The 64,628-nt window shown below is 41.3% G+C and overlaps 6 protein-coding genes and 1 pseudogene across 6 annotated transcripts; all 7 read left to right on the forward strand.

The window, feature by feature from the left end:
- The first annotated feature begins 4,683 nt into the window (after positions 1 to 4,683).
- Positions 4,684 to 6,050, forward strand: LOC143478254 (olfactory receptor 52B2-like). Its single transcript, XM_076977226.1, has 2 exons — positions 4,684 to 4,741; positions 5,094 to 6,050. The coding sequence occupies exon 2, from the start codon at positions 5,100 to 5,102 to the stop codon at positions 6,048 to 6,050; it is 951 nt and encodes a 316-aa protein (XP_076833341.1). The 5' UTR covers positions 4,684 to 4,741; positions 5,094 to 5,099.
- Positions 6,051 to 14,666: 8,616 nt separating this feature from the next.
- On the forward strand, positions 14,667 to 15,622 carry LOC143478329 (olfactory receptor 52B2-like; annotated as a pseudogene).
- A 4,040-nt stretch (positions 15,623 to 19,662) lies between these two features.
- On the forward strand, positions 19,663 to 20,613 carry LOC143478353 (olfactory receptor 52B2-like). Its single transcript, XM_076977305.1, has one exon. It carries the CDS (start codon positions 19,663 to 19,665, stop codon positions 20,611 to 20,613), a length of 951 nt encoding a protein of 316 aa, XP_076833420.1.
- Positions 20,614 to 24,573: 3,960 nt separating this feature from the next.
- On the forward strand, positions 24,574 to 25,500 carry LOC143478317 (olfactory receptor 52J3-like). Its single transcript, XM_076977276.1, has one exon. It carries the CDS (start codon positions 24,574 to 24,576, stop codon positions 25,498 to 25,500), a length of 927 nt encoding a protein of 308 aa, XP_076833391.1.
- Positions 25,501 to 39,395: 13,895 nt separating this feature from the next.
- LOC143478246 (olfactory receptor 52B2-like) lies at positions 39,396 to 40,307 on the forward strand. The gene has a single exon (XM_076977219.1). The coding sequence runs from the start codon at positions 39,396 to 39,398 to the stop codon at positions 40,305 to 40,307; it is 912 nt and encodes a 303-aa protein (XP_076833334.1).
- Positions 40,308 to 44,915: 4,608 nt separating this feature from the next.
- On the forward strand, positions 44,916 to 45,869 carry LOC143478235 (olfactory receptor 52B2-like). Its single transcript, XM_076977202.1, has one exon. The coding sequence runs from the start codon at positions 44,916 to 44,918 to the stop codon at positions 45,867 to 45,869; it is 954 nt and encodes a 317-aa protein (XP_076833317.1).
- Positions 45,870 to 59,310: 13,441 nt separating this feature from the next.
- LOC143478318 (olfactory receptor 8D1-like) lies at positions 59,311 to 60,309 on the forward strand. Its single transcript, XM_076977277.1, has one exon. The coding sequence runs from the start codon at positions 59,311 to 59,313 to the stop codon at positions 60,307 to 60,309; it is 999 nt and encodes a 332-aa protein (XP_076833392.1).
- The last annotated feature ends 4,319 nt before the right edge of the window (positions 60,310 to 64,628 follow it).

Below are 64,628 nucleotides of genomic sequence, written 5' to 3' on the forward strand. Positions count from 1 at the left end.
TTTACAGAAATGTTGCAATATTGCAACATCGGGTCTAAATAAGAGCTGAATTTGTGTGTTTGCCCCTATGTGTCACGTTGAGGACCCCGGCCCCTCCCCTTTGGGCGTGTGTATACGTGGTCCACGTGCTTTGTCTGCGTCTGTGGAACTTTGTGGTGAAGGCTATGTCGTGTGATAATGTGTATCACCTGTGAATCGTCTCGTAATCACATGGGGCTAATGTGGTTTGTCTATTTAATGTGCGCTCGCGCAGTGTCCTGTGCTCGTTGTTGTCTATGGTTTACACGTTGTTGTGTGAATGCGTATATGTTCTTCGTGCACTGTATGCGCTTCTATGTAAATAAACGTAACCGTGACGTCAGTCAGAAGGATTCCCGTGTCTCGTCCTTCGCCCTGCCCGCACGTCACACTATGCTGTCAAAACAAATATACTGAATGAATAAGGTTTACACTGTGGACTGCTTATAAAGCTTTTTAACAGTAAATCTCATTATTAATAATCACACAGCTCATACTTTTATGAATCTTAATTTATTGGTAAAAAAAAAATTTGTAGGCTGCCAGTTACTTCCCTAGCTACATATTGCATATGAAGCGAACAGCAAAACACTAAATGTTACAGAAGCATAAAATACACTACGAAACATGCACATATCTAGAAACAAATGTGAGCCGTCTCCTTGAAGGGAAGTGTTTGTATTATAGGTAGGGTAGATAAGTCCATCAGAGTCTCTCTTCCGGCTTTCAAGAGAGGCGGTCACACTTTATCCCTGCTCCTGCACTCCCTCCTGCCCTGCTCAGCTTAGATTCTCTGTCTTGTCTTAGTAACCTGAAGCTGCTCTTCAAATTTTAACAAGAAAATGGATTTGATCAGGTGGTCTCTCAACGCAATTGACACTATTTTGGTGTGGGATATTATTATCGTGCGGGAGAACGCACATGCACGGACGGTACGTTCTCATCTGGATATATGCATGACTCATGGGGGACCTGGCGTAGTTTGTGTCTTGCGCCTCTCTCCCTGGAAGATGTTGAGGATGTGTTCTTATTTGGAACTTTGATCGTGGTGGCTCTGCTGATTGGATTAGGTGTTGCCCTGGTGTATTGGAAAACTGAGAATGGAGTCAGCTATTGAGCGTCCACGTCAAGTGCCCCACATGATTGATGCGGTGGGTAGAGCTGTTGGAACACAGACTGTGTTGAAAAAAGCTTGGAGACGATCGTGGATGGAATCAATGTTCTACATGTGGACAGCCGGCTTTAAGAGGAGTTTGTGCTCAAAACGCTCAAGGACGAGCTCCTTGCTAAAATTCTTCATTCTTCTTATCTGCATTGGCACCCAAACAAATTTCTCCCAGAAGGTCGTCGTCTTAGTTACCTCCTCCTACCCCCACACAGAGACTGTCAGAGATGGCTCTCGCCTTCCCACCGCGAACTTTGACACAAAAACTCTGTGCCAGGCCTCTGCCCCCCCTCCCTCTTTGAATGGATCATGCCTTTCACTGCTTACTGTCTGTGTTATCAATGCTGTATGTGCTATGGGGATTTTTTGCATGCACACAGACTCTTGTCCTGTTCGCGAGTATAATCTGTGGTCATATTTTTTTGTCTCCTCCCAATGTTATCTCTATGTTTTCTCTGCCTGTGAAGGTGGCGCGTCTGCGTCTGTACGCTGCGTTACGCTGCCACCACTCTGGTTTTCCGGTGCTTTAACACTGGGCCCTGGGCAAGAAAGCATTTCATCTTGTACTTGTACAATGTATGACCAATAAATCTGATTCTGATTCTGATTCAGACAGTTCCCCTGGAAATAGAAATAGGAAGTCACCGTGAAACTATCAAGCCTTATGTCATCACTGCTCCAAAACTTTAATTCATTCTGGGCTTCCCCTGGTTGCAGCATCACAATCCCAAGGTCGATTAGTTCAATTTGCCCATCAAATGCTGGGGTACGTTGTGCAAGGGATCTTGTTTGGTTCCCCACCAAATCGAACAGATCAATGAGCATCAAGAGGCTATTGATTTGGGGCAGGTCCCCGCTGAATATCACAACCTCAGAGAAGTCTTTAGTAAGCACAAAGCCAGGTTCCTACCCCCTCATTGAATGCATGACCGCCATAAACCTCCTCCCTGGCACCTCTCCCCCTAGAGAGCGATTACTTTTCCTTAGCTCTGCCTGAGCAGAAGGCAATGAAGGAATATATCCAGGAGGCCTTAGCCGCTGGGTTTATTCTATCATCGACCTCACCCACGGGGTTCTTATTTGTGGGCAAGAAGGACAGGGGACTCAGGCCTTGTATAGATTACCGGGGGCTCAATAAAATCACCGTAAAAGACCGCCATCCTCTTCTCCTCATGTCTTCTGCGTTCGAAGGACTGCGGCAGGCTACTGTGTTCACAAAATTGGATTTGCACAGTGCCTACAACCCATTGCGAGTCAGAGAGGAGGATGAGGGGAAGGCCACTTTCATCACCCCCTCCGGTCATTATGAATATCTTGTGATGCCCTTTGGGCTTATGAATGCTCCTGCTTCCAACGTTATGTTAATTAGATACTAAGAGAAGCACTCAACAAGTATGTCTTCGGTTACATCGATGACATCATTATTTACAGTCATATCCACCAATAACATGTCCAACATGCGTGGCAGGTCCTACAGCTCCTCCTGGAGAATCATTTATATGTAATAAGAGAGAAGTCTCTGTTTCACGCTCGCAAGGTCTCTTTCCTGGGATTTATAATCTCAGAAAACCAGTTAGCCATGGACCCCACCAAGACACATGCCATGGCCCAATGACCTACCCCCCACCTCTGTTAATCTGACCCAATGTTTATTGGGTTTTGCCAACTTCTATAGGAGGTTTGTAAAGGGCTTTAGCTCCTTAGCTGCCTCCCTCTCCGCTCTCATCAGTGAAAAGCTGGGTAAGTTTGAATGGACCACCGAAGCCCAAACCGCATTTGATGGTCTTATGCAGGGTGCGAATTATACAATGATAATTGGGGGGGTCAAGTTTTTTTCAGGGTGTAAATTTCACTGCATTTTTTTTGTAGTATTTAACATTATATGTGAGAAGTACATTTAAATGTTTTGACCCCCCCCCCCCCCCCCCCCCCAAATTATTGGTTTTGCCCCTTTAGGGGGGTTGATGCCTTAAACGGGGGGGTCTGACCCCCCCAATCCCCCCCGTAATTCAAACCCTGGTCTTATGTGGTGGTTTGTGTTGGCTCCCGTGTTGTGAGCATCCGACCCGGAGCTCCCATTCATTGTGGAGACGGACATTTCTGAGATGGGGGTAGGGGCTGTGCTGTCCCAATGTGTGGGAGAACTGCCACAATTACATCAGTGTGCCTTCTTCTCTCATCACTTCACCCCTGTGGAACACAAGTATGATGTGGGGGGGTAAGGAATTGTTGACGGTCAAATCGGCCCTGGAGGAGTAGCGCCATTGGCTCAAGGGCCAGAAGAACCTCTCTTACCTGCAACAAGCTAAGCGTCTCAACCCTAGACAGGCCAGCTGGGCGCTGTTCTTTGGTCAGTTTGATTTAACGCTGTCCTATCGGCCAGGATCAAAGAACACCAAACCTGACGCGTTGTCTAGGCAATGGGAACCTAGGACGGAACCTCAGTTCCCTTAGACTGTGCTCCCCCTGAGATCGTAGTTGCTCCCATCCAGTGGGAGATGGAAGGAATAGTTAAGAAGGCACTTACTAGGGAGTCCGATCCTGGTCGGGGGCCTGTAGGTCACGTGCTTGAAAAGCCTGCTGCCACAAGAAGAGGGGGGGGGGTTGGCAAATCAGTTCCCAACGGAGCCATAATCAGCAGTGATGACCTGCAGCTGTCTCCCCTCCTATTTAAGGAAGACAGTTGCAGAGTCTCACTGCTGAGTTGTTTGATGCCACTATGTGAATTCTCACAGTCAGCCTTTCTCTGGTTACGTTTATGCTCATCTCATATGCATTCTCTCTCTACCTCTCTACTCTCTTTCCTTATCATTTTGAGTCCTTTACTTTTGAGTCCTTTACTCCTGCGCCGCCTCCTGGTCTATCTCAACTTTTCCTACACTCTTCCTATCCCATTTTTAGGAAGGTTTGGTTTAACATTTATACGTCTCTGGCGTCCAGAACATTTATACTTCCTTGGCTTTTTTGGTTTCTTGTTTGTATTTATGTGTGTTGAGTTTTTCACGCATTTTGTTTTCCCTTTTGCCAACATGTTGAGTTTATTCTGTCTATATTTTGTTTCCCATTTTACTGACACGTTGAGCTTTCTCTGTGTATTTTTTGTTTCTTAACTTTTGCTGTTATCATGGTGTTTAGTTTGTCTCTTTTCCCATGTTGTTTTTATGGATGTCTCAGGTCGTGGTTTTTGGTGGTTTGCACTTTGTTTTGCTATTATTAAAACCCTGCGATTCTTTCTTCATTGGAAAGATTGCATCACATTAAATAAATGCATATTTTGTTCAAAATTTTGTTTGGCTTTTTCAATTGACATGGCAACACCTCAGAGAACCAGAGGACCTTTCAAAACTTGCAGGGAGAAGTTGTTAGATAGATAGATACTTTATTTATCCCAGAGGGAAATTCCTGATTAGGGATGTGTGAGTAATTGTCATGGTCTCTGGAGGGCTAAACAATATATAAATATGCCATTGTGCTCCACTGTTGATGCCTCTACATCAGTGCATTTCATAACTTTACTGGCTAAAGTCAACTGAGGTTAACTATAGACTGAAACAAAAGGTAAGCAAAAACAAGCATAAAAACTTGAAAATGAGTTTATTTAGAACAGTCTTTTATTGTTTCAATTGTACATTTGCTAAAATACAGCAAAATAATTACCTATGAAATTCTTGCTTTTTGTGACATATTTCTGTATTTTGGCTTATAAAGGCCAGTAAGGCTTTGTTCCATAAAACATTCCAAAAATACAAAAATGTGGTCAACAGGAAAAAAATATATATATTTTAATATTAATTATTAATCTTTGGCCCAATGTGATAAAAAATAAATAATGATTTACTAGGTAAAACACAAAAATTAAAACATTTTAGAAATGTTTGACGTTTTTGTTATATTTTGATGTGCTCCACAGATTTTAATGGATGCCAAATTTTCAAATGACACCTTTAGCTGGATCCTTCAGATTGCCAAGTTTGATGTCTCTGCAGATGTTGTATATCCTGTCTTCCTGACTGGAGTTTTGGTCTACTTATTTTCGGTGTTATGTAATGGAATAATTCTAACACTCATTGTGACACAACGGAGTCTTCATAAGCCAATGTTCTACATTATGTTCAGTCTCCCTCTAGCAGACATATTAGGAATTACTGCTCTCCTTCCCAGACTGTTAATTGATATTGTAACTCAATCAAATGTTGTCTATTACCCAACATGTGTTTTACAGGGTATAATTCTGCATACATATGGAACTAGTGTACTTTTTATTCTGGCAGCCATGGCATTTGACCGCTATATAGCAATATGCAAGCCACTCAGATATCAGTCTATAATGACACCCTTCACAGTTGGAGGTATTATAGCTTTGGTTTGGGGTCTTGACCTTGCTTTAATAATGATTTTGTTTGGCCTTCAGGCCAGACTACCCAAATGCAAGACATTTATTGTTAATGTCTTCTGTGATAATGTTTCCTTGGTGCGGCTCTCATGTGCAAATGATATCACAGTAAACAATATATATGGATTATTTATAACAGGATTTATTCAGGCTGTTAGTGTGGGTGTTCAGTTATTCTCTTATGTACAAATACTCAAAACCTGCATCTCCCACTCTCAATCCGATGCTAAAATTAAGGCTGTAAATACTTGTTCAGCACAGATAATCATATTTGTTCTGTTTGAAATATTCAGCAACATTTGGATACTGTCATATCGTTTCCAAAATATCTCTCCCAATGCACAAAAACTGTGTGGTATAATGACTTTCACAGTGCCTCCGGTTGCCAATCCAATTATATATGGAATGAAAACAAAAGATATTAGAAATGCATTTATTATGGTCTTAAAAAAATTAAAGGTCACATTAAGATAGCTGTAGTACTTTATGAATATGTAGAATGATTTAATTTAAAATGTATGCTATCTTGACATGTCATCAAAATATAATTAAGTATCAATTCCATTGTCAATACAAAAAATGTTTACCTTCATTCTAAATTAAATTATGCTGACAAAATGAAACTATGATGTTTAAAAAAGAATCAAAGAACAACCAAAGAATATTCTGAAAGCAGGTTTCCTTGTTTCAAGTGGAAAAACAACAATAATCATTTGATATGTAAAGGGTATGAACTGATTTGAAATCTAACTTTTATTTCAGATACATTCTTTCATAATTTTCATTTCTTTTCATTACATTTTTGTTTCGTTGCACATTCAAGGCAAGCTGAAGCCACATATGTTCTTTTTAAACCAAAACCTAGAGCTGAGCAACAGCAGACATTCATGTAGCACTTTGTGTGTTTAAGCCAAGTTATCCAAATAAATGCATTTGGTTCAAAATATTCTGACTTTGCAAACTGAAGGCACCTCAGGGAATCTGAAGAATCTTTCATAAATTACAGCATTCTTGTTACTAACTTGCTAGGATTAGATAAAAATAAAATATATCATCTGTAACTTATCTGTGATAAGACACTATTCCTGGCACTGAAGCTGACTAAAGAATTTAATATTTGTTCTTCATATTGGCTGATGCTTATACCAACTGTAGTTCAACTTAATAGACATACTAGACTCAATAGTTAATATCAATACCAAACTCAACACTATCAACGTTAATAAGATTTTTCCACAATATTTAGCTTACTTTGCATAATTTCATTCATTTCATGCTTCATTGCGTAATGTGTGACATGGAAATCTTGAACAGTTGATACAGCACCGGGAACAGTGTCCATTTTATGCATTTATCTACTTTACTTACTTATTAGTCCAGGCATTCATTGTCTATAACTACATCAGATTAGTCTGCCAATGTACCTTGTCTTTCAGTAATCACAAGATATTTAGCAAAAGGTAACAGTGTGAAGTACACCATACTCTAACCAGCTGCAATGTTAAAAAAGTATACCAAACAACATAAAGAAAAGAACATTTATAAACAGATGATCATTACAAAATAGTTTTGTACATCAGTATCATCTAGATCCTGTGCATGTAATGGACCTTTATTGTAATGAATACTGTGAATTATATTCTTGTGCCCATGGGATAAAAAAGCATGTGAGAGGCTGTTCCGTCACTACCGCCTCCAGGATTTCCTCGGCTCCTAATTAATTATTTGCACCTGTCTGATCGCCTGTGGATAGTAGCCAAACAAGAGGCATAGATTGATGTTCACCTTTGCAAGCAATTCTCACCACTCTGGAGGTGAACTCGACTCACTGGTCTGACACAATGTTTTCGGGCAGCCCAAAGTGTCAGAAGACGAGGCAAAACAGGTTTCCTTGGGCTACAGTAAATGCTGTGAGGGGGATGAAAAGCAGCCAGGTAAGACCATTGTTGATGTTGTGCGTGAAGCAGCAGCTTACCGGCATGCAGGGTTGAGGCATCGGTCTCCATGATGAAAGGCCGATTGGGATCTGTCTGCTGCAGTACAGGTGCCTCGGTGAAGGCGTTTTTCAATGTTGGTCTAGAGCCTGGTCTAGGTTCAGAAGGGATAGGGCCACCTGATGATGTAAAACAGGAAGTTAACCTTGCAGATGTGGAACTGTCATTACTGTGCCAGACTGTGTTTAGGACTTCTCACATGTCACATGAACGCATATGAGGGCAAATGCACTTGGCTATTGTCAACATAGGCAAAAATGTGTCCATTTAGAAACCTCTGTAGAACAGTGTTTATGTATGCCTTATGTATGCCTAAAACACCAAGGGTGCTGCGGCGAGGTCATTTGGGAGAAGCAGTTACTCATAGTGCCCTAAGGCCTAAGGCCTTACTAATCTTCCACTCATCACGCTTTTTGATGCAGATTGACGTTTGAAAAGTTTTATTTCGGTTATGTGCTCCACAATCAAAAAGAATATATATACAAACAAACAAACAAAACAACAACACAACCTCAGTTTGCTGTAAGTAAACATGTCAGCAAAATACATTTAACCGAAAAGGTATAGGTTGAAGCTATAGCTTATTTTGCCTACCCTTTTTACATTAAGCCTATCTCACATTCTGTATACCAAAGCACAGTACAAAATAACATAAAAAATAAATAATAAATAAATAAATAAGTAAATATCACCCAATCCATATATACTCACTGTACAAGTTTATAAGAATTTACTACTTTACTCTTGTACATTTTTTTTAATTTACTTACTGAACTACACATTTTCATTTCCTTACTGCAACTATTCCATAAAGTTAACCCCCTAACTGATACACACATCTATTTTTTATATTAGTCCTTGCTCTTATTTTTTTTAATCTACTTGTTTCCCTAAGTTCATATGTGTTGTTTCTAATTTCAAATAACTTCTGTATACTGTTAGGAAGAGAATTTTTTTCTGCCTTATACATTATCTGTGCAATATGTAAATCAACTATATCATTAAATTTTAAAGCATGTATTTTAAGAAACAGTTTATTAGTTGATTCATAATATGCTGCTTGGTTGATAATTCGTATTGCTTTTTTCTGGAGCATGAAAATTGGATGTGTGTTCGTTTTATATGCATTTCCCCATACCTCCACGCAATAGGTCATGTATGGAACTATTAAAGAACAGTACAGTATATATAGTGAATTTTAATTTAAAATATGTTTGGTTTTATACAGTATTGCAATAATTCTGGATATTTTAGTTTTTACATTATTTATGTGTGGTTTCCAACATAACTTACCCAGCAAACAATCCCATTTGGGGCCCATTTTGGGTTTCCTTTGGGCAGTGAGGGATAGGGCTTGCCCACTGATAACCTCATGATGGCACACAATAGTTTAGCCCACTCTGGGCCCGTGCCCATTAGCCCACTTCTGGCCATTACAGGTAAAATGTGGGCTTGCCTATAGTCAACCCCACACTAAGAAATGCATGTTTGATTACTGTAAAGAGAATTAAGGACAGCAGCCCAGCTGCTTTTACTTGAATATGCTGCATTGTGTCTCTTTTCAAGTCTCACATCACAGATGTGGTTAGGTTGGGCATCATATGCCACAACTTTAAAAGTAGCACTTTTTTTTCTGTCTCCCTTTACAGCCCCTTTTTCTTCTCCCTTTGTACACCCCCCCCCCCCCCCGCATTTAAATGTATTAAATTGATATATTATAAGATTTTCTCTTCTCTCTGCCACCTTTCATTTCATTATTTGTCTTTTTAAGAAATGAATAAAGTTTGAAACCGAACCGAAACCGAATGTTTATAGGATTTAATAAACAATAAACAATTTAAAAACGTAGCACTTTAGAACTAAACAAGAAGTATACGGGGGCGTCTGGGTTGTGTGCATTTCACGTGTATATGAGGAGTGGGACTGCTTACAATGGGTGCCTGACAGTTTATGGGAGGTTAGCAAAGAGTAGGCTTGTTTTTATTCTTTTAGCACAGAATCTGTAAAATGTTCAAGAAATGTAAAGTATTTTGTCAGCTGTCCTCAGTCCCACTTTTGTGTATTGTAGTCTGATGAATTGTAGTTAAAACAACAGTTGGTGGACACTCATGTAGAATATTGTTTTGAATCCCACTTTATATTTTTTGTTGCGAGTGTTGGGTGTCTAAACAATTCGTTACAACAGCCACAATTGTTCGCTTTTCATCTTTTAAAAAATATCTTGAGTGAAACAAAAACACAAAACTTAAACAATTTGTGATTAAAAAACAGGCGTTTTGCCTCAGTCAATTTGCTGTATGATGGCCCTTAACATTTTTCATCAGGCACATAACAGGCACATAATTAAATCGCGGCAAGAAGAAACCGCGCAGATCGTTTGTTGAGAAGATTGCCAGCTCTTTCTCGGTTCTCGTCTGTTAATCGTTAACGCATTTGTAAGGTATGTTTTGACCAATACAATCATTTCATACGTGCACTTAAATTTCGAATAATTATGCACAAAACTGCAAAGCAGTTAACATTTTTACTCATGGTGTAATCCCTACCATATAATACGTTGACTAATGAACACCATTGCTGTTAGGGTGTCTTATCAAATCTATTACGCGCTCGCACACAAACACACACACACACACACACACACACACACACACACACACACACACACACACACACACACACTCACTCACTGACTGTATATATAATGTTTGCAGTGCGCCCGTAAATTTAGCTAGTTGACAAGACCCGCTAGCTAAACATTTATAAATTAGCATGTTGTTTGTGAAATATATCTTTACATGTAATATAGGCCGCATTCGAGATTTCAAGCACCTACAGAGTCTAGACCTGGGGTACTCAAATAGAAATGATGACGAGCCACATTTTATTTTTTCAAAAATAAAACTGCTACATGTTGTTGCCATAAAGGCAATCCCCGGCATCGTCTTGAGATCGCGGTGCGCGATTTCAAAATAAGAGCGGATAGCGCGATTGAGAAAAAAGATTCCTAAAAAAAAAAAAACACTTTTCAAAACAGCTCACGGGCCAGAAATAGATAGCCCGCGGGCCGCTATTTGAGTATGGGGGGTCTAGACTATAGTTGCTAGCTTTTATATACAATTCTGTGTAGGCCTATACACAGTGGATATGTACAGATATATGTAGGTAAATTTATATCTATAAATTATATATATATCTAAAATATATATTTTTCTAGGTGTCTACATTACTACTTATTCCATCACTTCAACTTCATTTCATGTAAGTTAGAATTACATATGAAATATTTATGAATTTATTACACACTACCACACCATACTTGAAAGGGCTTGAATTGGGCAAACTCAGATAACTGGGCTGATTGCGGGTAGCCCATTTGGGTCCATAACAGTGGGCCCTGTTATGCCCCCACGTTCAAACCGGAGGGGGTCCAATGTGGGCAGCCCAAATAGGGCAACATTTTAAGCCTGCTGTGGTCCCAAAGAGGGCCACTGTTGCCATGTTTGCTGGGTTATTATCAATTATCACCCCCAAAAATTTATTTTCGTACACTCTTTCAATTTCAACATCATCTATACTAAGTTTTACCTCAGTTCTAATTTCTCGGTTACCAAATATCATAAACTTTGTTTTAGTTAGATTCAATGATAACTCATTAATATCAAACCATCTCTTTAAAGTACTTAATTCTCTTCCTACTGTATTCAAAAGCCATTCCAGTTTTTCCCCAGAACAATATAAATTTGTATCATCAGCAAATAATACAGTTTTTAATAGATTTGAGACTTTACAAATGTAATTTACATATAATATGAACAGTTTGGGCCCCAACACTGAACCTTGAGGAATACCACAAGTGACATTTAATAAGTCAGATTTACTATTCCCTATTTGCACATATTGATATCTATTGCCTAAATAACTTTTGAGCCATGAGTATGCTACCCCTCTCATTCCATATCTTTCCAGTTTTTTTTAACAATATATCATGATCAATGGTGTCAAATGCTTTTTTTTGGTCTATAAAAACTCCAACTGTATATTCTTTATTATCTGTTGCTGTAGCTATGTCTTCTACTTGTTGCATTACTGCCATTGTAGTGGACCTATTTTCTCTAAAACCATATTGATAATCACTCAATAGATTGTGCTTTTCAACAAATCTATCGAGTCTATGAACAAATAATTTTTCAAAATTTTTTGAAAACTGAGGTGGAAGAGAAATTGGTCTATAATTAGAAAATTGATGTCTGTCACCACATTTGTAGATAGGAATAATTTTGGCTATTTTCATTTTATTAGGAAAAATGCCAGATGAGGTTGTACACACTGCGCATGCCTGGCTTAGTGAAGTACCATGCTCCACACAGCTGTCCTAGAGTTTCTGGGACAAGCGTGAGTGGATAAAAAAAAACTTGGTACAGAGACATTGATAAACCATGCCTGGCCTCAGTCCACCATCTTGCTTCTTCACAAAGAAAACGATAACTGAGGCAGCTGAGGTGGTGGGGCAGACGGAGCCCTGAGGCAGGGCCACCTGGATGTACTGTTCCACAATCTGCTTCTCTTGTTGTGAGAGAGGGTATACCCTGCAACTTGGCAGAACGGCTCCCTCCTTCAGTGCAGTCGTAGTCCCTGGGAGGAGGGGGCTAAACACAATCACCTATAGGGTGGAGGTGTAGGGATGGCTTTGAGCACCTCTGGACGTTCCATGTAGGTGGACAAGAGAGACACCCACTTCTGGTAGGAAGCACTGTTGAAATGATGGGGCTCACTGAACAGTACCTGCCCAGGGAAATGTGAGGATCATGCATGCAAAACCAAGGCAGCCCTAGCCTGTGAGGCGTCCTGAATATGCATTATTTATGTCTAACCTAATATAGACATATTTAATGACACCTTTGCCCACAGGACTTTTATCGAGTGCATGCATGACTAGCAAGGAAGGTATTGGGAGAACCTAGCTCCACCCAGCTGCATGAGCTCCTTGGGAGCTGCTACCTTGCACACTGCGGTTGCACATGATCTTGTGTGGAGACCTCGAATGGAGGCCCGGTGTGAAGACCTCATGTGGAGAGCGTGATATTTGTCCTTCATGAGACAGTCGTAGGCGATGGCCATGTCATAGATCATCACCACCTCTTGCTTGCAGGCGAGTTCTGCCTGCAACTTTACACTTAGTCACTCCAGGAAGATGTCCACGAGTGCTGATTCATTCCAATGTGATGAAGAAGCCAGTGTCTGGAACTCCACAATGTAGTTAGTTACTGACTGTGAACCCTGTTGTACACTCAGCAGGGCTTGGATATAAACAACTTGGATGATACAATATTTCCTTCAGTTTGCTTATAAATTCAGGGGAGTCACCCAGTAGCAGTGAATAACCAGACATCAGTGCAGTTCCTCAGACTTTAGTCCTTCCTATGAGCTGGGACATGATGAATGCCATCTTCCAAGGCTGCTAGTTGAAACAGAGCTGACACTGGACTACAAACCTCTAGACGCATTCAAGGTCCCCACCATAAACTTTGGTGGTAGTAATCAGTCGATACTCCCAGCTCGAAAGCAGGGGCTCACGGAGGGGCTTTAAAAACAGTGGGTGAGGCAGTTGACCATGGACAGGAGTTTGCCCAACATCTGCTGTTGCCAAATATCATGCCCAATCTGTGCTCCCCGTCAGGTGGCTGTGCATTCTGTGACAGTGGCATGGAGGGTGAGAGAGAACACTTAACACAGACTCAACACCATAGGTTCGGGGATGTCCGTCATTCTGAGAGTAATCCTGTGGGCTTTATGTAGGTGAGAACAGAACAAGACACAGGACAAGACATGGGTGACAGTGATCGGGTGATTAGAATTGTGTCAGTGGGCATGTCCCTCTGACTGGGTGTCTGGCATTCCATGTCACTTATGAATAACATAATGTTCAGTAGCAGAGCACACTGCACAGTGAAAGTGTTTCTTCATTTCACTCATATTTTGCCTCACAGGTGATTGTCACCTATGAGGCACACCAAAACCTTTTTTTCTGGTTTATGTTTAATAACTAATTATCCTCTCCTCTGATTCAACATATAGGTACTTTCGTGTTGGTTGGATTCATCTACTACATGAATAAATCAGAATCAGAACACATTCCAAAATCTAAGGGCCTCTTCAGTCAAGCAATAGTAGGAGATTACACTGGATAAAAAGCACTAGCAAGGTACTAAAGAAAAAGGATGTTATTGACCAGAGGGCCACAGGACTGCAGGTTCTTACAGCAGTAGACTGCGGGCCCCCTAAAATCACACCTCTTCACAGGCCTATTCATGCCTAATTAAAAGTTGTCATTTAATCAATATTGTTAACAGTTAAGCCAAATTGGCTTTCAAAATTTATTCAAATAAATGTTAATACATATTTTTAAAAATATTTTGGCTTTGCAAACTCATGGCACCACATTCACACAAAACCTTAATAAATGTCATTAAGTTCATAATCACTTAAGGAAGTTTTGCATTTTCAAACACTCAAAGATCTAGACTGCTGGAGGCCTCTTCTAGATGTAAAACATATTTTGCTTAATGTTCTCTGGTGATTCGTGTGAGTCATTTCCATGGTCTCGGAAGCACTGAACTATATATAAGTGCCATTGTGCTCAACTATTGGTGCCACTAGATGATCTGTACATTTCATTACTTTACTGGCCAAAGAGTCAACTGAGGTTACCTGTACAGCAAAGGCTAAGCCAAAGGTAAGTAAAAACAAAATGATACAATCTTGAAAATAAAGACATTTTTTTTTTTAGAATTTTTTGTTTCATTTTTTAAAATATATCATAATAACTTCTGGTGTCATAATTAGCTATTTTGGATGTTTGTTATGTAAAACAGTAATGTTCTCTGTCATAGACTATTCCAATAACACACAAATGTCCAAATCAATCATATGTGTAGTCTGAATCAAAAACAAATTGTATTCTTTCAATTACTAAAGCAGTAAAGATTATTTATTTCCGATTAGGGACCAAAGAAAAAAAGGTTTACAAGATAAACAATATGCTAAAAAACATTTTTGAAATGTTTTTGTTATACTGTTTGTTCAACAGATTTTAATGGATGCTAAATTTCCAAATGACACCTTTAGATGGATCCTTCAGATTGCCAAATTTGATGTCCATCCAGATGTTGTATATCCTGCCTTCCTGACTGGAGCTCTGATCTACTTGTTTTCAGTGTTATGTAATGGAATAATTCTAACACTCATTGTGACACAACGGAGTCTTCATAAGCCAATGTTCTACATTATGTTCAGTCTCCCTCTAGCAGACATATTAGGAATCACCACTATCCTTCCCAGACTGTTAATTGATATTGTAACTCAATCAAATGTTGTTTATTACCCAACATGTATCTTACAGGGTTTTATTCTGCATTTGTATGGAGTCAGTGTATATTTTATACTGGCAGCAATGGCATTTGACCGCTACATAGCAATATGCAAGCCACTCAGATATCACGCTATAATGACACCCTTCACAGTTGGACGTGTTATAGCTTTGGCTTGGGGCCTTGACTTTGCTTTAATAACTGTGTTGTTTGCCCTTCAGGCCAGACTACCAAAGTGCAAGACATTTATTATTAATGTGTATTGTTCAAATATGTCCTTATTGCAACTGTCATGTACAGGTGATATCACAGTAAACAACATACTGTATATGGGTTGGTTATAACTGGATTTATGCAGGTTGTTGGTGTGGGTGTTCAATTATTTTCCTATTTACAAATACTCAAAACTTGCCTTTCCCACCCTCAATCTGATGCTAAAATAAAAGCTGTAAATACTTGTTCAGCACAGATAATTATATTTGTTCTCTTTGAAATAGTCAGTACCATTGCAATACTTTCATATCGTTTTGAAAATATATCTTCAAATGCACAAAAAGTTTGTGGTATAATGACTTTTACAATCTCTCCAGTTGTCAATCCAATTATATATGGAATGAAAACAAAAGACTTTAGAAATGCATTTATTATGGTGTTCAGAAAAATAAAGGGCAGATTCACATAAACATAAAAGCCTTTGGACTTTGTAGAATGTGTAGACTGATTCAGTACACTGACACTGTCCTGAAGCATGTCATCAATATATAATTAAACAACAGTTCTATTGTCTATGAAAGAAATGTTTGCCTTCATTTACAATTATTTAAATTATACAGTCAAAATAAAACTATGAAGTAAAGCAATGATTATAAAAAAAATCTAACATAACTGAAAAAACTAAAACTCAGAACATCAATATGCATTTTGTTAATGAACAAACATATATTTGCACTTTTTTATTGAAAGCATGATTATTTTGCAGCATATTTTGCATGTTCCTAAACATTTTGTACAATACTGTATGTACAATGTAATTTTAAAGTTTTTATTATTATTATTATTTAGAAGATTACAGAACATTGACTGTGACTGTCTTCAACACTGCAAACCACAAGATGGAAAATCGGTGAACCAGCAAGGCAGCAATTTAGAAGGATATGAACCGTCATTTGGGACATACATTTGGAAATGCCCAAATTCCCTTCAGTGGTGTGGCAGGGGCATCAAAGACCTCTGCAACCATGCAAACGTAGGAGATGACAGGGGAAGCAAAGCACTGGCAGGACAGTGTAGTAGAATGCTGGTGTTGGTGAGACCAGCAGGACTCTAATGTTCATCTCAATTGTGAAACATGAGGTGTTTTTGATTCATAGGGGGTGTAGAGTGTAGTGTCCATATCCCTGTTTACATTTACATTTTATAGCATTTGGCAGATGCCCTTATCCAGAGCGACTTACATTTTATCTCATTTTTTATACAAGTGAGCAATTGAGGGGTAAGGGCCTTGCTCAGGGGCACCTCAGTCATGGCCTCAGTTCTGGGAATCGAACCCACGACCCGCCGGTCACAAGACCAATTCCCTAACCACCAGGCCATGACTGCCCTGTCACATCTGCTCCTCCACATTAACTGGTTTTCCTTACAGTGGCAGTCGGCTGTGGGCCACCTTCTATTCCACCCCTTCACATGCCTGTTCTGGTCTAATTGAAAAGTGTGAAATTATGAATAGCATTATTAAATCAAATCAAATCAAATCAAAGTTTATTTGTATAGCGCTTTTCACAACACATGTTGTCACAAAGCGCTTTACAGGATTTAAAAGGTTAACAATACTATGGGTCCAGAACCCTAATGAGCAAGCCAAGGGCGACAGTGGCGAGGAAAAACTCCCTATGATGGTGGGGATTAGGAAGAAACCTCGGGAGAACCAAGACTCAAAAGGGAACCCATCCTCCATTGGGCGGCCCGTTAACACACAAATTACACAAAATACAGACAAATACACAAGTCACACACAAATCACACACAAATCACACAATCAGACTAAGTAAAGGTAGAAATGAAAGTTCTGGGTTTTGATATTGTCACTGTAAATGTCTGTTGATGAACGCCAGGCTTTCATTCCATGTCGGAGCAGCGATGCTGGTATTGTAGGCTCCGACTGCAATGTTACTCTCCAGGTGAACCTCGGAGAAAAGATACGAGATGTAGTAACTATGTAACAGATTAATCAAAGGCCAAACTAAACAGATGAGTCTTTAATCGAGTTTTAAACAATGAGACTGTGTCTGAGTCCCGAATAGAGGCAGGGAGATTATTCCACAATTGTGGAGCTTTAAAAGAAAAGGCTCTTCCACCTGCTGTGATCTTTTTGATCCTAGGAACAGTTAATAACCCTGCGTCCTGCGAGCGAAGTGAACGCGCTGGGTTATATTGTTCAATAAGTTCACTAAGATAGTCTGGAGCTAAGCCATGCAGCGTTTTATATGTTAATAAAAGTATTTTATAGTCAATACGGAATCTAATTGGCAGCCAGTGTAATGACGATAGTACGGGACTAATGTGATCAAACTTTTTAGTTTTTGTTAAAACTCGTGCTGCTGCGTTCTGAACCAGCTAGAGTTTGTTTATCGATTTACCAGAACATCCAGCTAGGAGACTGTTGCAATAATCTAAACGAGAGGATATGAATGCATGGATTAGTTTTTCTGCATCACTTATATTTAATATGTTTCTAATTTTGGCAATGTTGCGCAAGTGAAAGAACGCTACCCTAGTTATATTATTAATATGTGTATTGAACGAGAGATCTGGGTCTATTGTGATGCCCAAGTTCTTTACCTCTGCGCTGGGGGTTATAGTAAAAGAATGTAGATTCAATGCTACATTATGTATCTTGTCTCTCGCAGCCCTAGACCCAACTATTATTAATTCTGTTTTATCGGGATTTATTGCTAGAAAGTTACACACCATCCAATGTTTTATCTCTTCTACACATTTCTCAATCTTACTGTTTGCGCCTAAATCATCGGGTTTTGCCGATAAATATAGCTGAGTGTCGTCTGCGTAGGAATGGAAACTGATGTCATGCTTATGCATAATCTCGCCTAAGGGTAACGTACAGTGTGAATAGAAGTGGTCCTAGGACTGTCCCTTGTGGGACACCATATTTAACCTGCACAGATTTAGAGGTTTTATTATTAACACTTACACATTGGAAGCGGTCAGTTAAATATGATCTAAACCAGGAGAGTGTGACTCCTTTAATACCTACCGTGTTTTCTAGTCTATCCAGCAAAATGTTGTGGTCTACAGTATCAAAAGCTGCACTAAGATCTAACAGTATAAGGAACGAGACAAGCCCATTATCGGCCGATATTAGTAGATCATTCACTACCCTGAGTAAAGCTGTTTCAGTGCTGTGGTTTGGTCTAAATCCTGATTGGAACTTTTCATGGATACTATTTGATTGGAGATAGTGGTTTAACTGATTGGAAACTGCTTTTTCTAAAATTTTAGAGATAAATGGGAGATTAGAAATGGGTCTATAGTTAGCTAGAATCTGCGGATCGAGATTCTGTTTTTTAATCAAGGGTCTAATTACGGCGCATTTTAATTGTTTGGGCATGTAACCTAGGTTAAGGGAGGAGTTAATCATATTAAGTAAGGGCCCTGCAATGGCTGGGAGTAGGTCTTTAAATAGACGGGTTGGAACTGGGTCAAATATACATGATGTAGGCTTAGACGAATTAATCAGTGTTGTGAGCTCTTTTTGCTATATAGGATCGAAGATATTTAGCTCAGTAATATAGCATTATTAATCAGTGACTGACAGTTAAGCCAAGTTTCCTTTTAATGAATATCCAAATAAATTTATATTTTGTTCAAAAATATGGGGTTGGCTTTGGAAATTGACATGACAACATCTCAGAGAACCAGAAGACCTACCAAAACTTGCAAATTGCCAATGGTCCACACACTCCAGTCATGTTTTTAAGAATTAAAATTAGAATTAATAATTAATTCTGTTTCTCCATGATAGCATACAGGTCTTCCTCTGTGTTTCTGTAACTAGTTAGGGTTTCCCCTTCTATCAAGTGTGTACAGTGACTACCATCTTCTTTTGCTCGGCTATTGGCCAACTTCTGATAATGTTGAGTGATGAAATAGAGGGTTGTGTGAGGGATGTGTTAGGGAGTAATTGTCATGGTCTCTGGAGGGCTAAACAATATTTAAATATGCCATTGTGCTCCACTGTTGATGCCACTACGTCTGTGCATTTCATAACTTTACTGGTTAAAGTCAACTGAAGTTAACTATAGACCGAAAAACAAAAGGTAAGCAAAAGCAGGCATACAAACTTGAGAATGAGTTTATTTAGAATAACATTATTTTATTGTTTCACATGTTCATTTTTTAAAATATAACAAAATAATTACCTGTGATATTCTTGCTTCTTGTGTCATAACTAGCCTTTTCTATATTTTGGTTATATAGAACTCAGTAATGTTTTGTGCCATAGAACATTCCAAAAATACAAAAATGTCCAAATGATGTAGTCAAAATGAACAAGAAATTGGATATATCAAAGAGTAAATCTAAATTACTCAACATTGATTGAATGTGATATAAAATAAACAAGTTTACTTAGGTAAAATACGGGATAAATAATTTTAGAAACATTTAACTTTTCTGGTACATTTTTGTTTGTTCCACAGATTTTAAATGGAGGCCCAGTTGTCAAATGACACCTTCAGCTGGATCCTTCAGATTGCCAAATTTGATGTCTCTCCAGATGTTGTATATCCTGTCTTCCTGACTGGAGCTTTGATCTACTTGTTTTCAGTGTTATGTAATGGAATAATTCTAACACTCATTGTGACACAACGGAGTCTTCATAAGCCAATGTTCTACATTATGTTCAGCCTCCCTCTAGCAGACATATTAGGAATTACCGCACTGCTTCCCAGACTGTTAATTGATATTGTAACTCAATCAAATGTTGTCTATTACCCAACATGTGTCTTACAGGGTTTTATTCTGCATACATATGGAAGTAGTGTATTTTTTATCCTGGCAGCAATGGCATTTGACCGGTACATAGCAATATGCAAGCCACTCAGATATCAGTCTATAATGACACCCATCACAGTTGGAGGTGTTATAGCTTTGGCTTGGGGTCTTGACCTTGCTTTAATAATGGTTTTGTTTGGCCTTCAGGCCAGATTACCCAAATGCAAGACATTTATTGTTAATGTATTCTGTGATAATATGTCCTTGGTGCGGCTCTCATGTGCAGGTGATATCACAGTAAACAATATATATGGGTTGGTTATAACAGGATTTATTCAGGCTATTAGTGTGGGTGTGCAGTTATTCTCATATGCACATATACTTAAAACCTGCCTTACCCACTCTCAATCTGATGCTAAAATTAAGGCTGTAAATACTTGTTCTGCACAGATAATTATATTTGTTCTGTTTGAAATAGTCTGTACTGTTTGGGTACTTTCATATCGTTTCCAAAATATCTCTCCCAATGCTCAAAAATTGTGTGGCATATTAACTTTCACAGTCCCTCCAGTAGTCAATCCAATTATATATGGAATGAAAACAAAAGATTTTAGAAATGCATTTCTTGTGGTCTTCAAAAAAATAAGGGTCACATTCACATAAACAAAAAGGTTTGTTCTTAAGTATATGCTTAAGATATGCTGGCACTGTCCTGCAATGTGTCATTAAAACATAAATAAATAACAATTATTTTGTCAATTCAAGAAAATGTTCATTCAGAATGATTTAATTTATGCAATTATCAACTGAAGTATATCTTTGGATGTTAATCAACAACAAAATGTGCTGTTATCAAACCCTTTTTATTGTTTTATGTGTAAAACAAAAATATAAATTTCATAAGAAAGTGTTGTGAACAAATTTGAAATTTTTTGTGTCATTTTTTTGTTTGGCTACACATTCAGGAACCTGAAAAAACAAGTCTTCTTTTTAAACCAAAAATCAGAGCTGAGCATCATACACATTCATGTAGCACTTTGTTAAATATTCAAATAAATGCATATTTTGTTCAAAATAATTTGACTTTGTATACTGAAAGGACCTCATGGAATCAGAAGACATTTCACAACTTGCAAAATGCTTGTTACTGACTTGATAGGACTAGATTAAAAAATATATCAGCTATAAGCTACCTGTGATAAGACACTGTTCCTGAGATTGAAGCTGACTGAATGATTTTGTGTTTGTTGCTCATGTCTGCTGATGCTCAAGCCAATGTTTAAGACAGCTGTAGACCTTTTGAATAGCAATTCTAAACTCAATACTTAAGAACTAACATTCAAAATGTAAAAGTTTCACTGAACCCGTCTTTTTTCACCAAATACTGTTTTGCCTTTGGACTTGTGGAGCAGCCAACCAATGTAACTTTTTTTCCAAAAGGATGAGATTGTTCTATCTTCTATTTATCTTCTATTTAATCTTCTATTTATTGTTAAATCTTCTATTTATCAGGTTCTGTGGGATCCTGTGGACATTTTATTGTGAAAAGTGGAATCCTGTGGGCACTGTATTTTGAATAGTTGGATCCTGTGAGCGTTTTAAATAGTGGAATCCTGTGCGCATTTTGTTTTATTTTGAGATGTATATGTACTCACTGTATATGTGCAGAGGATGTAGAGAAACACACAGGCTGTTTAAAAATGCTCCTCATGTTCTGATCAGGCCATAAATCAGTATGTGGCATCACTCTTTGCCTTCAAAAAAGTATCAGCATCAAATATTGATTTAAGTTTCTCTTTTGTTCATTCACTTTGCATTTTGTTAATGACAAAAATACATTAACACTTATTTTATTGAAAGCATGATTATTTTGCAGCATATTTTCCATGTTCTTAAAGGTTTTTTACAATACTGTAGGAAAATGCAATTTTTATGTTTTTTTTTTTATTCAGAAGATTAAAATAGAACATTGAATATGACTGCCTTTAAGACTGCAAGTCACATGACGGGAAAATGCATGAACCAACACACATGATGGAAATTGGGTGAACCAACAAGACAGCAGTTTAGAAGGATATAGACAGTTATTTAGGACATTCATTTGGAAATGACCAAAATCCATTCAGCGGTGGGGTGGGGGCATCAAAGACCTCTGCAACCATGCAAACGTAGGAGATGATGGGGGATGTGATGCACATTCTTTTACTATAACCCCCAGCGCAGAGGTAAAGAACTTAGGCGTCACAATAGACCCAGATCTCTCGTTCGATACACACATTAATAATATAACTAGGGTAGCGTTCTTTCACTTACGCAACATTGCTAAATTTAGAAACATATTAAATACTAGTGATGCGGAAAAACTAATCCATGCATTCATATCCTCTCGTTTAGATTATTGCAACAGTCTCCTAGCTGGATGTTCTAGTAAATTGATAAACAAACTCCAGCTGGTTCAGAACGCAGCAGCACGAGTATTAACAAAAACTAAAAACTTTGAACACATTAGTCCCGTACTATCGTCACTACACTGGCTGCCAATTAGATAAAACACTTTTATTAACATATAAAACACTACACGGCTTAGCTCCAGAATATCTTAGTGAACTTATTGAACAATATAATCCAGCACGTTCACTTCGCTCGCAGGACGCAGGGTTATTAACTGTTCCTAGGATCAAAAAGATCATAGCAGGTGGAAGAGCCTTTTCTTTTAAAGCTCCACAATTGTGGAATAATCTTCCTGCCTTTATTCGGGACTAAGACACGGTCTCAATGTTTAAATCTCGACTAAAAACCTATCTGTTTACTTTGGCGATTAATCTGTTACATATTTACCACATCACATATCTTTTCTCCGAGGTTCACCTGGGGAGTAACACTGCAGTCGGAGCCTACAATACCAGCATCACTGCTCCGACACGGAATGAAAGCCTGGCGTTCATCAACAGACATTTACAGTGACAATATCAAAACCCAGAACTTTCATTTTTACCTTTTACTTAGTCTGATTGTGTGATTTGTGTGTGACTTGTGTATTTGTCTGTATTTTGTGTAATTTGTGTGTTAACGGGCAGCCCAATGGAGGATGGGTTCCCTTTTGATTCTTGGTTCTCCCGAGGTTTCTTCCTATTCCCCACCATCATAGGGAGTTTTTCCTCACCACTGTCGCCTTTGGCTTGCTCATTAGGGTTCTGGACCCATAGTATTGTTAACCTTGTAAATCCTGTAAAGCGCTTTGTGACAACATGTGTTGTGAAAAGTGCTATACAAATAAACTTTGATTTGATTTGATGTGATGTGATGGCTGAAACATGGCACTTTGCAGACACATGCAGATTTGAAAAAAGTAGATTGTACTGAAAAAAATCGTAGCCGTCAAATCCAAAACTTAATGCAAAACCAGAGTCAAAGGTAATCCAAGTTGGCATGCAAAACTAACATATATTAGGCGAAGGTACCAAGGGGCAAATCCAAAAGAGAATAGTCATACAAAAACCAGGTCAAATCATGAAAAAGATAACAAGGCGGAAAATGCTCAGTACGCTTACTACTATCAGATTCGGCAATACTTTGCATAGACACATTGGCAGAGAGGGGCTTATATGGGTAAGGCCAAGTAGGATCGGGTGTGAAGTTTAATGAAGGGAGGAGGATCATGGCAGCTGACGCATCAGATTCTGGGTGTTGTGGTCCTCCTGGTTATACTGCATGACACAGTGGATTGTGGGCCACCTTCTATTCCACCCCTTCACAGGCCTGTTCTTGTCTAATTGAAAAGTGTCAAATAATGAACATCATTATTAATCAGTGCCTGACAGTTAAGCCAAATTTACTTTTAATAAATATCCAAATAAATGCATATTTTGTTCAAAGATTTGTTTGGCTTTGGAAATTGACATAATAACACCTCAGAGTACCAGAAGACCTATCAAAACTTCTAACTTGCCAATGGTCCACACACCCCAGTCATGCTTTTAAGAAGTTCAGTAATTCTGTTTCTCCATGATAGCATCCAGGGTCTGCCTCTGTATTTCTTTCACAGGTTATGTAAGGTTTCCCCTTCAGTCAAGTGTGTACAGTGACTCTACTACATGCTTTTGCTCGGTAACTTCTGGTAATGCTGAGTGATGAAAAAGACAGAGAAGGGATGTGTGAGTCATGGTCGTGGTCTCTAGAGGACTGAATGATATATAAATGTGCTATTGTGCTCCACTATTGATGACAAACTGTCAAATGAAGCTGCCTGAATCTAAAGCTGGAAAGTAAAGTCACAGGTAAGGTATAATGGAGGCATTAAAGACCATGTCTTTATTTATGAAAAAAATATATTGTTTCAAATGTTAAATGGTCATTGTTATATGTTGTCATTACTGGCTGTTTCAGGATGTTTATTATTTTAAGCAGCAATGTTTTGAGCCCTAGAACATTCAAACTAAAGCATGTCCAAAATGTGTACTCCAAGCAATGAAGAAATGTTATTTTTTCAACGTGTAAAGCAGCAAATATTATACATTTTTTCTCCAACATATGATAAAAAACTTGTTTGTTAGGTATATTCAATGATTAAAGTATTTTAAGTATAACATTGCTGTTACATTACTGTTTGTTTCAGAGATTTTAATGGACACCAAGTTTTCAAATGAAACCTTTAGCTGGATCCTTCAGATTGCTAAATTTGATGTCTATCCAGATGCTGTATATCCTGTCTTCCTGACTGGAGTTTTGATCTACTTGTTTGCAGTGTTATGTAATGGAATAATTCTAACACTCATTGTGACACAACGGAGTCTTCATAAGCCAATGTTCTACATTATGTTCAGCCTCCCTCTAATAGACTTATTAGGAATTACTGCTTTCCTTCCCAGACTGTTAATTGATATTGTAACTCAATCAAATGTTGTCTATTACCCAACATGTGTCTTACAGGGCTTTATTCTGCATACATATGCAAGTAGTGTATTTTTTATCTTGGCAGCAATGGCATTTGACCGCTACATAGCAATATGCAAGCCACTCAGATATCAGTCTATAATGACACCCATCACAGTTGGAGGTGTTATAGCTTTGGCTTGGGGTCTTGATCTTGCTTTAATAATGATTTTGTTTGGCCTTCAGGCCAGACTACCCAAATGCAAGACATTTATTATTAATGTATTCTGTGATAATATGTCCTTGGTCTGGCTCTCATGTGCAGGTGATATTACAGTAAACAATATATATGGGTTGTTTATAACAGCATTTATTCAGGCTATTAGTGTGGGCGTGCAGTTATTCTCCTATGCACATATACTTAAAATCTGTCTTACCCACTCTCAATCTGATGCTAAAATTAAGGCTGTAAATACTTGTTCTGCACAGATCATTATTTTTGTTCTGTTTGAAATAGTCTGTACTGTTTGGATACTTTCATATCGTTTCCAAAATATCTCTCCCAATGCTCAAAAATTGTGTGGCATATTAACTTTCACAGTCCCTCCAGTAGTCAATCCAATTATATATGGAATGAAAACAAAAGATTTTAGAAATGCATTTCTTGTGGTCTTTTAAAAAAATAAGGGTCACATTCACATAAACAAAAAGCTTCGTTCTTAAGTAAAATGTAGATATTATATTTTAAAATAAAATCAATCATGCTGGCACTGTCCCGGGGTGGAAAGTAACTAATTACATTTACTCACATTACTGTAATTGAGTACGTTTTATGAGTAATTTGTAATTTTCTGAGTAGTTTTTGAAATATGTAATTTTTATTTTTACTTGAGTACATTTTGAAGTAGTTTTACTTCACTACATTTGAACGCCCTCACATTAGGCCTACTGAGTAAAAAAATATTGATGGTGAAAAATTAAATGCGGGCAGAAATTTAAACTTCTGAGTCCCAGAACTGAAGGCCAATTGCATGGCCTTGCCTTGCGCGCACTAGTGATGTGTCGGTAGCGAACGAATCGGTTCAAAGAGCCGGCTCTTTTAAGTGAATGACGAGAGCTGGTTCCCCTCTAAGACCGAGCCGGTTCCCCTCTAACTGCGTTCACACCGAAAGCGACGAGAGCGACACGGCGACCGAAAGTCATTCATTTTCAATGAGAGTGAGCGACACCCAGCGACGCGAACAAGTTGAGCTCGGCTCAACTTTATGCAAATGAGCAGTGACGCGCGGCAGCGACTACCAATCAGAAAGTATGTTTGGACCTTCCTCCGAAACCGCACCTCTGACTTTGGTTCCTACTGATTATTTGTTCCCATTGCAAAATGGAGGAGAGATTGATAGTGGCTGTCTTTGTATGTCCCGCACTTTACAATGTGTCCCTGTTATTGGTTATTTTTTAAATTTTTGTTTGATCTTCGAGTCTGGGGTAAAAAGTTTAAAAATTACATTAACATTTTAGGTTTATATACTATTTGTGTTTTATATACACACTATGTTTTTTACACGCACTCCTTTATAATCGTGTGTTCTGTCATCAAAAGATTAAAATAAATAAATACTGCATCCTGCTTTAAAAAACGTGATTTGCATATCTGTCACGTGCTGCATGCTGGCGATGTTGGACACGCCCCCACGCGACACGATGCTGGCGACTCGGCGACGGAGAGCGATTTTATCGCTTTCTGTGTTCGCCACCCCCCCCCCCCCCCCCCCCCCCGGTCAACAAAGTATGTTCGTCATCGACACATCCAGAAGCCCCCCTCCCCCGTCAACAAATTACGTTCGCCACCCCCCCCCCCCCCCCCCCCCAAAAAGGAGCCATTTGGGAGCCGAAAGAGCCAACTCTTTATGGGGAGCTGAGCCAAAAGATCCGGCTCCCTAAAATGAGCCGAAATTTCCAGCACAGCGCGCCCTTTCCATTGTCTCATAATCAGGTCGTAATCTGGTTCACTTTTTTTTCCAAAAGGATGAGATTGTTCTATCTTCTATTTATCTTCTATTTAATCTTCTATTTATTGTTAAATCTTCTATTTATCAGGTTCTGTGGGATCCTGTGGACATTTTATTGTGAAAAGTGGAATCCTGTGGGCACTGTATTTTGAATAGTTGGATCCTGTGAGCGTTTTAAATAGTGGAATCCTGTGCGCATTTTGTTTTTGAGATGTATATGTACTCACTGTATATGTGCAGAGGATGTAGAGAAACACACAGGCTGTTTAAAAATGCTCCTCATGCTCTGATCAGGCCAAAATCAGTATTTTGTGGCATCACCCTTTTTCTTCAAAAAAGTATCAGCATCAAATATTGATTTAAGTTTCTCTTTTGTTCATTCACTTTGCATTTTGTTAATGATGAAAATACATTAACACTTATTTTATTGAAAGCATGATTATTTTGCAGCATATTTTCCATGTTCCTGAAGGTTTTTTACAATACTGTATGAAAATGCTATTTTTACGTTTTTTTTTTATTCAGAAGATTAAAATAGAACATTGAATGTGACTGCCTTCAACACTGTAAGCCACATGATGGAAAATGGGTGAACCAGCAATACAGCAGTTTAAAAGGATATGGAACAGTCATTTGGAACTTCCATTTGGAAATGTCAAAAATCCATTCAGTGGTGTGGTGGGGGGCATCAAATGCCTCTGCAACCATGCAAACGTAGGAGATGGTGGGGGATGTGATCTGATGTGATGGCTGAAACATGGCACTTTACAGACATGCAGATTTGAAAAAAGTAGATTGTAATGACAAAAATCCATAGTCGTCAAAACCAAAACGTAATGCAAAACCAGAGTCAAAGGTAATCCAAGTAGGCAGGCAAAACTAACCTATTTTAGGCGAAGGTACCAAGGGGCAAATCCAAAAGAGAATGGTCATACAAAAAGCAGGTAGTATCATGAAGGAGATAACAATGTGGAAAACGCTCAGTATGCTTACCACTATGAGATTCAGAAATACTTTGCATAGACGCAATGGCAGCGAGGGACTTATAGGGGTAAGGCCAAGAAGGAATGGGTTTGGAGGTTAATGAAGGGAGGAGGATCGAGGCGGCTGACGCATATGAGTCTGGGTGTTGTGGTCCTCCTGGTTATGCTGCATGACACAAAGCACTCAGACCCACAGGACTGATTCAGAAGAAGCTGACACTGTCCTAAAGCTTGTCATCAAAATATAATTAAATAACAGTTCTATTGTCTATGCAAGAAATGTTTGCCTTCATTTACAATTATTTGAATTGTATACAGTCAAAATTAAACTGAAATGAAGCCCTGATTATTAAAAAAAAAAGAAATCAGAATTGAGAATTCTTTTCAAACTCAGAACGACTCAGCATTTTGTTAATGGACAAACATTCATTAGCAAGTATTTTATTGAAAGCACGATTTTTTTCAGCATATTTTGCATGTTGCTAAAATGTTTGTACAATACTGTATGTACAATGTAATTTTTACGTTTTTGTCACGTCCAGCTCAACCCCCCCTCCCTGGTCCCGCCTACTTTCCCCGTTTCCTTGGTTTCCCTCTGTCTGTCACGCCCCTGTCTTCAGTGCTCGCACTTGGGTCTCTTTTCACTCCCCTGTTTCAGTGTATATCATCTAGGGGTGGGCGATACTCGGAATTTTGGTATCGATACGATACCGATACGATACTGGTCAGTATCGCCGATACCGATACCGATACTTCCAAACCGTTGGGAGGGGGGGGGGGGGGGGGGATACTTTTTACTTGAAATTATAATCCATTAATATAATAATTTATATTAAATTATATATATTTTTGCTGATGCTGGTCCAGCGTGTTGCGTGCCAGTGATTATGCCTCGTGCCAATGGTGGCACGCGTGCCATAGGTTGCCGACCCCTGCTGTAGACGGTCAACCAGTTTCAGCTGTGGAAAATTCAATTAAAACAGGCGAATACACCACAATTAAGCCAACTACAGGAAAGTCTGATGTATGGAAGTCATATTCCATTGTAATTAATGGAGAGGGAAATCGGCTTGTTGTGATTGATATCAGAAAGTGTTGGTGTACGTCACCTGACGGCATGTGTTTGGACTGTGGTAAGAAATGGGACAGCGCGATCCATCGCTATATTGCTGTTTTAATAAATACATAAGAAAATTTCAAGTACTAAATCTAATTAATTCAATTCATATTAGGATTGCGGGCGGGGGCGACAGAAATGTGTATGTGGCGGGCGGGTGCGGGATTAAAACAAGCGTTTTTTTGGCCGGTGCGGGCGGGAGCGGGATTAAAACAAGCGATTTTTGGCGGGAACGGGATTAAAACAAGCGGGAGCAGGATTAAAAAAGCAGTCCCGCGCAGACCTCTAAACTGCAGCAAAAGAATCGATATTTTCGCTGTGGTATCGATCCGATACCGATCCTCACCTTTGTATCGATACTATCGATATAAATATCGATCCGCCCACCCCTAATATCATCCCCTCTGTTTCAGTCCTCCGTGTCGGTCATTGTGTTTGCTATTCCTTGTGCTTTTTCCTCTCCGCGTTCAGCGTCCTGTAGCCTGTGCCTTCCCTTCACTTCTCCCTCGTGTTGGTCGGGTTAGTTCTGGTTTGTCTTCCCTGTTTTAGTCTTGTTTGTGTTTAAATAATTTGGTTATTGCTTCATATTCTACTCCCCATCAGTTTGTTTCCCCAGTAGGTTTAGTTTGTAGTAGCATGCCTCCTTCTCCTAGATTCATGTGTATGCCTGCGTGTATGTATCCGTGTTTGCTTGTCCGTTTTGCCCTGTTTCAACATGTTTTATTAAAGTTTCTAGCGATTGTGTTTCATGCTTCTGTGTATTGGTCTGTGTTTTAGTACTGTGTTTCTGTCCTGTTTATATCGTGTTCACGCTTTGTGTTTCTATATTTATAGAGGTCTGTTGTGGTGTGTTTGTACTCTGTCTGCTAAGTTATTCTTGTAGGTTCTCAGTTTGTCTTTTGCATGTTCTCCATAGTTTACATACCTCTTTGTCTTGTTATTTTCCTTTGTCTGGTCTGTTGCCTGTTTTATTTAATAAATTATTCTAATGCTTGCGTTTGCGTCACACCCGCCCCCTTGATTCGTTACATAATGACCGACCCTCTTAGTATGACGCAGCAAGTACAGCCAGCTTTCGCCAGCCTCGCAACATCACGTTAGTGAGTATTTTCATGACAGATAGGACAATCTCCAGTCCTTTCTGGTCAGGGATTCTGTAGGTAATTCCATATGCCTACCCTCTCTGGCTCGTTGCCCCGAAGTATATACCGGAGAACTTAGATCCGCAGAGATGTTTATACTGCAGTGTGTTGAGTACATCAGGGTACTGACTTGTCCCCCACCTCCAGACAAGGTGCTTATTTTGTTTTTTCGATCCTTGCTGGAAGGCAAGGCACTTGAGTGGGCGGACATACTGTAATTTTGGCCACCCGTATTGATGAGGCATGGACCGTAGAGGGGTTCTATGAGTTGATGCGCCGTAGGTTCGCTGGAGTTACCCCACCTGCAGTAGCCGTCGTCACCGCTCCAGATGATGCCGCTTCGGCGTCCCCTGCTCCTGACGACTCTGTCTGCTAAGTTATTCTTGTTGGTTTTCAGTTTGTCCTTTGCATGTTCTCCATAGTTTACGTACCTCTGTCTAGTTATTTTCCTTTGTGTGGTCTGTTGCCTGTTTTATTTAATAAATTATTCTAGTGCTTGTGTTTGCGTCACACCCGCCCCCTTGATTTGTTAGTTTTTTTTTTATTATTAATGATGGGGGAAACAAAGCACTGGCAGGACAGTGTAGTAGAATGCTGGTGAGAGTGAGACCCACAGGACTCCAATGTTCATCTCAATTGTGAAACATTGAGGTGTTTTTGATTCATAGGGGTGTAGAGGGTAGTGTCCATATCCCTGTCACATCTGCTCCCCCACATTGACTGGTTCTTCTTACAGCAGCAGTGGCCTGTGGGCCACCTTCTATTCCACCCCTTCACAGGCCTGTTCTTGTCTAATTGAAAAGTGGCAAATAATGAACATCATTATTAATTAATCAGTGACTGACAGTTAAGCCAAATGTGCTTTAATAAATATCCAAATAAATGCATATTTCGTTCAAAATTTTGTTTGGCTTTGGAAATTGACATGATAACACCTCAGAAGACCTATGAAAACTTGTAACTAGCCAATGGTCCACACACCCTAGTCATGTTTTTAAGAAGTTCAGCTATTCTGTTTCTCCCTGATAGCATACATGATCTTCCTCTGTATTTCTTTCACAGGTTATGTAAGGTTTCCCCTTCAGTCAAGTGTGTACAGTGACTCTACTACATGCTTTTGCTCAGCTTTTGGCCAACTTCTGGTAATGTTGAGTGATGAAAAAGACAGAGAAGGGATGTGTAAGTCATTGCCATGGTCTCTGGAGGACTGAATGATATATAAATGTGCTATTGTGCTGCACTATTGATAACAAAGAGTCAAATTCAGTTGCCTGAATCTAAAGCTGTAAATTAAAGTCATAAGTAAGGTATAACACAGTAAACACAGGTATAACACAAGACGGGGTCAAGGGCACAGGGCCGGACACCAGGAAGGACTGAGACGCAGAGGCAAACAGGCGGAGGATGACAGAGACAGGGATGGGAACAAAGTGGGTGACAATCTGCGGAACAGAAACAGGCACAGGCATATGGAGGACACCACCACGGACGGACACAGGGACAGGTATGCGGGCGCAGACAGAGACGCACACAGGAACGGGGACCAAAAGGAAGCCAGGAAGGGGACAGGGCAACAAAGGGAACATAGGCAGATGTAAAACAGGAACAGTACGAGGGTCAACGTCCAAACAGTTCAGCAAGTGGTCACCCCCCCTTTGTTCCCATCCCTGTCTCTGTCATCCTCCGCCTGTTTGCCTCTGTGTCTCAGTCCTTCCTGGTGTCCGGCCCTGTGCCCTTGACCCCGTCTTGTCCAGCCCCCTTGGTCCCGCCTCCTGTGTCGACCCCCTGTCCTATGCCGTCTGGCCCCGTTCCCATGTCACTGCCCATTCCTTGTCCCGGTCCTCCCATACGTCCGGAGTCCGGGCCATTGTATCCGTCCTGCCCCGTGTCTGTTGTCCCTGCCCCGGCCTCACCCGCTCGTCTCCCTCTGTGTCGTGGTGTCTCTGTCCCCAGCATCTGTCCGGCCCTCCCTGGTTGGCGTGCCCCGGAGTTGCACGCCTTGAGGGGGGGTTATGTCACGTCCAGCCCCTCCCTCCTCCCTGGTCCCGCCTAGCTCCCCGCTCCCATTCGTTCCTCCGTCTGTCTGTCACGCCCTCATCGTTAGTACCCACACACCTGAGTCTTGTTTCACCGTCTTGTCTCTGTGTATAAAAACCCCCTAGTGTTCCCCCATCTGTGCCTGTATCCCCATTTTTGCCTTGTTCTGTGCCCGGTTTTCTTCTGTTCCCTGTCTGTACGTGATACCGTCATTGTTCATGTGCCCATGCCCGTTACTGTATCTGGTGTTGTTTCTGTCCCTGTACCCATGTTTGTTCCTAGAGTTGTCACCCATTTTGTTCCTGTTCATGTGTCTGTAGTTTTGAATATATTTGCGTCTGTCTCTGCCTCGTTCCCTGTCCACAGTACTGTTCCCCGTTCGGATCCTGCTTCCCCGGTGTCCCCAGAGGTCCCGTTTTCCTGTCCCCTTCAACCTGGTTCTGCTCCTGTGTTTGTGTCTCCTAGCCCTCTGTCCCCTGAGCCTTCTTTTTTTGCCCCTAGGTCCTCTGTTTCAGTTGTGTTCCCCTCAATGCGTTTTCCCCAGCTCCCAGGTTGTCCTTCATTTCCTGGTTTGGTTCCTCCTATCTCTGCTTGATGTTTTTTGAGTTTGGTTGCGCGCCTTGGAGGGGGGTTCTGTCAGTCCTGCCTCCCTCCTGACGGTCATGTCTTCTGTTTGTCTTTTATTTTGAAATTTCCTAGTTGTGTCTGTCTTCACTCCCCTGCCCCCTCGTTATTGCTTTCTGCTGTGTCTTGTTGAGTCCCTTGGTTGGTTAGTGTATTTTAGTCTTGTGTTTAGTCTCTTGTGTCGGTTATTATGTAACGTTTCAAGGGGTGGGTGTGACGCAAGTGCAAGATATCCTAATTTATTGAACACCACGTAAGATACACAGACAGAAAACAAACTAATCCAGACAGACAATGCACACGGGTAGATACTAAATCGGAATCAACACACGATAGAAAAGTGATGGGACTGAACACAGCTTACACAAGTAACAAGGACATTAATAAAATGCTTAAGGAGAGGACACAACCAAAAACGGGTAAGTTAAACGAACTGGAAGCGTGACCACATGAGAACATACCAACCAAACATACAGAGCGAGAATAAGGAGAGCAGGGGTAACTATACACAAGAAGCCCTAAAGTATAAACCAACGACTAAACAGACAACAGGAGAACGAACTATCAAGGACATACTACCAACGGGAAACATACACAAAGGACACAAGCGCTAGACACCGGGAACCAAACCAACATACAGAGACCAGGAGCGAAACCTAAAGGAGAATACGAGACATGGGAGGAACAGGTCTTTACGAGAGACACAGAGGAGAATCGAGGGTTACCGTACAGGGAATGACCGACAAGGGAGTAAAACACTAGGGGGTTTTTATACACAGATACAAGACGGTGAAACAAGACTCAGGTGTGTGGGTACTAACGATGAGGGCGTGACAGACAGACGGAGGAACGAATGGGAGCGGGGAGCTAGGCGGGACCAGGGAGGAGGGAGGGGCTGGACTTGACAAGTATTTTCTGCTACATTTCTGTTTGTTTCAGAGATTTTTATGGATGCCAAATTTTCAAATCAAATCAAATCAAATATATTTGTATAGCGCTTTTCACAACATATGTTGTCACAAAGTGCTTTACAGGATTAACAAGGTTAACAATACTATGGGTCCAAATCCCTAATGAGCAAGCCAAAGGCGACAGTGGCAAGGAAAAACTCCCTAGATGATGGGGAATAGGAAGAAACCTTGGGAGGACCAAGACTCAAAAGGGAACCCATCCTCCATTGGGCGGCCCGTTAACACTTAAATTACACAAAAACAAAATATACAGACTAATACACAAGTTACAAATAAATCACACAATCAGGCTAAGTATAAGGTAACTAGAATGAAAGTTCTGGGTGTTGATATTGTCAATGTAAATGTCTTATGATGGACGCCAGGTTTTCATTCCGTGTCGGAGCGATGATACAGGAATTGTAGGCTCCAACTGCAGTGTTACTCCCCAAGTGAACCTCGGAGAAGAAAGATATGTGATGTGGTAAATATGTAACAGATTATTCAAAGGCCAAACTGAACAGATGTCTTTAGTGGAGTTTTAAACATTGAGACTGTGTCTGAGTCCTGAATAAAGGCAGGAAGATTATTCCACAGTTGTGGAGCTTTAAAAGAAAAGGCTCTTCCACAAAAAGATCACACTTCCGCTGTGATCTTTTTGATCCTAGGAACAGTTAATAAGCCTGCGTCCTGTGAACGAAGTGAACGTGCTGGATTGTAATGATCAATAAGTTCACTAAGTTACTCTGGAGCTAAGCCATGCAGTGTTTTATACGTTAATAAAAGTATTTTATAGTCAATAGGGAATCTAACTGGCAGCCAATGTAATGACGATAGTATGGGACTAATGTGATCAAATTTTTTAGTTTTCATTAACACTAGAAGCGCCGCGCCTCATTTACATACTTATACCTAGAAGTGCGGAGGGCCGGTCATCTGAACGATTTCACCACCTCCTACTAGCGCCGTGTTGTTTTCACCTACTTAAAGCGCGCCTCGGGCGGTCAAAAGACCGCTGAGTCTTTACACAGGGGAGCTGGTACTGACACATAATTAACGCTAGATGGCGTTTTGCACAAAAGGAAGAATGAGCCGCCCAAACAAAATATTCGTAATGGTGACATTTGCACGTAACGTCAATATGTTAACAAATTAATGTGACTAAACCTTTTAGAATCAGTGCCTTGTGACCTTGTTCTCAGTAGCTTTCCCATTGTCAGTTTTGTTTAGTTTCATATTGCATTTCCTGGTTTGTGCGAAAACGTAAATGCAAAATATAGTTTCAGTTTTGATTCTTGGTTAGTGTAATAGTTTGCTTGGTTAGTGTAATAGTTTGCTTATTTGTCTGTGTGTTATTCTGTTGGCATATATGTCACTATATTATCATGTTCGTTCGCCACACCACTAACCCACTGGCCCGCACCCCCACTGTGAAGCGTTCACGTCTTTTGTCTTGCTAATGAAACAGACTGCGCTGCAGCCTTCCACCCCCACATCCACAAAAAGCTTGTTCGATACTCAGAGTAGCAAAGTGAAGCCCATAGACCTAGCTAAAGCAAGTTTGTTTGTATACTCAATGTTACGCCATTTCAAGTTTTAATGTCTAAAAGTTGTGTATGTTAGTGAATTGTAGGCTATGGTGAACATAACAAATCTACAAATAAATGTCTATAATGTTTTGTGTTAGACAAAGAACAAAAAGCATAAATAGGCAAAATAATTACAAAAATATCATTATAAAAGGTAGGCTATGTACCTTTGCGTCCCGACGAATTTATAGCTCACGTTGCCTCATGAATGCTATTGTGAATAAAGTGTTCATAACAGCACCGCCCATGCCATCATCTCAGTTTCGCTCGCAAAGGTATGCATTTACATACGTAACTTGCATTCTGCTTAATTCTTTTGTAATGCCAGTGTGTCAAAAGCAGCCATACATAATGTATGTATCTAACAGCTAGCCCTGGCGAAGAGGGATTATACCCGAGAGATCATTTCTTTGAGATATTGACTTGATAAGTAGGCTAATTACCATTCGCAGAATTCCTGCAAACTACTAAAGCATTTATTAGGCAAAGCAAGACGCTCTCACGGTTTGAAAACCATTGATGTAAACTTATATATAGTATATATTAAATAATATTAATAAATAAAGTATATATTTTAAGACTTTGGAAAGTGAAACACTTTCACTTTCGTTCAACGGACGAATTCCGTTTTGTCTTTACACAATAATCAGTTTGAACTTTGAATAATTTAGTTTTGAAAACTATTGATCTTTATTTAGTTATACTAAATATTAAATGACATACGAATCTTTGCGACACCCGCTGGCAGAAAAGAGAATCACAGTCTTGAAGTGTAGGCGACGACGACAATATTACAGAGATACGAGCGAAATCGATTGAAACTAGCATGTGCAGGGTTTCTTTTAACAATGTAAAAATACTAGTTTATTAAAAGGACAATTCTGGGAAAAGTCATGAAAGGAGGGTTCTGAAATTGGATCCAGTGCAAAGATATTATTATTTTTTGTGCTGCTGCGGTCAAGTGACCGGTGCTCGGCGCTTCTAGGTATAATTAGGTCGACCAGAGGCGGCGCTTCTAGTAGACGTCACAGCGGTCAAATGACCGGAGCTTTGGCGCTTCTAGTGTGAAAACTCGCGCTGCTGCGTTCTGAACAAGCTGGAGTTTGTTTATCGATTTACCAGAACATCCAGCTAGAAGACTATTGCAATAATCTAGGCGAGAGGATATGAATGCATGGATTAACTTTACCGCATTACTAGTATTTAATATGTTTCTAATTTTAGCAATGTTGCGTAAGTGAAAGAACGCTACCCTAGTTATATTATTAATGTGTGTATCGAATGAGAGATCTGGGTCTATTGTGACACCTAAGTTCTTTACCTCTGCGCTGGGGGTTATAGTAAAGGAATGTAGATTCAATGCTACATTACGTATCTTGTCTCTCGCTGCCCTAGACCCAACTATTATTAGCTCTGTTTTATCTGGATTTAGTGCTAGAAAGTTACATGCCATCCAATGTTTTATTTCTTCTACACACTTTACTATTTACACCTAAATCATCGGGTTTAGCCGATAAATATAGGTGTCGTCTGCGTAGGAGTGGAAACTGATGTTGTGCTTATGCATAATCTCGCCTAGGGGAAACATGTAAAGTGTAAATAGAAGTGGTCCTAGTACTGTCCCTTGTGGGACACCATATTTAACCTGAACAGATTTAGATGTTTTATTATTAACACTTACACATTGGAAGCGGTCGGTCAGATATGATCTAAACCAGGAGAGTGCAACTACTTTAATACCTACTGTGTTTTCTAGTCGATCCAGCAAAATGTTGTGGTCTACAGTATCAAAAGCTGTGCTAAGATCTAACAGTATAAGGATCGAGATGAGCCTATTATCTGACGATATCAGTAAATCATTCACTACCCTGAGTAAAGCTGTTTCGGTGCTGTGGTTCGGTCTAAATCCTGATTGGAACTTTTCATGGATACTATTTGATTGGAGATAATGGTTTAACTGATAGTAAACTGCTTTTTCTAGAATTTTAGAGATAAATGGGAGATTAGAAATTGGTCTATAGTTGGCTACAATCTGCGGATCGAGATTCTGTTTTTTAATCAAGGGTCTAATTATGGCGCATTTTAATTGTTTGGGCACATATCCTAGGTTAAAGGAACTGTTAACAGTGGTGGACGAAGTACACTAATTATGTACTTGAGTAAAAGTACAGTTACCTTGCATTGAATATTACTCAAATTTATTATTAAAGTAAAAGTAAAAGTATTCACCTCAATTTTTTACTTGAGTAGAAGTACAAAAGTATCTGCCTTCAAAAATACTTAAAAGTAAAAGTAAAAACCTTTTTTTTTCTTAGCGTCTCATCAAAACCCCTAGGCCTACTCAATCAACAGGTGAACAGGAAACAGTGCCTTACATTTGCCTAGCAAACACAAAATACACAAAACTAGCCTATATTATCCTCACGACATTCATTTCCAAACTTTATCCATATTAATAATTCACACTAGAAAGGTAGACAAGTAGACAAACCGTTTAATATGAAAACATAATTCACCACCAAACAGAACAATAATTTCGAACCGGCCACTTCAGTCCTAGCTTGGGGGACATTTTCTGAGGTTATACGTTGTCCACCACATGGCGGGACAGGGAAGCTAGAAGCTCTAGCACCTAGAGCTAGAACTGTGTGCAGCCCTACCAACTGAACTCATAATATTAAACTTGGCCGAATAATAATAATAATTAATATAATAATAATCAGGGTTGCCAACTCTCACGCAATGAGTGTGAGACACACGCATTGACTGTCTTTACCAGAGACCATCTTCACACGCTCACATGACATACATCTGATTTCTCACACTGAAAAAAAAATCTAGTTTATTTACCTCTGATCCATATCTATGATTCAATTCATAGTTACTAGTTCGCTCTGGCACCAACCACTGGCGATCGATTGATCGTGATATAATACTTAATTTGTGTCCAACAATTTACACTTGCCGCCACACCCCCCCGCCAACATTTTACACACATGCCGCCGTCCCGCCCCCCCAACCCTGATAATAACAATTTTAATAGTTTTGCTTCACCTTGCTCATATTTGCTTGCCTTCGCCTCCCTCATAGGAATGAATTGCGAAGTCCGCTTCGCTTGGCCAATTTCACGTGTATGTGTACCCGGCTTTAACGTTTGATGTGGGAGTCTCCTGTGTTAAACTGGCACTTAGCATCTCCACAGATTGCAATTTGGGTACTAGCACACTGCTTTGGATAAAAGCATCTGTTAAATGTAGTGAATTTCAATGTAACCGGGGTATATAAACCACCCTGTTGGTAGTACTCATCTAATGGCGAACTTACTTCAATGTGTTTTTTCAAGTTTGACGGCGAGTTCATAAATGATGACAACGATGTGTTCTTCGGAATGCAGAGGAGGAATACGAATCATTTTTCTTTTCGAGGAATTCAAACAATTTGGCTAAATAAGGCCAGGGGTGTTGGGGGAAGCCATCTGTTGCAGCCATGTCAGATCCTCAGCCATGTAGCATACAAATCTTAATCTCTTAATCTACTGATTGGTTCTAGTCTGTGACATGGTACACTTTGACCTTTCGGTATTTCATTAATCGTTGATTTAAAAATGAAAAAGGAACGAGATGTTTCAGTAAATGTAACAAAGTGAAAAGTAAAAAGTTTCGCTTTGAAATGTAGTGAAGTAAAAGTATAAAGTCTTACCAAATAAAAGTACTTGACTAAAGTACAGACACATGGAAATGTTACTTAAGTACAGGAACGAATTACATTTACTTAGTTACTGTCCACCACTGACTGTTAATCATATTAAGTAAGGGCCCTGCAATAGTTGGGAGTAGGTCTTTGAATAGACGAGTTGGAACTGGGTCGAATATACATGATGTAGGCTTAGACGAATGAATTAGTGTTTTTTTGCGATATAGGATTGAAGCCATTTAGCTCAGTAATATTTTCGGATGCGTAGTTACTAATACCTATACTACTGGGGTTGGATTGGAGGTTAGGCTGTGATGTATTATGACTCTGTCGTCGGATAATATCTATTTTATTACTAAAAAAATAAACAATATGCTAAAAACATTTTTGAAATGTATTTTAGTTATACAGTTTGTTCAACAGATTTTAATGGATGCTAAATTTCCAAATGAAACCTTTAGCTGGGTCCTTCAGATTGCCAAATTTGATGTCTATCCAGATGCTGTATATCCTGTCTTCCTGACTGGAGTTTTGATCTACTTGTTTTCAGTGTTATGTAATGGAATAATTCTAACACTCATTGTGACACGACGGAGTCTTCATAAGCCAATGTTCTACATTATGTTCAGTCTCCCTCTAGCAGAGATATTAGGAATCACCACTATCCTTCCCAGACTGTTAATTGATATTGTAACTCAATCAAATGTTGTCTATTACCCAACATGTATCTTACAGGGTTTTATTCTGCATTTTTGTGGAGGCAGTGTATATTTTATACTGGCAGCAATGGCATTTGACTGCTACATAGCAATATGCAAGCCTCTCAGATATCATTCTATAATGACACCCTTCACAGTTGGAGGTGTTATAGCTTTGGCTTGGGGTCTTGACCTTGCTTTAATAATAGTTTTGTTTAGCCTTCAGGCCAGACTACCCAAATGCAAGACATTTATTGTTAATGTATTCTGTGATAATATGTCCTTGGTCTGGCTCTCATGTGCAGGTGATATCACAATAAACAATATATATGGGTTGTTTATAACAGGATTTATTCAGGCTGTTAGTGTGGGTGTGCAGTTATTCTCCTGTGCACATATCCTTAAAACCTGCCTTACCCACTCTCAATCTGATGCTAAAATTAAGGCTGTAAATACTTGTTCTGCACAGATCATTATTTTTGTTCTGTTTGAAATAGTCTCTCCCAATGCTCAAAAATTGTGTGGCATATTAACTTTCACAGTCCCTCCAGTAGTCAATCCAATTATATATGGAATGAAAACAAATGATTTTAGAAATGCATTTCTTGTGGTCTTAATAAAAATAAGGGTCCTATTTACATAAACAAAAAGCTTTGTTCTTAAGTATAATTTAGATATTATATTTTAAAATAAAATCAAACATGCTGGCATTGTCCTACAATGTGTCATTAAAACATAAATAAATAATTATTTTGTCTATTCAAGAAAATGTTCATTCAGAAGGATTTAAATTACTGTATTCTCTGGACTATAGAATGCACCTCAATATAAGCCGCACCTACAAAGTAAAAAAAAAAAAAAAAAGGAAAATGTTGCATAAGCCGCATTGGGCTAAAAGCCGCATATATCTACTGAACTGAATACATTGAACTGATCAGTTTCTGAATGGTGTCTGTAGCATTCAACGTGCGACAGATTTGGCTTTCAGCCGGTGTTGTTTCCGAACTCCGACTCCCCTCGTTTATTCGCACATAAAGACGCTACAGATTATATTGTTGATTTATGTTTCTATGCATAAATAAGAGCTAGACTTTAATTATCCATCACAGCAAACAGCACATCATTATCTATGTCCAAATCCATACTGGCTCAAGAGACTTGAGTCCGGAAATTATTTTAAATAAAATACACACTGGCTTTACCAAAGTTCACCTTTGACCACATGACTTTGCAGTATTACAGCAGTAGTTAGGACAAAACTAGAGTGCTCAGTGAACTAATAATCTCTGTAACTCCCGAATATCATCTGTAGTGTCTTTATGCGTGGAATTTGGCACATGTTAGTTTGAAAAACATTCTCATTCATGCCTGCTGCTTGCATGTGCTAAATGAAAATGAGTACTTTCTTCTTTGATTCCCAACTTTGACCTACCACCTGATTAACTTTCTGCTCCGCCCCTTGACAGGTGACGAAAAATCTACAGACAAGCCACACCTCATTATAAGCCGCATGGTTCAAAGCGTGGGGATAAAAGTAGCGGCTTATAGTCCGGAAAATACGGTATGCAATTATTAACTCAAGTATATCTATGGATATTAAACAACAACAACGTGTGCTGTTATCAAACCAATTTTATTGTTTTATGTGCAAAAACAAAAATGTTAATTTGACATGTGTGATGCAGGAACAGAGGCGGCCAAAGGCAAGGGTTGCATTGAACAGTCTTTATTCTCCAAAATAAAAGTAGCAACTAGAAAACTGAAATCTCTGCAGAGCAGCAATATAGCTACGAGTCCTGGGTCTCACGAGTACACGCAGAGGGAAACAGGTCCAGCACTGTGCATCCAACAGGGGCAATGTGCAGCACTGGACAGAATGATTTGCGGGATTATAAAGGGTGCAGAACATAATAAGGACTGAGGGAGTGGTTTCGTGCTCAGGGCGAGTGCTGTGAAGGGGCGTGAGCTGAGGCATGCGCCCTCTGGTGGTGACCCGGCTTCCCTGTGCTGCGCTGTGCGGGGGGCATGTACCTGCAGTTCGGGGGACAGCTCGGATGAGGATTCACTGCAGCAATTGCTCTGTCAATCTCCTATTCAACCGCTTCTAAGAAGCACTCAGGAGGCAACACCAGCTCATCACGGGTGGATTCCGTGCTGCCAGGGAAAGACCGGGATAGTGCGTCTGTGCGCAGGTTTTTCTCTCCTGGCTGGTACGCCACCTGGAACTGAAAACTGGAGAAGAACAGTGACCATTGTGCTTGGCGAGCATTCATGCGTTTGGTGGTTTTGATGAATTCGAGGTTCTTGTGGTCGGTTATAACCGTAAACAGATGTTTCGCTCCCTCGAGCCAGTGACGCCACCCACCGAAAGCCTTGCGCATTGGCAACAGCTCATGGTCTCCCGCACTGTAGTTGCGCTCTGCTGCCATTAGCTTCTTAGAATAAAAGGCTATCAGTCTTAACGAGCTGTTCTTTTTAGGACATTGCAACAATACAGTGCCTACATCAACATTTGAAGCATCTACTTTGACTATAAAGGGCTTGTTGGGGTCAGGTTGGTGTAGCACGGGTGCTTCAACAAAAGTCTTCTTTATGTCCATAAATGCCTTCATCGCCTCTGCTTTCCAGTGTAACCTTTTATTTTCCCCCACGTAACAGGTCTGTAAGAGGCCTCGAAATCAGGCTATAAGCGCGAATGAACGGCTTATAAAAATTTGTGAATCCCAGAAACCTCTGGAGCTTGCTTCGTGTGTGAGGCAGAGTCCATCCCACGACCGCCTCAACCTTACCTGTTTGCATATGCATGGAGCTTGGCCTGATGGTGTAACCCAGGAAGGTAACCTCCCGAAGGTGGAACTCACACTTCTCCAGCTTGCAATACAGGTTATTGCACAGAGCATGCCCAGGACTGCCCGTACATCTTGCACATATTGGTCCGGGGTCTGTGAATAGATCAAAATGTCGTCTATATAAGCGACAACACACCTATTCAGATATTCCCTCAGGACCTTGTTGATAAACGCCTGAAAGAACGATGGCACCAATGCCAAGCCATAAGGCAGAACGCGGTACTCATAGTGCCCGGCCGCAGGACTAAATGCCATTTTCCACTCATCCCCTTTGCAAATGCGGTGCAGTGTAGATCAAGTTTGGTGAATATTCTCGCTGACCGCAGCTTCTCTACTGCCGAAGGCACCAGAGGCAGCGGGTAGGAAAAATTCACCAAGAGGGAACTGAGCCCTCGGTAATCTACACATGGTCTCAAGCCCCTGTCCTTCTTCTTAACGAAGAATATGCTGGCTGAGGCAGGCAAGGTGGAGGGAGTGATATAACCCTGCGTGAGTACCTCTTTTATGTATTGTCCCATTACCTTCTCCTCCTCTTGTGATAGTGGATAGATCCAAAGACACATCCCCGTGAGACACTGTAACTTCCCAGGTTAGCAAGTTACCCATCAAGGAGTTTCTCACCCAAGCGTGCCCCCTCCTGGAGTTGGTGTTCTTCCTGGGGAGAGCTGTCTCACCCATCTCCATGGGTTCTGCTGGTGGGGTCTCACTGGGTGGCTCTGGCATGGGAGCCTGCGGGGTGATGGAAGGCGAAGCCCTTCTTCTCTTTTCCTGGAGTAGCCTGTCAAAGGTTATGGCAAGATGCACAACCTGATTAAAGGTCAGCTCTTTGGGGCGACAAGACAGTTCAGACCGTAGGTTGGGCCTCAGCCCTGCTAAGAAAAAATCCCTTGCACTTCTCAGGATCCCCTTCATACATCTCGGGAGGGGCGATGGGCGCTCTGCATTCGCTTTGATGGGTGGTCCGCTCTGCATTCGCCTGGACCGAGGGAATGGATTGGTGCTCGTGGGTGTGTGCTGTGAAGGGGTATGAGCTGAGGCATACGCCCTCTGGTGGCGACCTGACCTCCCCACAATGACAACAACAAAGTGGTGTGAACAAATTAGAAATTTGTTTTATTATTTATTTTATTTTTGTTCGGTTGCACATTCAGGAACCTGAAGACACAAGTGGTCTTTTTAAACCAAAAATCAGAGCTGAGCGTCTGCACACATTCATGTACCACTTTGTTATATATTCAAATAAATGCATATTTTGTTCAAAATAATTTGACTTTGCAAACTGAAAGGACATCAGGGAATCAGAAGACATTTCACAACTTTTGAGTATTTGTAAATAGGAGTTTCACTGAAAAGTTTCACTGAACCCATCTTTTTTTACCAAATGCTGTTTTGCCATTGGAGAGTTGTGGAGCAGCCCACCGATGTAACTCACTGTATATGTGTAGAGGATGTAGAGAAACAAACAGGCTGTTTTGCTCCTTATGCTCTGATCAGGTCACAAATCAGTATTTTCAAAATAGTATCACCCTTTGCCTTCAAAAAAGGATCAGCATCAAATATTGATTTAAGTTTCTCTTTTGTTCATTCACTTTGCATTTTGTTAATAACAAAAATACATTGAAAATTATTGAAAGCATGATTATTTTGCAGCATATTTTTAATGTTCCTAAAGGTTTTGTACAATACTGTACGTAAATTTGACATGACAACACCTCAGAGATTCAGAAGACCTATCAAAACTTTTAACTTGCAAATTGTCCACAAACCCCAGTCATGTTTCTCCATGATAGCATACATGGTCTGCCTCTGTATTTTTTTCACAGGTTATGTAAGGTTTCCCCTTCAGTCAATTATGTACAGTGACTCTACCTCATGCTTTTGCTCGACCATCAGCCAACTTCTGGTAATGCTGAGTGATGAAAAACACAAAGAAGGGATGTGTGAGTCATTGCCGTGGTCTCTGGAGGACTAAATGATATATAAATGTGCTACTGTGCTCTACTATTGATGACAAACTGTCAAATGAAGTTGCCTGAATCAAAAGCTGGAAAGTAAAGTCACAGGTAAGATATAACAGAGGCATTAATCCATGACAATGTCTTTATATATGAAAAAGGATTATTGTTTCAAATGGTAAATGGTCAAATTTGTTATATGTTGTCATTACTGGCTGTTTTAGGATGTTTATTATTTGAGGCAGCAATGTTTTGAGCCCTAGAGCATTCAAACTAAAAACTTGTCCAAAATGTGTAGTCCATGCAATGAATGAATTGTATTTTTTCAACTTTCAGCAAATATTTTTTTTGCTCCAACATATGATTAGAAACTTGTTTGCTAGGTAAATACAATGATCAAAGTATTTTAACTTTTCTGCTACATTTCTGTTTCTTTCAGAGATTTTAATGGAGTTCCAATTTTCAAATGACACCTTCAGCTGGGTCCTTCAGATTGCCAAATTTGATGTCTCTCCAGATGTTGTATATCCTGTCTTCCTGACTGGAGCTCTGATCTACTTGTTTTCAGTGTTATGTAATGGAATAATTCTAACACTCATTGTGACACAACGGAGTCTTCATAAGCCAATGTACTACATTATGTTCAGCCTCCCTCTAGCAGATATATTAGCAATCACCACGATCCTTCCAAGACTGTTAACAGATATTTTAACTCAATCAAATGTTGTCTATTACCCAACATGTGTCTTACAGGGTTTTATTGTGCATTTATATGCAAATTGTGTAAATTATATCCTGGCAGCAATGGCGTTTGACCGCTATATAGCTATATGCAAGCCACTCAGATATCACGCTATAATGACACCCTTCACAGTTGGAGGTATAATAGCTTTGGCGTGGGGTCTTGGCTTTGTCTTAGTAGTAGTGATGTTTGCCCTTCAGGCCAGACTACCAAAGTGCAAGACATTTATTGTTAATGTGTATTGTTCAAATATGACTTTAGTGCAACTTTCATGTGCAGGTGATATTACAGTAAACAATATATATGGCTTAGTTTTGACAGGATTTACACAGGCTGTTAGTGTGGGTGTTCAGTTATTCTCATATTTACAAATCCTCAAAACCTGCCTTACCCACTCTCAATCTGATGCTAAAATTAAGGCTGTAAATACTTGTTCAGCACAGATAATTATATTTGTTCTGTTTGAAATATTTGGTACCACAGCAATACTTTCATATCGTTTCCAAAATATATCTTCAAATGCACAAAAACTGTGTGGCATATTAGCTCTCACATTCCCTCCATTTGCCAATCCAATTATATATGGAATGAAAACAAAAGACATTCGAAATGCATTTATTGTGGTCTTAAAAAAAAAACAAAAGGTGACATTCACATGAATAAAAGGTTTTGTAATTCAGGATTATTAAAAAAATAATGCTGTTACTGGCTTAAAATATTGCATACATCAACATATAATGAAAAATGATATTGCCTGTATAAGAAAATGTTTTGCCTTCATTCAACATGCTCTAAATGATGCTGTCAAAATGATTGTCCAGGATATTAAAACAACAATATTATCAACAACAAGATGTGCTGTTCTCAGACCAATTAAACCAATTTTATTGCAATATTAATCTGAAATGTAAGAGATGTGAACCAATTTGAAAATTTACTTGCTTCAGATGATTCAGGTATCTAAGATACATTTTATTGTAATGAGGTTTCGAAGAAGACGCTGAATGCAAGTCATACATAGATAACGTTTATTAAAATCACTGTTTAGTGTTTTTACAATGACCATAAATACAAATGACAGGGAAGGAACTCAGACAAAAGATCTCAACACACAGATAAAAAGAAACAATGTAGAAAGATGAACTGTTGATATAGCATATGGAACAGCCTGCATTTTCTGCATTTATGTTCTAAACTTGTAACATTAATCCAGGCATGCATTATCTTTAGCTATAAAACCCGGACTGCTTCTCAGCAATCAGGAACAAATGGCATTTGCAAGGAAGCATAAGGCAGTACAGCACAGTTGTATACATTAGAAGTATACTAAATCAAGGATAGGATAAATACTTTATTTATTGATTATTGATTTTGTTTTTGACATCCAGTAGCAGATAGACATAGGCTAGTACACAAAGGTTTAAAGGAAGGATACGGGAGAAATATACGATAAAATAAAGTAGTATTAAAGTATTAAACTAAAATTTAATTATAAACGTGTAGTCTTTTAGTGTGTCTATGTGTAACGTACTGCGTAGCGCAGAGCAAGGAGGCGGACACAAACGCTGTGGAGAGCAAGATTTATTACAGGGAATTCCAAAAGCAGAGGCGAAATAACTCGCACGGGTCATAATAGAAGAATAGAATCACTTTATTCGCCAGGTATGTTACACATACAGGAATTTTTCTTGGTGGGAGCAAATATGTTAAGACAAGTAACGACATGTACTGAACACAGACTATGAACAGGTATTTACAGTGAGATGGGATAATAAGATACAAAACAATAAATACAAAAGATACAGATACTGTACGTGGTGGTCGGAGGCTGGTGATGTGTGTATGGGTATACTGTACAGGTGAGTAAAAAGTAATTTACACGATTATCTACAGAAATATGCATATGTTTGTACAGGCAATGCTGATGTGCAGGTTGTTGGTCAGTGCTGTAGGTGAATTTAGTTTATGTATATATGTCTCAGTGCTGACCCCTAAGGTTGAGGAGAGCTACAGCTCTGGGGAAGAAGCTGTTGGTGTGTCGGGTAGTGCTGGTTTTGATGGTCCTGAGTCTTTTACCGGAGGGTAGAGTTTGAAAAGGTGATATCCAGGATGAGAGGGATCAGCTATGATTTTGCCGGCCCGCTTCTTCACCCTGTTGGTGTAGATGTCCTGAAGCGTTGGCAGGTTACAGCCGAAGATCCTCTCTGCTGTCCTGATTATGCAGTGGAGTTAGGCTTTTTCTTGAGATATGGAGGAGCCAAACCAGGTGGTGATGGATGAGGTGAGGATGGACTTGATGATCGCTATGTAGAATTGGATCATCAGAGACTTTGGTATGTTGAATTTCTTTAGCTGTCTCAGGAAGAACATTCTTTGCTGTCCTTTCTTGGCTCTGAAGGTTGTGTTAGCCTCCCACTTCAGGTCCTTCGATAGGATGGTGCCCAAGAACTTGAAGGACTCCACAGTAGAAACCACAGAATTTTTTTATGTTGGGGGGGGTTTGCGTCTGAAGTCTACTGTCATCTCTGCTGTCTTTTGTGAGTTGAGCAGTGGATGGTTGCTGCTGCACCAGGAGACCATCCTCTCCACTTCCTTTCTGTAGGCTGACTCGTCTCCATTTGTTATGAGGCCCACCATGGTGGTATCATCTGCGAACTTCAGGATTTTCGCAGTGGGTTCCTTGGAGACAAAGTCATTAGTGTAGAGACTGAAAAGAAGTGGGGAGAACACACAACCTTGTGGTACTCCTGTACTGATGGTCCGGATGTCAGATGTGTGCTTTCCTAGCCGCACCTGCTGTCTCCTGTCTGTCAGGAAATCCACAATCCATCTACACATGGAGTTAGGCACTGACAGCTTGGACAGTTTGCTGAATTGAGGTCTAAGAAAAGGACTAGCGTATCTTCCAGGACTGTCGAGATGCTGTAGTATATGCAGCGCCAGGTTGATTGCATCATCAACAGACCTGTTAGTTCTGTACGCGAACTGCAAAGAGTCCAGCAGGGGGTCAGTGATGGCCTTCAGGTGGGTTAGGACCAGGCGTTCGAAGACCTTCATGACTACAGAGGTCAGGGCTATTGGTCTGTAGTCATTTAGTCCAGTGATTTTGGGGTTCTTGGGAACTGGAATGATGTTGGAGGTTTTGAAGCAGGACGGAACAGAGCAGAGTTCCAGTGATCTATTGAATATGTTTGTGAACACTGGTGCTAGTTGGTCTCTGCAGTATTTGAGCGTGGAAGGGGAGACGGAGTCAGGTCCTGGGGCTTTCCTCTCTTTCTGCCTGCTGAAGAGTCTGTGGACTTCCTATGGGCAGATTGAGAAGGGGAAAGGGGGCAGAGGTGTGAGGGCCGGGGTGGGGGTGGTGGGGGAGGGGTGTTGATTGGTATTGTCCTTAGGTGTTTCAAATCTGCAGTAGATCTTATTCAGGTCGTTGGAGAGTTGATGGTCATTCAGGAGGGGGGAGGTCTTTTTTGCTTTGTAGCTGGTGATCTGCTCAAGGGCTGTACAGGCGGAGGATGGGTCGTTAGCAGCAATGTGGCTTTTCAGCCGTTCGGAGTATCTCCTCCTTGCTGCTTTAATCCCCTTCTCCAATCTGTATTTGGCCTCTTTAAAAAGTCCTGTCTCCACTCCTGAACGCCATCTCCTTTTCACTCCAAAGCTGTCTGAGTTCAGCAGAAAACCAGGGTTTGTCATTGCTATAGTTCTTCCGTTGTGTGGTAGAAATACAGCTGTCCTCGCAGAAACCGATGTATGACGTCACTGTATCCGTGTACTCGTCTAGTCCGTCTGTCGCCTCTTCAAACACAGTCCAGACTGTGAAGTCTAAGCAGCTCTGTAGCTTTTCTATGTCTCCACTGGTCCACCTCTTCACTGTAGTGATGACAGGCTTGTTGGTCTTCAGCTTCTGTCTGTATGTGGGTATCAGGTGAACGAGGCTGTGATCGGAGTGTCCGAGAGCCACGCGCAAGACGGAGCGATAAGCGTCTTTGATGGTGGTGTATCAGTGATCCAGAATGTTCTCCTCCCTCGTAGCAGGAGACGTGCTGTCTGTATTTGGGAAGTTCTTTCATGAGGTTTGCTTAGTTGAAATCCCCCATGATGATAATGAGCAGTGTGTCCGGGTTCTCTCTCTCTACTTTCCTTATCAGATCTTTCTGCGCGTCGCTCACGCGCGCGTGCGGACTTATATAGACTCTGGCTAAAGTGAAGGAGCTGATCTCTCTGGGAGAGTAGAACGGTCTGCATTTGATAAAGATTGATTCTACGTTAGGAGAGCATGACGTTAACAGTACCGTGTTGTCTTTACACCAGCATTCGTTAATGTAAAAACAGATTCCTCCTCCTCTGCTTTTACCGCTGATATCCGAGTCTCTGTCCGCTCTGTACAGCTGGAAGCCGGGAACGCGCAGCGCACTGTCTGGGGTGTGGTCAGAAACCCAGGTCTTCGTAAAGCAGAGGGCAGAAGCGTTTGAAAAGTCCTTGTTGGTTTGGTTGAGCAGGAGCAGTTCTTCAGTTTTGTTGTGAAGCAAGAGCAGATTTGAGAGAAATAGAGATGGTAGAGGAGTGCGGAATCCTCTGCGTCTCAGGCACACCAGCGCACCCGCACGACGCCCCCTGTGCCGGACCCTCCAGCGCTTCCTCGCCTGTCCGAGCAAAGCCAGCGCGCCCGTTGTGAGGATTTCTGTAAAAGTTGAAGGATCCTTGATGAATTCCGGAGTTGAAAAAGGTGAAGAGTTGTGCCTGAGGGCCAACAGCTCTTCCTTGCTCCAGCCCACTGACTTACTAACAACATTTACAAACAAAAGCACACAAAGGACGGAGGAGCTCATCACCGAGGCAGCCGTTCGCGGCGCCATCTTGAACAACCTTCTTGAATAACTGGAGGGCAATCAGGACATGAGATAACAACAGACATACTCAGACAGAGAAACCAAACACGACGGGGAAACACGGAACAGGTTGAAATACTTGCAGCGGAAACAATACTCACAAATTTTGCAATATGTAAACAATGGACAATGAATAAACTATTATTGCAGAATAGTGCAGGATATGGTAAAATAGTAAAAATAATTAAAAAATAGGGTAACTAGGAGACAACTAACTTGTCAGCAGGGGTGGTATCATGCCCTGTGACCAGTGGGACTTCAATTCCCAGCAGGAACAGCTCTGCTCTGGAATATTAGTCACCTGTTCTTCATTAGTATATGGACACTTAAGACTGTTGCTCTTAGCCTGTGGTTGTGAAGTATTGGTTTTGCAAAGGCTTTCTGCCACTCACCTGTACAAGCATTGGTCCCCCCCCCTCCTTCTTATTATTGCATATTCTGACTAATCCATTTTTTGGAACTAATCTCAAGTGTTGAGTGGACAATCCCGAGTCATGAGCAGCCTTTGTTTATGTTCCGGATCCCCTGCCCTTATATTCAGGAGGATTTATCTTTATCTATGTTGTCAGAATAAAATCTTTTATCACTAATCTGCATATGTCTGCCTTCCTATCATGCTCCCGGCCTTACAGAATACTTCGCCTACCCAGCAGAAGGAGGATTCCAGTGGACTTGCTAATGCCATCGCCGCACATGGCCAGCTTCTAGGACAACATCAACAACTGTTTGGTAAATTAAGACACTCTATGAATGTACTAACCCAGAAACAAGGAGAATACCATTGTCAAATGATGGATATCACCCAAGGTATGAAAGAGATCTACTTGCAACGACAACAGATGACAGACGTGGGCCTTGACACTGCCTTTCTATTCTGGAGACCAGTACTACACTTCCAACTCCCTATGCAGTTAGCAAACCGGATAAGTATGACGGTTCCCCAGAAGGCTTTTTGTAGCATTGTGAAATATACTTCATCAATTCTCCCCCGGGGACTGATGACATCAAGATTATGTTTTTTATCTCTCGCCTTATCGGCGAAGCGTTACAATGAGCTACGGCCAGGGCTTAATTTGTAAATCAAATGACACACAAAAAACCCAGGGCCAAGGTGAGTAAAAGGCAAGCGGACCTGTTGTGCAAATCCCTTACCCATACCAGCCTATCTCACATGTACGACTGGCACGTATGTATCAGTGGCGAACCATACTTGGCCATGGGCCTTCACTAGACAGAGCCAAATGAAAACATGACCGTAGTATTAAACACACGTCCATACCACTGTTGTCATAATCGTGTGTACTATGTGCAATGTACCTACACAACTTCTGCATCATTTAACCACCAAAGTACCAGTCAGTTAGAAGTCCAAACATCACAATTTGTTCACAAATGTCAGCAAATTATTAATAGCTGAACACTTATTTTAAACATATTATAAACATAAAAGAGCAAACCGTGCCAACAGTACAACTTCTTGCATTGCATCAGTTTAGCCATGGGTAGCGGTCCCAGTTGCTAGCTTGAAAATGACGAACGTACCCTTTCCCGGCTTGTTAGAATCTGGAGATGAGGTGTTGGTCGACCTTTTCTCACAATATCCATTTTTTTGTTGAATGACCATCTTCAATCAATCAATCAAATTTTATTTATATAGCGCTTTTTACAACAGTTGTTGTCACAAAGCAGCTTTACAAGTGCCGAGTCCTAGCCCCCAGTGAGCAAGCCAAAGGCGACAGTGGCAAGGAAAAACTCCCTAGTTTTTTTGCATGAGGAAGAAACCTTGAGAGGAACCAAGACTCAGGGGGGGAACCCATCCTCCTCTGGCAGACACTGGTCACCATGACAACAACAATAATTTAGACAGAAAATTCTTGAAAATGTTGTTGGCAATTCGCTGACAATATCCTGCGATTCCATCCTGTCTGCTTGGAAATTTATTTCTATTGCTATTTAAACACCTGGGGTGGGTTTCCCGAAACGTTCGTAGCGCTAAGTACTTCGTAACCTCATATGAAACGTACAAGCTTGTTCCATGTGTTGCCAGTGGTACTGCCACCTGCTGGTTTAGCATGGTACCTAGAGTACACTTTTGAAGCTGTTCAGCACATCTTCATGGAACTTACCACCAATTGCTCACAGCATGTCAGGAGCTTGAAATCTAAGCTCTTAAGTTAGAAACTATATTTTCATCCTGTGATTGTTAACTGTAATGTTTGTATTACGGAACATTTGCTGAAAGTGATATTGTGATTGGAGCCCAGTTGTGTTTTTATTGTTGTATTGTAGCGACTACTACTCCTCACAGCGAATCCCTAACAGACAGGCACTTGGCCACTCAGGGAGTTTTAGCCCTTTAAGTGACACTGGGGGAGCGGCACCTGCGTGCGCCAGGGGAGGGAGAGAAAACAGTGCTATTGTTTGAGTTGCATGGAAAATAAAGTTTCCCTCCTCGGGATTTTCTGGATTAAGCACTTTCTGCCTCGGTTCCCGAACCCGCTTCAGTGGTGACCCCGACATCTATTCGGACGATTCCGAAGTATTCGCGTCATGTCGGCGAACGCAGTAGCGCTTAAATTACCGGAGTTTTGGGAGCAGCATGCCGCCTTTTGGTTTGCTCAAGCCAAGGCTCAGTTTGCCATCCGGAAAATCATGGAGGACGACACGAGGTATTATTATGTCATCACAGCCCTGAACAACGGCACCGCCTCCAGAGTGGTGACTTTTCTTCAAGACCCTCCAGAGGATGAAGCCCTTAAGTCGCTACTCCTACAAATTTTCGAGCTGTCGGAGTCGGAGCGTGCCCGCAGGCTTCTTTCGCTGTCTGGTTTGGGCAATTCCAAACCTTCGGAGCTGATGGATCACATGCTATCCCTACTGGGCGACCACCCGCCGTGTTTTCTGTTCAGGGAGATTTTCCTTCAACAGTTACCCAGTGACATTCGTGCAACCTTGGCGGGTTCTACCCTCAGGGATTATCGTGCGTTAGCTAGGGAGGCCGACAAGATTTTCTTAGCCAAGCAGTGTTTTGCAGCCACGCATGTCTGTACACCTCCGCTCACCTCTGGCACTGCCGTCTGCGTGTCCAGGCCTCCGCCCTCCCTGGCTCTATGCTTTTACCACGTGTGTTTCGGAGCCAAGGCCAGAAGCTGCCGCCCGCCATGCGGTTTCAGGAAGCCGGGAAAAGTGAGGGCCAACGCCTGCTAGCGGCTACAGGCGTCGGCCGTTCCAGTAGCCTGCCTTTCCTGACGGACGCAGTCTCGGGGCGTCGTTTCCTCTGCGACACAGGCGCTCAGTTGAGCGTTCTGCCCGCCTCCAAGATGAACATGAAGTCAGGCCACGCTGGCCCCGCCCTTGAGGCTGCCAATGGGAGCTCTATTCCCACGTACGGGCAACGGTCAGTGCCACTGTACTTCGGTGGGCAGCGGTTCACATGGCCTTTTGTGCTGGCGAAGGTTTCCACTCCCCTCTTAGGTGCCGATTTCCTGTGTGCCAACAGCTTGCTGGTTGATATTAGGAACAGACGCCTCGTGAATCCAGAGACTTTCAGCTCTCTCCCATGCTCGCTCAGTCGTTTAAGCTCCTCCAACCTGTCGGGAGCGTTCTCTGTCTCGGATGAATTTTCACATCTCCTCACGGAGTTTCCTGGTCTGACAGAACCCACGTTTTCTTCGGACAGCAGCAGGCATGGGGTTGAGCATCACATCGCGACCTCTGGCCTACCTGTTCACGCTCGCGCTAGACATTTAGACACCGCCAAGCTCGCCATAGCGAGAGCTGAGTTTGGGACGATGGAGCGCCTGGGTATTGTGCGTAGGTCTGACAGCCCCTGGGCCTCGCCGCTGCACATTGTCGAGAAACCAGGCGGCTGCTGGCGCCCTTGCGGTGACTATCGCTGGCTCAACGACGCCACCACTCCTGATCGCTATCATGTTCCTCATGTGCAGGATATTTCTACCTGTCTGGCCGGAAAAGTCATATTTTCAAAGGTGGATTTAGTCCGTGGCTACCACCAGGTCCCTGTGCATCCCGCAGACTTTCCGAAGACGGCAGTGATCACTCCTTTCGGCCTGTTCGAGTTCATCCGCATGCCTTTTGGCCTCAAAAATGCTGCCCAGACATTCCAGCGTCTCATGGACAGTGTCCTGCATGATTTGCCTTTCCTTTTTGTCTACCTGGATGACATTTTGGTGGCCAGCGCCTCAAGGTCAGAGCACCTGCGGCACCTCAGGCTCCTGTTCGAGCGTCTCAGCCAGCACGGCCTGATCATCAACCCGTCAAAGTGCCAGTTTGGACTTTGCCTTATTGATTTTCTTGGCCACTGCATCTCCAGGGCCGGTGTTGTTCCACTCCCTACCAAGGTGGAAGCTATCCAGCGTTTTGCCCGTCCGCTTATGATTAAGGCCCTGCAGGAGTTCCTGGGAATGGTGAACTTCTATCACCGTTTCATCCCACGAGCAGCCGGCCTCATGCACCCTCTCTACATGGCCCTCAAAGGCAAGGCCGCCAAGCACATGGTGGATTGGACTAGTGAGCGGCTCCTGGCTTTTGATGCAGCTAAGCGCGCGTTGGCGGATGCCACTTTGTTGGCGCACCCCTCTCCTGATGCGCCCATCGCCATCACCACAGACGTGTCAGATTACGCCGTGGGCGCGGTGCATGAGCAGTGGGTCGTTGGGGCTCAGCAGCCCTTGGCATTCTTCAGTCACCAGCTCCGCCCCGCCGAGTGCAAATACAGCACGTTTGACCACGAGCTACTCGCCCTGTACCTGGCTGTGCGGCATTTTCGTTTTCTTCTGGAAGGCTGCCCGTTTACTGCGTTCGTGGACCTCAAGCCATTGGCATTCGCGATTACTAAGGTTTCTGAACCGTGGTCTGCTCGTCAGCAGCGTCAGCTGGCCTTCATCTCAGAGTTCACCACGGACATCCAGCACGTTGCGGGGAAAGACAACTCGGTGTCCGACTGCCTCTCTCGTGGGGTCGTCGGCGCTGTGCACCTCGGCATCGACCACTCCCGTTTGGCAGCAGACCAGGTGTCGGACCCGGAGGTCCAGGCCTACAGGACGGCAATCACCGGCCTGCAGTTGGCGGGTCCCCGGAGATTTTCTCCCTTGTCTTACTGCTCCGTGGTCCGCCGGCCAGCAGCGGCAGGCCCTTCGTGAGTTCTCGGGTGCTTTTGTCCCCGTGCCTACTTCTCAGCGTGGCCTACAGCGGTCCCGTTTTCCACCCTCTTTGCGTGCTGCTAAGTTTGTGTTCATACGGCATGATGCGCACCGCAGTCCCCTCCGCCCGGTCTACGACGGCCCTTTCCCAGTGCTGGAGCCGGGGGACAAGTTCTTCAAGGTGGACATCGGGGGCGTCCCCGAGAGCGTTTCGGTGGACCGTCTGAAGCCGGCCCACTTGGACTTGGATGGTGCTGTGATGACGGCACGTCCAGCGAGTCGTCGGCGGCCCCCGGTCGTTGGTCCTCCCCGCCCTGCTGGTCAACCGGCTTGTGCAAATGCCCCGCCGGTGGGTGGTGTGAGCCGGTCTGGGCGGTTGATTCGTCCCCCTCGCCGGATGGACATGTCTGTTTTTGTGAATTCTGGGGGGGCGTGTGTAGCGACTACTACTCCTCGCAGCGAATTCCCTAACAGACATGCACTTGGCCACTCAGGGAGTTTTAGCCCTCTAAGTGACAGTGCTATAGTTTGAGTTGCGTGGAAAATAAAGTTTCCCTCCTCTGGATTTTCTGGATTAAGCACTTTCTGCCTCGGTTCCTGAACCTGCTTCAGTATTACTGTTTACACATTTTACAGCTTTATGGCTTGTCATGTTGAAAATTAACATGCTAATTGCTCCTAGATTTTTTTCCAAACTTAAGATTTCGAGTTAGATGCAAAACTCAAAAATGTAGTGCAGTAAGTTGCCTTGAAATTTTAAGTTTTCTTAACTTGTTCATTTTTACAGTTTAGCTTTTGACAAGTTAAAGGGGACTTTTACTAGTTCTCCTGTGCACAAACACCCAGATCCCTCGTGCACATTTGTTGTTGTGGTAGATGCTTCCAATGTAGGGATAGGAGCAGTATTATCCTAGGACGTATTCTGTGATCAGAAGCAAAGCACTTTGTAAGTCGCTCTGGATAAGAGTGTCTGCTAAATGCTGCAAATGTAAATGTAAATTATCCCAAAGGAGAGAAGGTAAGCATCTCCATCCCATGGCCTTTTATTCCCATAAGCTTACCCCGGCTGAGAGGAATTATGGTGTAGATGAACGAGAATTGCTAGCCATCAAGCTTGCTCTGGAAGAGTGGCTTCATTGGCTTGAGGGCACCAAGTTCCCCTTACAGTCCTAACAGACCACAAAAACCTAGTGTACTTAAGGACAGCCAGGCTCTCTGTCAGGGCAGGCCCCAGCACTGCCCCGCCTATGGCCACCAGAGGGTGCTCACGATCTATGTCACGTAGACGCAATCAGCAAAGATGACTTGCAGTGTCTCTTCGCTGAGTTGTGTGTTTCCTTTCAAGCAGTCAGTAACTCTCTGGTGTAAGTTTGATGATTTTGCCTCTCTCTCTCTTTCGCTTTCTTGTCAAATGTGTTCACTTCTGTGCCCTTTTGGGTCTTTCTCAAGTCCCCCCCCCCCTTTTTTCTCTGGTTTTTACTTTCTGTTCGTTTCGGGAAGTTTTTTGTGTTGTCGCTGTTTAGATTGGTGAGCTGGTTCTTTCCCCAGTGGTTTTTGTTTCTCTTTTGTATCTTGCCTCGCGTGATTCCTTATTATTATTCCGCGTTTCTTTTGTTTCTTTGTTTGAGTTATTTTATTTGGTTACTTACCTCGCGTTGAGTCTTCTGCATTTCCTTTGTTTCTTCTCTGTATTTCCATAGGCTACTTACCTCACGTTGGGTTTATTCCACGTCTGTTTTTTGTTTTCCTCCATTTGTGGTCTTCCTTCGTGCCTCCTCCACGAAGACGTATTTCTTTTGTATCTTTTCCCGCGTGCGTTTTGGCGGTGGTCTCAGTTTTTCGTTTTGTTTGTTGTTTTGGCGTTTGGATTTAATACAACCCTACGCGGTGTATGCACGTTCGCGTACCGCCGCATAAAACAACACGGTTTATGCACATTTGCATGTTGCCGCATAACACTCGCTGGTCTCACTTTTTTGAACATTTTAAGTTTACTATCAGTTACAGACCTGGCCACAGAAACACCTAAGCTGACACCCTCTCCAGAATGTATGAAGGGAAGCAGGAGGAGGAGTGCTCCAGAGAAGAGACAATATTGCCCCCCAATGTAGTGGTATGCGTACGGTGGGAGATACATGAGGAAATAGATGCCCTATTAGCTAAGACTGATGTATCCACAGACTGTCCCATAGGAAAGATTTATGTAGATATAAGCTACTCATGTGGGCTCATTCCTCAATTACTTCAGAGCACCCAGGTAAGAAACGCACCCACCAGTTGCTTGCCCGACGCTTTTGGTGGGAAACAATACCTTCCATTGAGGAAACGCACCTCAATGTCAAGTAGGTGATCAGGTATGGCTCTATTCAAAGGATTTACATAAGCCCAGAGAATGCTAAAAACTCAAGCCATGGTACCTGGGTCCCTACAGAATTACTAAATGTCTAAATGTATCAGTTGGATCTTCCCCCTCACTATCGCATGTCGAATTTCTTTCACGTGTCTCTGTTGAAGCCAGTTACCCCGGGTCTGTTGGATGAGGCTACACCGGAGATGGAGGAAGACCAGACAGTGGAGGAGGATGGGATGCCCTTATACGCAGTCCGTGAAGCTCTAGACTCCAAACAGAGAGATGGTTTGTACTATCTTATAGATTGGGAGGGATATGGACCAGAGGAACAGCGTTGGATACTGGCCAAGGATGTGTTGGCTAAGGGTCTGCTGGCTGGCTTCCACAATAGGCATCCCGATAAGCCGGCACCCCGTCTGAGGGGCTGCCCAAGGGGCTCCACTGCTACTGGCCTGGGTTTGTCTGGACGTTGCGGATACCCCCGACACCCTCGGATACCGGACTTGTTCACCTGTTCTTCATTAGTATAAGGATACTTAAGACTGTTGCACTTTGCCTGTGGTTGCGACATATTGGTTTTGCCAAGGTGTTCCGCAACATACCTATACAAATGTTGTTTCCCCTTTGCTTCCTGTTATTGTATATTCGGACTAATCTCGAGTCGTGAGCAGTCTTCATTTATGATCCCCTTATATTCAGTAGGATTTTTCTTTATTTATGTTGTCAGAATAAATTTCGTCTATCACTAATCTGCATACGTCTGCCTCCCTATCATGCTCCCAGCCTTACAGGTGGGAGTATGTCCATTAGTGTAACCAGAATCAACAACACAAATAGATTATGTAATGGCATCTCTTTTAAAAAATACTGCAAGTGAGATTAATCTAAATCTAAAAGGTTCACCAAATTTTTTTTTTGTGGAGTTTGTGAAAGTGGAAACCCATGTACCTCACTGCACAAGTGCAAAGAATCTGTTGGAACATGCATGCTGTTTGGACATTCTATGTGTATGTCTGCAGTATGCAACCAAAGTGAATATACCGGAGATACCCAGATGAAGCAATACTCTAGCCACATGATTCAGCCCGTGACTCGAGCTGTCGTCATGATGTACTGCATGTTTTAGTGCATTTTTAAGAACAAGGTGGCTGTTAAAATACCCAGCTATAGTAAGCCAAACACAATATTTCATATAAATATAAAACCACAACATTCACATGAGTTATAACCGAAAGTAGTTTTGTGGTTTCAGAGACACAAAGTTCTAGATAGCTGGAGACCTCTTCTAGATGTTAATCACATTTTGCTGAAGGTTCTCTGGTTGTACTCTTAGTAATATTTTGGGTCATGGGCATCTGCTAATTTGTAAATGTAAAATGTCTTACGTGTCAGTCATTACCATCGTCTCTGGAGGACAGAACTATATATAAGTATGCAACGTCATGCTCCACTATTGATGCCACTGGAAGATTGGTACATTTCATGACTTTACTGGGGTTGCCTGAATGTGACTGTAGAGCAAAGACTAAGCCAAAGGTAAGGTAAAACAGAGATATACAACATAAAAAATAATATAAAAAAAACTATATTATAAAATAAAAAATATATTAAAAATTAGGTAAATACAATGATAAACAACATTTTCACCCCCATGATAAAAAACATTTCTGTTACAATTTTGTTTATTTCAGAGATTTTAATGGATGCCAAATTTTCAAATGAAACCTTTAGCTGGATCCTTCAAACTGCCAAATTTGATGTCTATCCAGATGCTGTATATCCTGTCTTCCTGACTGGAGTTTTTATCTACTTGTTTTCAGTGTTATGTAATGGAATAATTTTAACACTCATTGTGACACAACAGAGTCTTCATAAGCCAATGTTCTACATTATGTTCAGTCTCCCTCTAGCAGACATATTTGGAATCACCACTATCCTTCCCAGACTGTTAATTGATATTGTAACTCAATCAAATCTTGTCTATTACCCAACGTGTGTCTTACAGGGTTTTATTGTTCATTTATATGCTAATTGTGTAAATTATATCCTGGCAGCTATGGCGTTTGACCGCTATATAGCAATATGCAAGCCACTCAGATATCATGCTATAATGACACCCTTCACAGTTGGAGGTGTTATAGCGTTGGCTTGGGGTCTTGGTCTTGCCTTAGTAATAGTGATGTTTGCCCTTCAGGCCAGATTACCAAAATGCAAGACATTTATTGGTAATGTATTCTGTGATAATATGTCCTTAGTGCAGCTCTCATGTGCAGAGGATATCACAGTAAACAATATATATGGTTTAGTTTTGACAGGATTTACACAGGCCGTTGGTGTAGGTGTTCAGTTATTCTCCTATGCATGTATTCTTAAAACCTGCCTTACCCACTCTCAGTCTGATGCTAAAATTAAGGCTGTAAATACTTGTTCAGCACAGATAATTATATTTGTTCTGTTAGAAATATTTGGAACCGTAACAATACTTTCATATCGTTTCCAAAATATCTCTCCCAATACAAAAAAACTGAGTGGAATATTAGCTTTCACATTCTCTCCATTTGTCAATCCAATTATATATGGAATGAAAACAAAAGACATTAGAAAGGCATCTATTGTGGTCTTGAAAAAAATGAAAGGTCACATTCACATGAGCAAAAGGTTTTGTACTTGTACTTCAGGAGTACATGGACTGATTTAATATATATATATATATATATATATATATATATATATATATATATATATATATATATATATATATATATATAATATTATATATTCATCATATATATATGCTGTTACTGGGTTAAAATATGTCAACATTGTCATATAATGAAATATTATATTGCATGTATTAGAAAATTGTTTCCTTCATTCAACATACTAAAAATATGAAGTATAACTGGTTATTAAAACAACAGTGATATCAACAACAACATGTGCTGTTCTCAGACCCATTTTATTGTTTTATGTGTAAAAGCAATATTAATCTTATATGTAAGAGGTGTGAACCAGTTTGAAATCTATTTTGTTCCAGATACATTATCTAAGATATATTTTACAATTTTTATTTCTTTTCATTACATTCAGTTTTTTTGGTTGCACATTCAGTGGAAGCTGAAGACACAAGTTCTCTTTGCAAAGCAAAACACAGAGCAAAACACAGCACACATTCACGTATCACTTTGCATCTAAGTCAACATTCCTTTTAATACATCTTCAAATAAATGCACATTTTGTTCAAAATGTTTTGACAGTACGTCAGGGAATCAGAAGACCTTTAATAACTTGCAAGATGCTTGTTACTGAATTAGATTACATAAAAATATATCAGCCTTAAGCTACCTGTGATAAGACACTTTTCCTGAGATTGAAGCTGAATTAATTAGTGTTTGTTCTTCATATCAGCTGATGCTCATTCCAATGCTTGTGCCAACTGTAGTCAAACTTTATAGCAATACTAATAGCAACACAATACTAATAGCACCACAGATCTTGAAACTCAGATCCACCGCGGGGTGTTTAGACAGTATGCAAACCCAAGACAAGGCCCTGAGCAAGGCCTTGTGGGCCCGCAACCAGGTCTACCTGCAGAGGCGGACCAGGGCTTTGGAACAGCTACCTCCTCCTAGTCCGCAAAGGCACATAAAGGCACTCGAACAATGACATGCCCAAAGACGAGTGCCAGAGGGTGTTGTGGCTGTACTCCAGTTGGTCTGACCAGGAGGCAGGATTGGAGGAGGCTATGCACTGGAGAGTCTGCTCAAGGTCCTGGTTCACCTGCTCGTCTGACCATTACTCTGGGGGTGAAAGCCAAAGGAGAGGCTAGCCTAACAACAACGCTAGGCAAGAGCCAATTTGATGGCCAAAAGTTCTTTGTCGCCCGCATCATAGTTACACTTGGCAGGTATGAGGCGATAGGAATAAAACGTGCAGGGGTGTAAGGTAGGGAGCTTCCCAGACCGTTGGGATAATACAGCCCCAACCCCTGCCTCCGAGGCGTTAAGGGGGGGGGGGGACAAATTTCTATTAAGAATCTGAGAAAATGCTGTAACCTGAAGATTCTGTTAACACAGTTAAGCACAATATGTTAAAAACAGGCATGATTAATTATTTATTCATTACTGTTAGTAAATTATAGAATACCAGACAACTCAATGAAATTATGCAAATAAAGTTTAAAAGAATTACAAGTATTATGATTATAGTTAGTTTTAATATATAAAATATTTAATAAATATTTTGTGTTGGATTATTAGGACATACATTTTGTGCTTTTGTTCATGTATTACACCTTACGCCGTAAGGCGGCCATGATGAACCAGATCGTCTTACCACCTGTACGGGCTCAAAAAAAAAACACTTTCTTATATTTCTGATAAAACTTAAACTTCATCAGAATAAAGAGTAAATACTGAATTTATCTTGTATCTACCTCTGAAGCTCTTCTGATCCCCAGGTTACGACGTCGCTCCGGTGTAAATCGGAACATACAAACATACTGTACGTAAAAAACATACTATGTGTATATCCTATCCTAAAGCTAGCCTTTTGGCAAATATCTTTATCCATAGCTGCGTTTAACTAAGGCTAAAGGCCTATCCTGATGCCACGCACACCAAACACCAAATTCGGTTTACGACGCAGAACCACTTAGGTCCAAACAAGGCTTTATACAGTAAATGGGAGATGTGTCAAACCACAACAAATTGTAATTCGGGAACCTTGTAACCCGGGGACTGCCTGTATGATGTTTATGTCGATTGAATCGGAGCATTAATGTCTTCGGCATGACCAATCAAGCTGAAAACATAAACTGACCAAAACAAACTGGACTTAAGGCAGGAGGGAAGTAGCTTTTTTTCGTAATGTCCGAAAATCAGAAGTCAATCAAGTGACACTGCCGTCATCCATCCAACGCTGATGAGCGCCAGTGAGAGGATCATATTTCAGCCTCAAAACAGATAGCACGCACGTGTGTGGTTTATTATAATGATTTGACGGATTTTTCCCCCCAAAAAATTCAAATGACGGAATCTATCGTGGTGACACAGAATTTTAACCCATGCACTAGGCAAACCTTTTTTTTCTCGCGGACATGTCGGTACGCCGAAATTCCGGTATGGCGCCTGAAAACTATCAGGCGAGGGGCCCGCCACCGAAGTCCTTGGTGAACCTGCAGTAAAAGTTGGTGCAAAGTGCTGAATCTGGTGGACGGAAGTGGGAATGGGCCAGGATGCCACGTCTCGTGTTTTGGCTGGATCCATAGCCAACTTGCCTCTGGACACATGGAACCATAGGAAAGAGATCTCAGTGTGGAAGGAGGACTTATAAGTTTGACATAGAGGTGATTCTCCAGCAACAACTGGAGAAACCTCTCAACATGTGCAACATGCTCCTGAAGAGACCATCTGTAAATGAGTATATCCTCCAAACTAACACGTAGCGATACAGATCCTCCCTAAAAAATCTCATTACCATACCACTGGAAAACAGCAGGGGCATATATGAGTCCATACAGCATCATGAGATATTCAGTAGTCAATACATGGCCTCAACCCACATCTTTTTTCACCACAAAAAAGAACCCTGCACCAGCGGGCAAGGTGTATGGCCAGATGAGACCTGCGGCCGAGGACTCCTGAATATAGGCGCCCATGGCCTTTCATTCAGGAGGAGAACGAGAGAAAAATCTACCACTGGGAGGGCTCATACCAGGCAGGAGTTTAATAGCAATTACATAAGGCCTATGCGGAGGTAAGAACCCGGCTTTTTGTTTACTAAAGACCTCCTGTAATCTTTGATATTTAGCTGGGACCGATTTCAGGTCAATACATTCCAGAAGACCCTTAGATACTCTAGGGTGACCTGCCGCTAGGTGGGACACCTGGCAGACTGGACCGCACTGCTTGATCAACAAATTCAGGCAGTTGATGTTCTGGTTATGGCGTTGGAGCCATTGCTTGGCTTGATAGCAATGGAGCAATAGTGCTAAATGAAGCCTCCCGACTTTAACTATTTTAAAGAGAGATGGTGGTGTTGCATGTTTTTACCATACCATTGAAAAAGTTGTGTCAATCCAGTTGAATGATTGTCAAAGTAAATCATATAAATGACAGTCTGGTTTCAGAGTTCTCCACAGCAATGAAACAGCACTAGTTAAGGTAGTAAATGACCTGAAATTGAATAAGGATGCAGGCAAACTCTTTTTTTCTGCAAGATTTAAGCACTGCTTTTGACACTGTTGATCATGAAATACTTCTTGATCGACTGCAGAGCTGGGTAGGCCTTAGTGGCTTAGTCTTAGACTCGTTTCTATCTATCTATAGTATCTAACTGGGCGTGATTACTATCTTGCATTAGGTACCTCTTACTCCACATGTCAAAAAATAACTTGTGGTGTCCCCCAAGGATCAATTATTGGGCCAATACTGTTCAACTTATATATGGTTCCGTTACCACATATCATTAACAAACATAGTATTAGTTATCATCAATATGCAGATGACACTCAACTTTACATTTCTCTTGAATCTAAAGCCCTAAAGTGTGCTTTGTTGATCTACTCTTGGAACAGCCTGTGATTGGTTAAGGTAGGATTTGAGTTTAATTACTTTTGCCTCAGATACTGGTAAATTCCAGACTTCTTATCCTAACCTTGTTGCTTGTTAACTGTATTGACTGTAATTACTCACTCAAGGTGTAGTTTCGCCCTGGTCCAAGGTGTGTATTTTTTCCTCTCTCCTTAATCCTCCCTCACCCCCTCCTCCATCCTCTGTCACTCCTGAGGATTTTGTCATTTTCTTTGAAGAGAAGATTGCAGCAGTCCGTCAGTCCTTCTCCCCATTTTCCAACCTTCCTACTAGTATCTCTAACCCAGGGGTCTCCAACCTTTTTGAAACTGGGAGCTACGTCTTGGATACCAATTATTGCGGAGGGCTACCAGATTAGTACGCATCAATCGGGGGGGCGATGGCGAACGAAAGTTGTTGAGCGCGGGGGGGGGGGGGGGGGATG

The sequence above is a fragment of the Brachyhypopomus gauderio genome, chromosome 16 (assembly GCF_052324685.1).
Source record: "Brachyhypopomus gauderio isolate BG-103 chromosome 16, BGAUD_0.2, whole genome shotgun sequence".
Taxonomy (NCBI): Eukaryota; Metazoa; Chordata; class Actinopteri; order Gymnotiformes; family Hypopomidae; genus Brachyhypopomus; species Brachyhypopomus gauderio.

Bases quoted from the DNA above. Each gene is read 5' to 3' on its own strand.
- LOC143478235 (XM_076977202.1), top strand. From the start codon at position 44,916: ATGGAGTTCCAATTTTCAAATGACACCTTCAGCTGGGTCCTTCAGATT.
- LOC143478317 (XM_076977276.1), top strand. From the start codon at position 24,574: ATGGACACCAAGTTTTCAAATGAAACCTTTAGCTGGATCCTTCAGATT.
- LOC143478254 (XM_076977226.1), top strand. From the start codon at position 5,100: ATGGATGCCAAATTTTCAAATGACACCTTTAGCTGGATCCTTCAGATT.
- LOC143478353 (XM_076977305.1), top strand. From the start codon at position 19,663: ATGGAGGCCCAGTTGTCAAATGACACCTTCAGCTGGATCCTTCAGATT.
- LOC143478318 (XM_076977277.1), top strand. From the start codon at position 59,311: ATGGATGCCAAATTTTCAAATGAAACCTTTAGCTGGATCCTTCAAACT.
- LOC143478246 (XM_076977219.1), top strand. From the start codon at position 39,396: ATGGATGCTAAATTTCCAAATGAAACCTTTAGCTGGGTCCTTCAGATT.